The sequence below is a fragment of the Lampetra planeri genome, chromosome 39 (assembly GCF_965212315.1).
Source record: "Lampetra planeri chromosome 39, kcLamPlan1.2.h2, whole genome shotgun sequence".
In the NCBI taxonomy this organism is placed as follows: Eukaryota; Metazoa; Chordata; class Hyperoartia; order Petromyzontiformes; family Petromyzontidae; genus Lampetra; species Lampetra planeri.
In genome coordinates this window covers 6,148,995-6,209,942 of record NC_136145.1, presented here as the reverse complement: position 1 = coordinate 6,209,942, position 60,948 = coordinate 6,148,995, and the positions used below count along the sequence as shown (strand labels likewise).

At 48.5% G+C, this 60,948-nt stretch overlaps 1 protein-coding gene across 1 annotated transcript; it reads left to right on the top strand.

Moving 5' to 3' along the window:
* Positions 1-11,428: 11,428 nt before the first annotated feature.
* On the top strand, positions 11,429-30,147 carry NR2E3 (nuclear receptor subfamily 2 group E member 3). The gene is made up of 8 exons (XM_078612418.1): positions 11,429-11,471; positions 18,213-18,474; positions 19,628-19,731; positions 21,879-22,040; positions 23,249-23,541; positions 25,695-25,977; positions 28,775-28,880; positions 30,015-30,147. The coding sequence occupies exons 1-8, from the start codon at positions 11,429-11,431 to the stop codon at positions 30,145-30,147; spliced, it is 1,386 nt and encodes a 461-aa protein (XP_078468544.1).
* Positions 30,148-60,948: the final 30,801 nt, after the last annotated feature.

Below are 60,948 nucleotides of genomic sequence, written 5' to 3'. Positions count from 1 at the left end.
TCCATACAGTTACTGAGGGGTTGCGCAATCAGAGGGGAGGCTGAGCTCGTCGCTGCCTCACCTCTCGTCTCTCCCTGTATTTGCAGCGGAGCTCCGCAAATTTGGCGATTTTGACAACAAAAATGATTGGAATCGTACAGAAATGACATTTATAACACAGATCAGTGGAAAAATCATAATTTTTTGTTTATTATTTTTTACTTTTCGTAACAGTTATTTTCATTGGAGTATTACAGGTTAGGCTGTGCCTCCCCTGCCTCCCCTGACCGCACGCCCCTGCCAGAGAGGGGCGGCACGAGTACCCACACTTCACCCCACCACCAGGTAGACTTTACTGGAGTGTAGCAAAATTATATACTACTGGGTGAACAATGCACGTGCTTCGTCATTTCAACTGCCGTGCCCGGAGATCAAATCGGCGACCTCTGTGGATTGCAACTCCAGTCTTGCTACCATTACACAATATATATAAAAAAAAGTATAAAAGTTTAAGTATTTATATGTTTTCGAAGTTGTGTTTTTCACTTGTGTGTGGGCTGGTTTTTTTGCTCGTGGGAGTAAGCCAGAGAGCCTGGAGACATCTCACAAACACTCGGGGATAGCGCTTGAAGCTCCGCACAGACGGATACAAGAATCCATCGCCCGCAGGCCAAACCTGAAAACCCGTGGTATTCATTGCCAGGGGGGGGGGGGGGGGATTGCCCATCCAACTATTGACCGGTCTCCGACCCACTCAGCTTCACATGATCTGCTCCACCGGCAGCTCAGCAATCCACTTGCTGTACTGCCACCTAGTGGCGCCATCACTGCCCAACAGGGCCAGATGACAGCGCGTTCCCATCTCTTCATGATCCACCAACACCCAAACACAAATCACCGATGTACAATGCCGATAACATCATATTAAATACACGTGTAAATGTAAAGGTACAGCCCTGCAATTGCTTGCTCATGCCACTAGAGGGAGCTCTAGGGAGCCCCTCTAGTTGGTGTGTTTTTGGCTTACTCTTCCACGCTGGCTGGACGTCTAGACGTGCAATGTCTGCGAAGCTCTCACGACGCACGCGTACATCGCCACAGCAAAACAACAAACACATTTGCTTACCTTGAGCATCAGCGAGGGTTGTGGCCATTATGAGTTAGAAATCTGCGCAGCCGGCACGTACCGTATTCATCCTAAACGAGGGCTTGCTTGCCAATCAACACACACGCACGCGTAGTGACGAGCTGCAATGCTGGCTTGCTATACAGACAACTAACCACACGACCATAACCTCCCCCCCCTCTCCACCTAATACCGTTCAATACACAGCACAAATCGCGCTGTGTTCTCCGCTTGCTAAATTATCCCGACGCTTCACGGCGCCTATTATTCGCCTGCAACATTCACGTGTGGAAACGGTAGCGTTGAGAATGTAGAGCAGGAGCCACAATGCACATGCCGGTGTCGGGGGTGAGAGCACAATGACGCTTGCGTGTGTGTGTTTTGGTTAACACGATGATGGCTCTTTCTTAACACGATGATGCACAGAGAGCGGCGGCTGCCACTGCAGGAGCTGAAAATAAAGACCACGAGCCTCTGAAATTTCCACCAGAGGGCGGCAGGTGCCACGATTATTAAGTGTGTTTGTTGAACTTGCCAAGGGCTTTTGGCGTCATCTGCTCCAACACCATGTGAGACTAGGCTCTAAAGAAAGCTGTCTCGGGTGTGGACCAAACCATTTCAAGGACAGTGCGTACATTATCAGAGTTATGTTTTTTGTTTGCATTCCGACTGCAGGTATTGTGGTCTATGCAAACATGACTCCTTGTAAAAAAGGTGTCAGTTTTGTTGCCAGATAAGCGGGTAAAAAACCAATTATCATATTTTTCTACTAGCAAATGATGTTCCAATGGTGTGTTGAACTTCTTTCGCACCGTACGTAGCAAACCGTTCTAATCGGAAGGTGGCATGCTCTGTCTGCACACGCAACTTTGCACGATTTTACCAAATAACTCTGTGGCCCTAAACTTTATAATTAAAACAAATATCGAATAGGCAACGTTTCAGGCAATGCTCCTTCGTACCACCGATTTGTGTGCTGATTTATGTTCTCTGCAAAAGGGGCCATTGCCTGAAACTGCAAATAAGTTTCCCTCTTAAGGCCACAGTTGTTGTGTAGTTCATTGTTCTTGTACCCCACCTGCCGACAGAGTCGCAGCAGCAGCAGCAGCATCACCACCGTCATCAAATAATTTGGCTTGACATGAACAAGAGATTTAAAGCTTTCGTGACTGCAGGGATTCATATTCTTGGTTCTTTCGGTAAAGTCACGTAGAAGAGAAATAAAAAAATAATCAAAATAAAAAATATTTTTTTCACGACGCCACTTTTTTCAAATTTTCTTGCTGCGGTTTTCACACCTGATGATGATTGCTTGTGTTGCCATCGAAACGTCGTGAGAATTTAATTGTTTTATTTGTATTATTTTATTATTATTTCCATTCTACGTGACTTTACTGAAAGAACCAAGAATATAGACAAGACATTTGAGTGTCTCGTCGAGTTGAGTAGCTCGACTGGGCTAGGGTGCCCCTGAAGAGGGTGACCTATGCTAGTCAGGTGGCAATTATAATAATAATAAGAATTAGATTTTGACTTCGTGCCACATGCGCAGAAGCGTCTCAGGTGGCCATAACCACCACTCATCTGTTGTGGTGGCCTTAGGGGCCGTCCATAAATGACGTCACGCACCTAGGGGGGGGGGTCAGACATTTGTGACGATGTGTGACGAGGGGAGGGGGTTTGAGAAATGTGACGTCACATCAAAATTCGCAACTCTAAATAAATATAGACAACGCGTTCTCCTTAATAAAATAGACTTTTTAATAAATGTTTTCTCCAACAACATCAGAGTGCAGCGGCACATTAACTACGCACTATGATGACAATAGTTCAAAGCGATTTGAAGCATGTTTTATTTTGGGGGGGGGCAGAGCTTTGTGACGTCATATTTGAGGGGGGGTCTGACTTTTTGTGACGCCGTGTGACGAGGGGGGGGGGGGGTCAAAAATCGTCCAAAATCGCGTGACGTCATTTATGGACGGCCCCTTAATAGGTGCTCGCTGACAGCACTTGCCCCAATAGCCTGTGTGGGCTACACGGGGGATGCTTGTGTATACTGTATGCATTGGTGGCGAGCGGTGGTGTAGCGGTTAGTGCGCTGCGCTACGAACCTGGCGACGTGAGTTCGATTCCTGCTCACGGCCAACACCAGTGACGATTATGTGAACCGGTCTTGGTCCTCCCTCCAGGTCGACTCAGCTTCAAATGAGTACCTGGTGCGGTGTGTAAACATCGCCACTAGGGAGACAAAGGCGGCCGGGCGTGGTGTTGGCCACCAACCCCCTCGTGTGCCGTGCCGGCCTATATAGGTGCTCGCTAAAAGCACTTGCCCCTCCAGTCTGTTAAGGCTATACGGGGGATCTTTTTTTATATTGGTGGCAGCGTGGTGCAGTGGAAACACGTGTGCCTCAGCAAAAAAAAGGTCCCTGGTTCGATTCCTAACACGTGCACCTTTGTGTGCGGAGTTCGTATGATCTCCCCCTGTTCTGCACGGTTTCTTCGGTTTCCTCTCATAGATAACAAAAAACCCATACACTGGAAATATTTGCAGGATCCTCGTGAAAAATGATTCTTTTCACTGGGGTAAATAAGTAGTACAATGTAATTGCATAAAGGGTGCATTTCAGAATATGGGGGGGGGGGGGGGCGCTGGCCTTAACAGGTGATAGATGACAACACTTACCCTGCCAGTCTGCAAAGGCTACACGTGGAATCATGTTTAAAATGTTTATAACGGCAACGTTCTTGGCGAAATGACACGAGAACATCGCAAATCCGAAAAAAAATCCTAAGTCTTATCCAAACCTCTCCCAACCTATCACCTTATCTGCAAGGATTAGCCTCCCGCAGGCTTGTTGACTTACGTCTTTAATTTCTGCAGATGCATCACGAAGTTAATTCGCCTTAATTCTTCGCCGGCAAAGTCATGGCAACACGTGGGAAGGGGGGGGGGGTGATTACGCAGACATGAAGGTGACAGGGTACCCGAGGAGGGAGTTTTGAGAGGTTTTGGGTACAAGGGGAAGCGGTGGCGCCAGGCCTCAAGCAAACCAAGTCAAAGGGTAGGTGCCCCAAGTTTTGAATCCTCCCCCCCCCCCCCGGTGTTTGGCTACATACGGTGCGAAAGAAGTTCAACGTTCAATATATACGTACATACATGACCAAATATGGGCGCAACAACAACAACAACACACATCTGTTCGAATGCATGTACTTATATATAAACAAAAACCCATCAGCTCGTCCTTCTAATATCTTTACTAAGCGAAATGTAATTGTAATGAATCTCGCTTTAAAGCTTTCGTGACTGCAGGGATTCATATTCTTGGTTCTTTCGGTAAAATCACGTAGAATGGAAATAAAAAACAGAATATTAAAAGAAAGCAATAGATTTTTTAATTTTTTTTATTTCCCTTCTACGTGACTTTACCGAAAGAACCAAGAAAATGTAATGAATCTGTTCACGGATATATTTCACACAGCAGTAATATCATTAAGTCATGTAGTTTTGTCCAGTAGATAATGTTTGTGGTCATGTGATGCAGGTTAAGAGGAGCATGGTTGGGCAGAGTGAATCTATGTTATTGTATTGTGTGAATGTAATGTTTTATCTGGATAGAGTCCCTTGAGATGGGACATCTCGTTTTAGAGTATGCATTTGGCTGGTAGAAATTTCAACTACGATGAGCTATCATTTGTGGCCAGTTCGCTTCTAAACACGAGTTATATAATTCAGGGTGCTTTACCTAGTAAAATAAAAAATAGTTTAGTTTGAGTTTAAATAGTTTGCAAGTGTGTCCCATGGTGTCAAGTAACACGTACATAGCAAACACTTAACAAGCATAAACTAAAAACGTTTATTCTACCAGGCAAGGCCCACTGAGCTATTTAGCTTTTTTTTCAGAAGCGAATTGGCCACAAACGATAGCTCAACGAAGTGGCTTATCATGTTGACATGTATAGCAGCCAAATACTCTAAACACGTGAGGACCCGGATAAAAATCCACGCGACCATAGATAGAGAGACACGCAAACTCAAAATATATAGGCGTCAGGGTCAGAATCCGAATCAGAATCGAACCCACGACCTCCTGCATAGCAGGCGAGGTAGTTAACATCTCGCCACCGTGGCACCCCTACAGTTGCACTGTGCACGTACAGCCCTTGTTGTCAATCCACTGCTGGAAGAGGGCCTCCGCCCTACACCCGTGCGAGTCGTGGGGGTTATTTGACCATACTTCACCACGCTGGTCAGCATGGCTTAGCTAACAGAGGGGAAGCCAGGACCAATTCAGATATCACTCGCTACTGACATTATCCGTGGCTACGAATCGAACTCAGGTCGCTGGGTTAACCACTGCGCTTCCTTTCTCCTTCAAAGTGGCCTTCGGTGGCTGCAACAATCAGATGCACTCATTACCTACAACACATACAAAACAACAATATCGATTCTTACGCATGCAATTTGATGAATGTATCATGCGCTAAGGGAATTGGAATGAATAGACGAAGCAATGTATTATTACGACATACACGTTTCAAACTTCTCCAACGTCATCATTATTCTCAGCCGTGTTCGATCCACTGCTTGATTCAGACCTCTCCAAATGCAAGTTTAATGCTGCAACCTTCACATAAATACATTCCCTCCCCAGCCCCCGTACCTAAATATTCTCAATTCCTTTCGAGACCGTCATAAATTTGGGGATCAAATTTGGAAAAATAAATAAACCAACACGCACCCGGGTATCAATTCTGGAAAGCGTTGCGCGCATGCGAGGCTGTGGTGGTTGTTGCGATCAGTGCAATCAGTGTAATCAGTGCAATCAGCGCAATCAGTGTAATACATACAATCAGTGAAATCGGTATAATCAGTGGTTGTTGTAATCAGTAAAAGCGTTGCGCGGGTGTGAGGCTGTGGTTGTTGTGATCAGTGCAATCAGTGTAATCAGTGCAATCAGTGCAACCAGTGCAATCAGTGATTGTTTTAATCAGTGAAAGCGTTGCACGGGTGTGAGGCTGTGGTTGTTGTTGTAATCAGTGCAAAATGCTTTGTGGTTTCATGAGGCCATTAGGGAGTTAGTGTGTGTGTGTAGTGTATAGTGTTTGCCTTTTTGCATTTAATAATAAATGTGTTAATCCACTCTGGACACATTGCCTGCACAAACGCAGCAGCAGCAGCAGTAAGCAGCTTTCTCCGTTTTTCTCGGGGCGTCAGCGTTTTCAGCTGAATAAGACTCAGGCCCCCCCCACTCCCCATCCCATCCCCCGCTGATCACGAGAGACAAAGATTCCTACCTCCCTTAATCCAACGATAACTTATCTCGATTGCCTATGTCTGCGAGCACCTATTAAGGCTGGTACTGCCGGGCTGGAGTCAGTTTGAAGAGGCCTGGGGCTGTGTGTAGTCTTTGTGGGAGGGCACTTTTTGTAGTCTATTACATTCATTTTAAGGTTGATTTTGAATGCATTCAATGTCATAATCTCAGCTGGATCACTCTTTGATGGGACATCTCGTTTGCCTGGCTGTCCAGGGTGTGAATTTGACAGGTGCATAATAGCAATACATGCACTGATATGAATACAGTTTTACACGTAAAGCAACACAATGACAAGTTTTAACTCCGCTCGCCACGCTAACCAGAACCACAAAGCGCACAAAAACACAGACATTAAGGCCTTCATTGTAGCATTGCTTGAATTTGAATCAGTGTTGCTCACACAATACATTCCCAGAAGGCCGTGCAGCTGATGACGGGTTGTGGAAGAAATGTGAAGAAATCTTTCAAAAACATATTTACGCGGATAGACGGCTATGTGAGGACCACAGCATGTATCTGCTCATTTACTTTGTCATTTATATTCTCCACAACGACGCGAGTGATAATCTTCGGTTATATAAACTCGTGCGATTTACACGAGAAAAATAAGCAACTAAACAGTACAAGGCTCTAACATAAAATAAAAAGAACTCGATGTGACTGAATTCATAGCAACAAGGATCTAAGGAAGCTGGGTGTACATTCGCAAAAGTCCGCTCCACTTGGGCGCCACGGTGGCTAGGAAATGTTAACTACCTCGCCTGGTATACAGGAGGTCGTGGGTTCGATTCCGACCCTGACGCCTGCTGTATATTTGGAGCTTGCGTCTCGCTCTCTCACCATTATCACGGTGGCTAGGAGATGTTAACTACCTCGCCTGCTATACAGGAGGACGTGGGTTCAATCTCGATCCTGACGCCTGCTGCTGTATATTTGGAGTTTGCGTGTCTCTCTCTATCATCATCATCATCATTACGGTGGCTAGGAGATGTTAACTCCCTCGCCTGGTCTACAAGAGGTCGTGGGTTCGATCCCGACCCTGACGCCTGCTGCTGCTGTATATTTGGAGTTTGCGTGTCTCTCTCTCATCATCATCACAGTGGCTAAGATATGTTAACTACCTCGCCTGGTCTACAGGAGCTCGTGGGTTCGATCCCGACCCTGACGCCTGCTGTATATTTGGAGCTTGCGTCTCTCTCTATCATCATCATGATCACGGTGGCTAGGAGATGTTAACTCACTCGCCTGGTCTACAGGAGGTCGTGGGTTCGATTGCGACCCTGACGCCTGCTGCTGGTGTATATTTGGAGTTTGTGTGTCTCTCCGCGTGGTCGTGTGGATTTTTCTCTGGGACCTCCGGGTTCCCCCCACCCCCCACACACATTTAGAGTATTTGGCTGCTATACATTTACACTTGATGATAAGGGGCCGTCCATAAATGACGTCACGCACCTAGGGGGGGGGTGTCAGACATTTGTGACGATGTGTGACGAGGGGGGGGATTGAGACATGTGACGTCACACCAAAATGAGTAATTTAAATAATTAAAGACAACACGTTCTACTTAACTAAATAGACTTTTTAATAAATGTTTTCTCCGACAACATCAGAGTGCAGCGCCACATTAAATACCCACTACAATGACAATAGTTTAAAGCGATTTGACGTCATATTTGAGGGGGGGGGGTCTGACTTTTTGTGACGCCGTGTGACGAGGGGGGGGGGGTAAAAAATCGTCCAAAATCGCGTGACGTCATTTATGGACGGCCCCGAAGCCACTTCGTTGAGCTCTATCATTTGTGGTCAGGTCGCTTTTGAAAAATAGTGATATAGCTCAGTGGGCCTTACCTGGGAAAATAAACAATAGTTTCGAGGTAGCTTTTTTTAGAATGGCGGGTGTCGTGAAGTTTAATGGCAACGTTGATGATTGGCTGAGTCTAACCGCGACCTACAATTTATCCTTATGGCGGCACCCCGGGGCACCAAATAATACAAACTGGCCGAGGCAATGAAATATTTTATTTCTGGGACACTATTTTTTCCATGGGTGTTACTTAACTCCGCGCCTGGGGTACCAATCAATCCGACATCAGTGCCACTCCGCGATGTCGAAACGCGGCGAGGACGATTGCGCTGAACCCCTGAACGCTCGCGTATGCACCGTAGTGGTTCATCATGCACAGCTCGTCGAGATGAGTCGATTGCCGCCACGCCGACCATCAACAGACTCAAAACGAACTGCGTCACGGACATGATGCGAGAGCCGGGCTGCTATGGATACCCCGGGGGTACCGCCAGGAGGTTCATTTGTTACCGGCGACCTGTCTGCCGCCCGTGGGATGGATGCTGTAGCCCCTGACTCCACAGGGCCAAACGTTCGCTTTCATTCCACGGTCACCAACAATGACGGAGTGAGTGGCTGCTGCTGCCAAGTCTATGGGGCGCATCTCAGAGAGAGAAATCCCACGTCCCCCCGAGGAGATGGCGCGGTGACAAAAATTCAGCTCGCGTTCTGGCGCTCGGTGGGATGATCACATCGTGGGATTGTGAGGCTTGGGGAGGCCTTCGTCCAGCAGTGGATTGACCACGATAGACGAGGACGGCGACGGTGATGATTACGCCGATCGTGCAATGACAAATCGCGCGACGTTGACTTGTGTTCCTGCAGTGATGCACCGGAGCCTAACGATTAAGGGATTACAACTTATGATATTAGCAGGCGCCTAAGCCTTTTCCTTTTATAAACACAGAAACCCGCTGAATTGTCATTCCTTAATTGTCTTACTTGCGCGTTTCATTCGGCGCTACCGCTGCCCTTAGCGCCCTCAGCCAATGGCGCAGCCCCGCAACCGCTTGCTCGTGCCACTGCTGACAGAAGGGCCTCCGCTCGAGGGTATTTGGCCGACGTCTTGGTTGGACGAGGCGAGAGTTGCCCGAACTTTATCCCCCCCCCCACCGCACACGACCTGCCTACGGACGAGCAGCGGTGTCCACCAATTTCACAGTGCATTGCCGGGTGGACCGAAGCGGTTCGGATGCGAGGAACAACTGCCACGCTCGCAGATTGAGCCGGTGACGTCTGGGTTCGCAAAGCCCCCGCTTACAAGTCCAGCGGTGGCTCTTTAAATCATCACAAGGCGGCTCTTATCGAATGGGCCTGCCGTAGAACACACTATCACTTTACCGAAAAAACCTAAGAATATGAATCCTTACAGTCACGAAAGCTTCAAATCTAGAATTAATGGATTCTAGTTGCGTGATACGTTGTATGCTATAGTTACTACTATATACACGTGGCTAAATGTTGTGGCTTGGCTCTCCAACACACCGGCGTGCTGTACTAGTAACGAATTGGCATGTTCTGTTTACGTGACAACCCTTACTAATTGGCTGTGTCGGGTGGTGGCGGGTTTAACGACACATTTATCTATTTACGCGATCTAACCCTAAATAACCTGCATTATGGATACACTTGGCTCTTTGCAAACTCATGGGTAATTTGTGACTCTTGATTTGTTACTACTAAATGAAACTAAATAAATGTTTTTATTTTATTTTACCAGGTAATGTCCACTGAGCTGTGTAGCTCTTTTTCAGAAGCGACCTGGTCACAAATGATAGCTCAACGAAGTGGCTTATCACGTGGAATTTTGCGGCAGCCAAACGCTCTAAATGCGTGTTTCTAAATCTGGAGGGAAAAATCGGAGGGGCTGGAGCAAATTCCACGCGACCACGGGGAGAGAAAAACATGCAAACTCCAAATATACAGGCGTCAAAGGCGGGATCGAACCCCCGACCTCCTGAATACCAGGCGAGGTAGTTAACATCCCGTCACCGTGGCGGAATGTTTACTACCTCGCCTGGTTCTTTGCAAACTCATGGGCATTTTGTATATATAGCTGCCACTGTATAGAGATAACTGGATGATGTGTGGACATCGTTTGTCTGTGAGTGACCGCTCTTGTCTTCCGGTGCCTTGTCCGCACTACTCTCTCTTTGTTTTTAAACGATGCTGCTCGGTGATTTGTCGTTGTTGATTCATGGCGCATTTATATTTTATAGATATATTTGTTCATTTTTATTGGAAATGTAAGTTTACCACTGGAACTTTTCATGCTTAATCTTGCACTTTTTTCATTCCTCAATTGGCTAAAACTAAAAAAGACACAATTTATATTTAAAATGATATGATTTCTTACCCATTTAAATGTGTTCATTCGTTTGTATAATCCATCTATTTGTCTCTGATGTGTTACGTCTGTCATGTGGTTTTTATTGATGAAACCCGAATTAAGAGCGTCTTAGCTAGCAGGGTACTTCAAGATGAACTCAAACTCAACTGAAACGTTGTGGCCCTTGGTCTGTTACCGTGTGGCCACCCCGACGGCAGGACCCCTGCCGTCCTACTCATTACATGGCAGTTATTCCAACAGTTAACCAATTAAATGCCCTCTTTTTGTTGGAGTTGAATGTTGGCTGAGTGTGCATTGCGCACAACTACACGTGTCAAAGACGAATATCCACCGCATAGATTTGTATGTATTTATGTAAGTTGAACTTCACGTATGCAGGAGGGACAACAACAACAGGGCAATTAAAAGTGTGTTGTTGTTGTTCGGAAAAATGTAAGGAACAGGAAAGAGAGAAGAAGACCTAACAGGGAATGGCTTGACCACGACATCACAAGAGATCGGTGCCAGAAAGACGTGGGCCACGACTTGAGCACATTGACACAAGACAGAGAGGAAAGTGGAAACACATGACGAAATGTGCAGTGGATACCTACGGGGCTCTCTGTCCATGGATCGTGATGATGATGTTGTTGAACTTCTTTCGCACTGTACGCAGCCAACCGTGCTAATCAGAGCGTTATAGACTGTTAGAAATAAGCACTGTCGGTGAGCACCTGTGTAGGCTGACGCAGTTTAGTACACCATGGGGTGGTGTGGCGAGCACTACGAATGGCCACTTTATGATTTAGGGCCAACATCAGCGACGGGCGATGTCTAGACTGGCCCTGAGCCTCCCCTTCACCGACCACGTTGGTGAAATATGATCAAACAACCCCCATGTATGTGACAGGGACTCCTCTACTTACGAACGAGTTAAGTTCCAGAGGTCTTTTCGTAAGTCGATTTGTTCGTAAGTCCAACTTTACTCCCGTCGATTCCAAACATGTTGTACGGCGTGTACACGAAACACGGGGAATGGCTTTACAAGTTGTATCATCTCCTGTAGATGTAGATGCCACTGGTTCTTCACGTTCTGCAGATGTCGATGGCACCACCGCCATGGATTGCGCGGCGGTTGAACTTACGACTCTCGGGTTCGAACAGGCAACTGGACATACGGACCAGGTTTGTTCGTTTCTCTGAAAGTTCGTAAGTCGAATGTTCGTAAATAGAGGAGTCGCTTTTATGTTGAACTTCTTTCGCACCGTACGTAACCAACCGTGCTAATCGGACTGACATGGTGTGGGTAGGCCTTCACCCAGCAGTGGTTTGACAGAGGGCTGTAGAGTAAATGACAATTATTGTCACACCTGTGGATTTCACACCTGATGATGATTGCTTGTGTTGCATTCGAAACGTTGTGAGAATTTGATTGTTTTCTAATTTTATTATTTTATTATGTCCCTTCTACGTGATTTTACCGAAAGAACCAAGGATATTAAAAGCCCCTTAAAAGTGCGCAAAGAAGCAACGAAGAAGTGGACGCCTTGGAAAAGAAAGGATGCACGGATGAGAGAACATAGGCAGGCCGCTGCCGTTGTGTCAAACTGTGCAAGGTGAGTGAGTGGGGCTTGGGAAGGACGCGTGACGCCTACGAGGGAGTGACGGCCGAGACGGTCAAGAAGAGTCACGAGGAATGGCGGCCAAGGGGCGGAAAGCGCGTCCGAGTTGGACGCCCGCCGAGGAGACAGAACGATGCGATGAGCCCACGTGCAGGTGCTGGGTGCGATGGTGACATCGCAGGGTCATGGAAGATGGCAATGGCTTGGAGAGGGGCTTCATCCGGCAGTGGATTGATGTTGGCTAATAATAATGATGACGACGATGATTCAGTTCAGTTCATGTATTTGGTATAGCCATGTGAGCCATTCGGCTCTTGAATCGGGTGCAACCGCAACAAACAAAACATGAACAAGAAACATCTTAAAGTGAATTTTTTCGATTTAAAGCTTTCGTGACTGCAGGGATTCATCTTCTTGGTTCTTTCGGTAAAGTCACGTAGAAGGGAAGTAATAAAATAATAAAAACAAAACGTAATAAAATAATATAATATAATTCCGTTTTGTTTTTATTATTTTATTACTTCCCTTCTACGTGACTTTACCGAAAGAACCAAGAAGATGAATCTTAAAGTGACTACGCGCAACAGAAAATCCAGGAAAAAACAGCAAAGTCTTCTAGAAAAAGCACCGTATATCAATGCTGTGTGCAAAAATCCCAGTGGGATGCAAGTCAAACAATAACAACCATAAGACAATTTAGATTAAAGTTTTCAGTCTAACTAGTCTAACGTGGTATCATCATCATCAAATGATGATTCGTTGATGTTGCCCTTTAGATAAGTGAAGGAGCTGATAAGCCCCAGTACATTGAGGGAGGCGTGAGAGCTTACAGCCACGCACGCGGGAGTTTTAATGCGGCGCGCTAATCCCACTGTTACGTGGCATTGTGTTAATCAAACAAATTATGGTCGAGGTGGGCTGGGTAGCTCAGAGGTCAGAGTCACTGAGCCGGCACCGATGAGATTCTGAGGTTCAATGTGGGATTCAGCCGGCCGCTGTGATTAAACCGCGATCCTTAAGTGCGGCGAGTTGATGGTGAATCAAATATTAACATCTTGACATTTAGTCGTTGTAAAGCTTACACCAACAACAACAAAAACGATGCAGATCCGGGCACTGGTTTTGTGCTAAAATTGCGTGGCGCATTTTCACAGCGATTGGTGTAGAGCAGGAGTTGTGCAACATACGGCCCATGGGCGGGATATGGCCACGGTACTGTCTTTACCTCGTTGATCTCATCAAGGAGCGTAAACCATCATCGCGCTCACTCCGGTGGTCACCCTAGCAGCAGCCGCATTTGGCTGCTGGCCATCAGATGCGCGCTTCTGCGGCCGTCTGGAACGCTCTTCCTTCCGATATCAGGAAGCGACTGGGAGCTATGGCACTTTTAAATCATTCAGATTGGAAACTCGATTCTTTAGAACTGTGTTTAGTTTGTTATCCTTCCCCTGCACCTGCGATTAGCACAGTTGGCTACGTACGGTGCGAAATAAGTTCAACACACATACGTACATCCGTGGCCCGTGCCTTATTTTAACCGCGGGCGGTGGAAACAAGAACTCATCACTTCAATGCGGCCTGCCGCTACGGGCACTTTGGCCGCGCTGATCAGGCACTAGAGGGGGATATAATTCGTCGACGTGGCAAGAGCGCTGCGTTTCTGATCGTAACGATGCCCGGTCACTTTGTGTCGCTGCGAAGGGCTTCCGGGCGGCAACATGATTTGGCTGAGTTCTCCGTTGAATCTGCGGTTTCCAAAGTAGTTTGGGGGCCTCACGTGCCCTTCGGCGAGGGCAGGATCCCCAGCGCTTGCGTAGAGTTTTGTAATTTTCATTAAAATTGTGATTATTAGCGCTCGGATGGACACACGTGATGTTATCCGGCCAGAGCAATACTAGAGCCTATTAGCTCCCTCAAAAATCAATGTTTGTACTTATTGTAAGCTACGCAGGGCCTAATGTGAATTAAAGAAAACAATTTAGCCGCTGTTTAAGAGACAAAGCAGATGGCATGGAATTTGGGGGTGGGGAGAAGGGTGAGAGGCAGTGGCGTTAGCCACCGAGTGTGCAGGCAGTGCAACTGCACCGGCACTCCATGGGCTGGATAGGGCCCAGGCATTGGGCTACACATAATGGGGGGGGGGGGGGGGGGCATTGAACAGAGGCCCCCACCAATTCATTCCTTGATACTAAGGCCCCATGTTCAACTAGGCTACGCCACTGGTGAAGTCAAAATTAACGTCTTGCTCATAGCAGCATTGAGAAGGTGGTGGTGGTCACCTCTCCTCTTGTGAGCCCTGAGCCAGTGGCGGAAAATTCCTCATTCCTATGGTCAGGGCGAGTCCATCCATGGGACACACCGGTGACGGGAATGAGTGAATGTAATGGGCAGATGCGTAGACAGGGGTTGGTGGATCACCACCGCAATGAAACTGCCTGCATGTGTCACACGACTGCAGGGGCAGGGTCAGTGTGTAAAGCAAGTACAGAAAGTAGGTATTTGTGTCTGGTTATCTTCTCATGCACGTGAGTCTTCCACCCCCCCCCCCCCCCCGTCGCTCCAGTTTTTTTTTCCACAAGAAGCAAAACTACAATTAAAGGAATTATTATTACCATTACAAGACGAAGACCCCCCGTATAGCCTTAACAGACTCGAGGAGCAAGTGCAGTTAGCGAGCACCTATGAAGGCCGGCAAGGCGCACGAGGGGGTGGCTGGCCAGCACCACGCCGGACCGCCTTTGTCTCCCGAGTTGCGATGTTTACACACCGCACCAGGTACTCATTTGAGGCTGAGCCAACGTAGGGGGAGGTCCAGGACTGGTTCAGATAATCGTCACTGGTGGTGGCCGTGAGCGGGAATCGAACTTGGGTAGCCGGGTTCGTTGCGCAGCGCACTAGCAACTGCACCACCACTCCACACACACACACTACAAAGACAAAGATCCCCCGTATAGCCACCGACTGTTGAGGCAAGTACTGTTAGCCAGTAGCACTTATGAAAGCCGGCACGACACACGAGGGGGTTGGTGGCCAGCAACACACCCGGCCGCCTTTGTCTCCCCAGTGACGATGTTTATACATCGCACCAGGTACTCATTTGAGTCGGCGTAGGGGAGGCCCAGGATCGGTTCAGATAATCGTCACTGGTGTTGGCCGTGAGTGGGAATCGAACTCGGGTCGCCAGGTTTGTAGCGCAGAGCGCTAACCGCTACACGCATTACTCACGTACATATACATACACACTGTTACAGAGCCCACGAGCTTTTGCTCCACATCACCAATCCTCCCTCAATCCGTCTGTCCTCCTTCCCTCCCCTCCCTTAACTCCCCTGCCCGGTGTTGTCCCCACCCACCCACCATATATCAATCTCCAAACATCAATGACTCAGTCGAACGCGGCTCAGAGAGAGGAGCCTTGCCGAGACAAAGTCACAACTTGTTGCTGAAGTTGTGACACCTTCGGCACTTGCAGCCCGCTTTATTATTTGACAGCATCGTGAAACCGCCGACCTCCCTTTGCGTCGCGTGGAGCTCGACGTTTCATTCAAGACATGGATTCAAACAGCGGCAGTCACTCGGCGATTAATGGTAAGAATTATTTTTTTAAACATCCCGTACACCTGAATTTTTGTATTATGATCTATCCTGGATGAAAATTTATTTTTTCCCTTCCTCTATAAATGTGATGTATTAAATTTTTTTTTATTATTCTGGACATCTGTGAAAAGCAGCTTCATAGCTCATCGGATGCCTCCTGCAGTCGAAATAAAGATTTTGATTCTAAATTCCCTTCCAATGAACGCGCAAAAAACATCACCTGGATTAGCTAATTGCAGCTATGAGAATGAAATATGTAATTAGATGATGAAATTCCCTGCGGGATATATCACCGCAGAGAAGGTGACAATGGGCCAAGTGGTAATGCGCGTGCCACTTATTGCAGAGGTGCCACGGTGGCTAGGAGATGTTAACTACCTCGCCTGGTATACAGGAGGTCGTGGGTTACATCCAGACCCTGACGCCTGCTGCTGTATATTTGGAGTTTACGGTGTCTCTCTCCCCGTGGTCGCGTGGATTTTTTTCGGGGTCTTTACGATTTCTCTCTCCACATGTAGAATCGACATCACGCATTAAATTTATGTTTTAGCTTCTATACATTTCCACACGATCGCCACTTAATTGAGTTATCATTTGTGACAGCCAGGTCGCTTCTGACAAAGAGCTATTCAGCTCAGTGGGCTTTACCTGGTAAAATAAAAAAGAGTTTAGCTTAGTTCGAGGGTTATTCCTCAACACACCGAGGAGCAGAATACATAACAAGTGGCCAATTAAACACGTGTATGCCGTGTGACAATTCAATTTGTTTGGCTGTCTCGTGTGGTTGAGGATTCTTAATGGCACAGACGCATAAATCAACATCATCATCATCTCTCCAGAGTTGCTACAATACGTATCAATCTGTAGAGTCAGCAGTGATCATTCTATGGATGGACTTGTCACTGCCATGGGAATGAGGAATTTCCACCATTGGCATAGGCCAGCCGAAGGAGTTGAGCACCTTTCCATGCCCACTTGCTCACAAACACACTTTGGCTTAACTCACCCCAGAAACTAAACTAAAGCCGATTTAAAAAATGTAGTTTTCCAGGTAAGGCGCACTCTTTTTCAGAAGCGACCTGGCCACAAATTATATCTCAACGAAGTGGCCTATCACGTGTAAATGTATGGCAGATAAATAATTCAAACGCGTGATGTTGATTCTAAATGTGGAGTGGAAAACCGGAGGATCTGGAGCAAAATCCACGCGCACACGGGAAGCACATGCCATCTCCAAATATACAGCAGGCGTCAGGGTCGGGATCAAACCTCCGACCTCCTGTATACCAGGCGAGGTAGTTAATATCTTGCCACCAAAATGGTTTGCCGGAATAAAATGATGCTTTGGTTACATGACAACTTCTCTTATACGATGATGCGGATTCTATTGTCCACGAGGTTATAAAACCCTAATGATGATGCTGCTGCAGTGGTAGCAGCAGCCAATGTTGTTGTTGACGATGACGGTGATGATACGACAGTTGCTGTCACTGTGAATTCCCTGTGGATAGAGATGCTGATTATTTGTAATTCAGCTGCTGATTTTTTTACCGATAAATGGGGCTGCGGCTAACAAGTGCCTCTGATGATTCTGATGCAGTAAATAATAATCACAATGACAATCGTCATAAGAATACCACTGCTGCTGCTACTACAAATGAGGGTGCTGCTGATGATGATGACCCTCTCCGATTAGCACGTTTGGCTAACGTACGGTGAGAAATAAGTTCAATATTCATAATAATTAATCTCATGTTGGATGTTGCTGCAGTTGATGATGGCGACAATATTGACAATCAAAACCGGACCTTAATTTGTCATAAATCTCTGGAGTCCCCAACCCGACACTAATCGCCTCCTCTCCCCCTGAACAATAATAGGGGGAATGGGGAAATAGTTTCAGGGGCTCAGCCCTGGACAGCTCCGTCTAAGATTAAGCCCTGTGGCCAGTTTCATAACAGAATTTCAGTGAAAAATGTCCATTACATTTCTAACGTTCCAACATAGCATCCTGACACGTCGATTGTTAGTCGGGCAATATTCCGAAGGACGCTGTACTCGCTCTCGGGAATTGTTGATGTTCTTGCGTTATGTTTTGGTTGTTGCTGCTGCTGCTGTGCCTACGCACCACGGATCTCCCGTGTAAGCCAGCCGGGCAACGGGTTAAACGGGATAATCCGTGTAAAAAATCCAACTCAGAGCTTGGGCAATATTGGCACCGGTATGTTATTTCCTCCACCTCTGAATAATTCCCCCTCTCTGAGAGCGAACGAAAACCGCGCGCGCGCGTGTGTGCGCGTTCCAAATTCTAAATCTTCATAATTACCATCATTATTATTATTGTCACTCGAGGTGGCTAACGCACGCACACAAATTACCACCCCGCGTCTCACAGGTCAAGATTACTGTGCTCGTCCCGCCGAGCTGCACAGCCCCGGCCATGCGCTCGCCGCCTCCCAGGCTCGCTACGCCGGCGGCGGCGGTGACGCGAGCGCGAGGCACTGCCCAGGGTCGCTGGCGCGCAAGACCGCGGCGAGCCTGCTGCTCACGTGCCTGGTGTGCGGCGATGCCAGCAGCGGCAAGCACTACGGCATCTACGCGTGCAACGGCTGCAGCGGCTTCTTCAAGCGGAGCGTCAGGCGCAAGCTCATTTACAGGTTCCGGGCGTCGTCGCTCAAAGAAACTACGAAGGGCCTGTTATTTCAAATTTTTAATAGAAGATTTTTTTTTTACCCGGTATCGCTGCTTTTATTATTTTTTTACGGAAGCGACCTGGACATCACGAATGATAGCCCAACGAAACGTGGCTTATAGTGTGGGGGAATTATTTGCAGCCAAATAAACGCGTGTTGCCAATTTTAAATGTGGACAGGGGGGGGGGGGGGCGAAATTGAGGACCCTGGAGAAAAATCCACGCGACCATGGGGAGAGGAGACATGCAAACTCCACATATACAGCGGTAAGGTCAGGGTCGAACCTACGTATACCAGGCGAGGTAGTTAACATCTCGCCACACTTGAAAAAATCTCGGAGGTAGCTCTGTGATATTCCGGTCGCGGGCCTCTGCTAGATCAACTCAGCCTTAAATGAGTACCTGGTGCGATGTGTAAAGATTGGCACTGGCGAGACCAAGGGTGGAGGCATCGGCACCGGGGAGACAAAGGCGGCCGGGCGTGGTGTTGGCCACCCACCTCCCTCGCATTCCGTGTCGGCCTTCATAGGTGCTACCTCTGGAACAACCTCCACGGAGCAATCCGCACACTCGACTCCATCCCGAGAATCAAATTACAACTCAACTGCACAGCTCTTTGCAATCGCATACAACGTGTGTTGAACTTATTTCGCACCGTACAGAGCCAACCGCGCTAATCGGAGGTGCGGGAGAAGGAGAACAATGACTAATATTATAATTACAATCATCAGAGCATGTGTGTGTTGTGTGCATGTTTTGCCACAAAGTACGTGTGTTTAATGCGGACTTGATATCTTGCAAAATGTAATTATTTGGTGTTTTAACGTTTTAACTCCTCCTGTTTTATTGCCCGAAAGGGTTAAAAGCCATTTATTTTTCACCATTCAACGAACTCACAGCCACAACTTTTAAACAATTATAGAAAATATAAATATTTTTTCTCATTGTACAGAATTGTCAATTGTTGTGGTCACGAGTATGAATGTGATGGCCCTTTGAGTGGCTTATTCGTGCAAGGAAGGCGCTGTGCGTGCACAAGCTAAAAACGATTGACTTGACGGCAGTCTGCTGAAGGCTACACGTTGGGGGAACCTTTATCTTTGTGTTGCGCAATGCAGGTGCCAGGCGAGCACCGGCCTGTGCACGGTGGACAAAGCTCACCGGAACCAGTGCCAGGCCTGTCGCCTGCGCAAGTGTCTCCACGCGGGCATGAACAAGGATGGTAAAGCGACACAGTTAACACGCACGCACGCAGACCCCCCGTATAGCCTCAACAGACTGTTGGGTCAAGCGCTGTTAGCGAGCAGCTGTGAAGGTTGACACTGTGGGCACACTAAGTGGTGGGTGGCCAACACCACGCCCGACCGCCTTTGTCTCCCCAGCGGCGATGTTTACACACCGCACCAATTACTCGTTAGAGGCTGAGTCGACCTAGGGGAGGAGGCCCAGGGCCCGTTCAGATGATCGTCACCGGTGTTGGCCGAGAGTGGGGAATCGAACTCAGATCTCCGGGTTTGTAGCGCAGTGCGCTAACCGCTTCACCACCGCTCTCCACCACGCCCAACACACACATAGCGAGCACCACACTGGCACAGAGAGAAACCGATGGATATTGCAAAATGTGCTTTTGGTCTAGATTTGAAGTTTTCTTTACTGCCGGGATCCATACTCTTTGGTTCTTTCGGTAAAGTCACGTAGGTGAAGTCACGTAGATTGCTTGTGTTGCGACCGAAACGTCGTGATTTAATTGATTTTATTTAATTCCTACGTGACTTTACCGAAAGAACCAACGAGTATGTGCTTTTGGTATCGTGCAGCGACATGGGCTTTTCATTTGGCACTCACATGAAAGAGGATCGTTCACACTGAGAGAATGGCCCAGTAGGAAGATGACATTGCAGAACTACTGCCGAAGTCGCGTCAATTACGCGTCCAACTACTGAGAGTATGTGAACAGAAAATTTATATTCGGTTTAAAAAAATAAAATGTTAACGCTCATCTATTCCAAGGTGCTGTTTGTTGCCGACCGCTTAACAATCGTCTATATAGGTACAGCCCGCAAAAAATGTTTGTTGCATGGCAAGCTGACTCCAGGCACGATGCGTGCATCAAAAAGCTTCACGTTACAAACCACACGTCTGCCGAGCAAGCATCTCGAGGATTCTGCCACTGATTTATTTTGTCGCCGTCGTTGTCGTTTTTGCTTAATCCACAGCCGAGTTGCCCATTTTCAAGCGTTTCACGCAGACTTCGTGTTCACGGATGTCTCGCCCCTCGTGCGCCCAGCCGGGGCTGAGTGGGTTGAACGTGTGGTGGGGTAAAGTGTGGTTACTCCCACCTCCTTGTTGTACAACTGGCCAGTGTGGAGGAGCAGGGGTCTCTCTGGAGCTCCCTCCAGCAGAGGCCCCTTCCACCGGCTGTGGTGTGAGCAGGCAATTGCAGGGCTGCGCCTATGCCTTGTTTAACTTGTGTGTGCTATTCTAGATTTTAAGTTTTCGTGACTGCAAGTTTCCATACTCTTTTGTTCTTTGGGTAAAGTCACGTAAGTGAAAAAAAAATAGAAATAACTACATTTTTGTTTTTTCTAAAATATAACTAAAATGTAGTTATTTCAATTTCTATTTTTTTATTCTTTATTTTTATTTTATTCTTTCACCTACGTGACTTTACCGAAAGAACCAAAGAGTTTGTGTGTGCTAATCGGAGGTGCAGATATAGGTCAATAGAGTTGCATAGAGACTCATAGAGCACAGCCCAAGACCGTCGGCAGTGGAGGCAGTTACAAGGCATCGCAGTTACATCGAGTGGCATAGAGATTAATAGACTTACGCAGAGAGTCATAGAGTTACATAGAGATCCACGGAGTTACACGAAGAGCCATAGTTACATATATATGTATGTTTAACTTCTTTCGCACCGTACATAGCCAGCCATGCTAATCGGAGGTGGTGGGGAAGGACAAGAAACGTAACACAAAATGACGCATCTCCAATTAGCACGGTTGGCTACGTACGGCGCCAAAAAAGTTATCCACACATCTCGACGGAACAGATAAAATTTCGATTTAAAGCTTTCGTGACTGCAGGGATTCATCTTTTTGGTTCTTTCCGTAAAGTCACGTAGAAGGAAAATAATAAAATAATAAAAATACAACATAATAAAATAAAAATAAAACATAATAATAAAATTAAATTATGTTTTATTTTTATTATTTTATCATTTCCCTTCTACGTGACTTTACCGAAAGAACCAAACAGAGGAACAGATTAATTCGCTCAAGCGCAAACAAAAAATTCCACAACTTACCGTCAAACTCAAGGCCCTGTTTTTTTGTTTGTATCGTTGTGTATCCCGACACCCTCGCGCAGCCGTTCAGAACGAACGACAACCGCGTAGCACTGCCCAGGTCCGGCCCGGCGACCCCGAATTGGGCACCAGGCTCATGCTTGGCAGACACATGGGCACCGGCTGCTGTGACGCCAACGGCGCTGGCATCAGCAGCGGGAGGAGCGGCAGCTTTGGTGGCAGCGGTGGCATCAGCAGTGGCAGCAGCAGCGGCTTTGGTGGCAGTGGTGGCATCAGCAGTGGCAGCAGAAGCAGCTTTGGTGGCAGTGGTGGCATCAGCAGTGGCAGCAGCGGTGGCGTTGGTGGCAGCGGTGGCATCAGCAGTGGCAGCAGCGGTGGCTTTGGTGGCAGTGGTGGCATCAGCAGTGGCAGCAGCGGTGGCTTTGGTGGCAGTGGTGGCATCAGCAGTGGCGTTGGTGGCAGCGGTGGCAACAGCGGGGGCGGCACAGTTCCGATGGCGTATGCTAAGCGAGAGCCAGATGAAGGTGAGTGAGAAAGGGTTGCTACAAAATGTCACCGGGGTGGCTCAGTTGGTCAGCGGCACTCGCCGTGTCGTGTCGGGGAAGCCGCCCCTTGAAAATGAGAATTCTCAGTGGGCCTGGATTTTTCGTCCATTAAAAAAAAATGTCATCCCGTTTGCGCTATTGGGGTCATGTGGTTACGCGAAGCAATCACTCGGATCTTATGCAGACAGCTCTTCATGTTAGCGAACGGCCCACGGAAGTGGATATCGCAGAACTACTTCTGAGTCCCCTTCTTCAAGTGACCTCTGCTCTTGCCTCTTTTTTTCAACGGTTTTACTAAACTTGACTCCTATATTTTGTCGTGGTCAAATCTTGTAATCTAAATTTAGTCTACTTCCTGTTGTCCAATCAATTCCAAACTTTGCACAGGTGCTCAGATCCGGTGACAATGCATGCCTGTACCAATGAATCAATTAATTGGTCCTTTTAAACCAATTAACATTTAGCATGGACGGCTTATTAATTAAATATTTATTTGGGTGGGTCAAAAACGCCGCGGTCCCTAAACTCTGGAATTGCCTTGCCCAAGAAGCAGGCGCCACGTGTCTCTTGTTATCAAGATGTCTTCCACTTCCCGTTGTCCATTCCAGTTATTTACTTTTAGTGCACTTTAAAATAAAACCGTTGTTTTAAAAAAACACTTTTTTAAGGATTTTATTTCATATGAATCGCATTTAAGACCTCTCCAAACAGGCTTCCAGCACGTGGGAGCGAAACGTCAGACAACACGCGGTCGGCAAAACCCGAAACCGCATTTGAGAGCTCTTCGGCACGACCGCGGTGAATACATGTTACTCGGTGCTTAGCTCGTCACCTCGCTAATCTGTCCGACCATCGACATTCACATTCCTCCGGCGTTTCGTTTGCAGACGAGGCTGTCGATGTGACAGGCGAGGACGAGACGGAGGAGGAGAGCGAGACCTCCACGCGGCACTATCGGGCTCTCGGGCCCGACGGTTCGAGCCCGGGCCTCCCACAGGCGCCGGCCTCGACGCTCCAGGCCCCGGGAGAGTCGCGTTCCCCGATCCGGGCTCGCGCCTCTCCCAAGTGCCTGCCCGTGGCCTCGGCGGAGGTCTCCGACACTCCCATGAGCCTCCTCTTCATGGCCATCAAGTGGGCGAAAAACCTGCCCGCTTTCTCGGCCCTGCCATTCCGGGACCAGGCAAGCGGCCGCACAAAAGAAGCGCCGGGGGGCGGGGGATTCCACGTCGCGCCCATCCAATGTCTGGACGGCGAAGACACGTGGATGGGGGGAAAAGCTTCGATAGCCTCATTCGCAACGAGTCACGCACCTTGGGTCACCAACGTGACAAAGAAAGAAATATAAATGCGTCGTTAAACCCCGTCGCCATCCGACACGGACGATTAGTAAAGGTTTGTCACGACTTCAGCACACCGGTTGTGTGTTGGCGAGAGTAATCCCATAGCGTTTACAATTCGAGTGCCGTGACGTTTCGCTGGCGATTGCAATCGCCTTCATCAGGCGATTCATTTAGCCGAGATCCGGAGTGTTAGGTCAATGACCAGTCAAGTAACCTTCTTCGTGAGCTTCTCATTTCACACTCCCCCCTCCCCCTTTTTTCCGGGGTCATCAATGACGCAATCACTCGAGCGCTCGCTCCGGCACATGGCATGCGCCGAAATAACCCATCCGTTATGATCCGATTTTTTTTGTTAAATGTAATTCCGAGTTGGCGTCACCGATAATCCGGATGAGGGCGCTATCAGACTCAACGCGGCCTTCAGAGGCAACGCGCGGTCAGACTCGGGCAACCCCCCCCCCCCCATGGCCCGTTTCGTGGGTGGTCTCACGCCCTTGGGGACAACGTCACGGGGTATTTAATTGTCGGATTTGCATCGCTTAGGCAGGCCGCGTGGACACAGCGATAATGCCGCAGGGTGCATCAATGTCACGCGCTGGCGTTTGTCGTCGATGACGATGGGTGGGACCAAAAAAATGACGTCACGTACCTGGGGGGGGCGTGGTCAGACATTTGTGACGATGTGTGACGAGGGGGGGTGGGTTTGAGAAATGTGACGTCACATCAAAATGCGCAACTTTAAATAAATATAGACAACGCGTTCTACTTAATTAAATAGAGTTTTTAATAAATGTTTTCTCCTACAACATCAGAGTGCAGCGCCACATTAAATACGCACTACAATGACAATAGTTTCAAGCGATTTGAAGCATGCTTTTTTTGGGGGGGGGGGGCAGAGCTTTGTGACGTCATATTTGAGGGGGGGTCTGATTTTTTGTGACGCCGTGTGATGGGGGGGGGGGGTCAAAAATCGTCCAAAATCGCGTGACGTCATTTATGGACGGCCCCAAAGTATATATATATATTGTTTTAAATTCCAAAATGAAATGAACGCTATGACGTACGGACCCAAAAAAACGTGGCACGTCGAAGAAGAACGCTTTAAGTTCGCAGTGAATCGTGCAGATGTGTTGCGTGCTCTGAAACGACACTCGGGAACTATTGTCGCAGTCGTACTAGGTCAGCTCGGACATGAAAGTATGAAAGTATTTGGCTGCTATGAATGTACATTCGTGGAAAGATGAACACCAATAACGCTCAATCCATTTCCCATCGTGTCGTAGTGGCCTTGACCGGCCCTGTCTCCCCGTCGCGTCAACGTACACACAAAGACAAAAATCCCCCGTATAGCCTGAACAGACTGTTGGGGCAAGTGCTGTTAGCGAGCACCTATCAAGGCCGGCACGGCACACGAGGGGGTGGGTGGCCAGCACCCCGCCCGGCCGCTTTTGACTCCCCAGTGGCGATGTTTACTACACACAGCACCAGGTACTCATTTGAGGCTGAGTCAACCTAGGGGAGGAGGCCCAGGACCGGTTCAGACAATCGTCATCGGTGTTGGCCGTGAGAGGGAATCGAACTCGGGTGGCTGGGTACGTAGCGGAGCGTCGCGCTAACCGCTACACCACCACTCCCCACCACAACACCCACCACTCGCCACCAAGTGGCGGTGACGTCACAACGGCACCTGTGCCAGGCTAGGTGCACCACTTTGAGGCTACGTGAAGTGTCGAACGCCCACTGGCAAAGCGCTCACGGGACAGACCCAGCAGGTGCCATGGGTTGACTTGACTGAGATGACTGATCAATGCAACAACCTGTGCCCACCGACACACACACGTATACACCCACGTAAACACACACACGTACACACACACACACACGCACGTACACACGCACGTATACACACACGTACACACACACGTGCACACACACACACGTACACACAAACACGTGCACACACACACGTACACACACGTGTACACACACACAGGTGATCCTGCTGGAGGAGGCTTGGAGCGAACTCTTCCTGCTCTGCTCCGCTCAGTGGGCGCTGCACAGCGACGCCTCCCGCGCCGCCTTCCAGGGTGCCGCCTCGCCCTGCCCGTGTCCCCTCGGAGCCGGCAGCGGCCCCGAGGGGTCGTGCCCCTTGCAGGCCGCACACGGGGGGGCCGTCGACCTCCGCTTCCTGCGCGACATGACGGAGCGCTTCCGAGACCTCACCGTGGACCCCACGGAGTTCGCGTGCCTCAAGGCGGTCGTCTTGTTCAAGCCAGGCCAGTGTCGAGGGGGGGGGGGGGTTGCGGAACGTCACGATTTTGGGGGTGGCGGGGGGGGTCCGATGTAGGTAGCGCCACGGTAGCTCGGTAGATGTTTAGTAGCCTCGGCTGGTTACGCAGCAGGAGGTCGTGGGTTTGATTTCGTCTCCCTGATGCCTGTTGCACGCAGGGACTCCCATACCCTGTCAACCCAGACGGTTATACCCCGTTTTCTTGTGCAGGGGAATTGAGTTTTCAGGTGCGTGCTGCGTACAGCCGTTTGAATGCGGGTAACATTCTAGTTTTGTCTTATTTGTTTGTGTTTCTCCCTTGTGATGTGACTTTGTAGGATGAACGTTGAGATTTATAAGGGCACGGGGTGAACAATAAGGTCTGAGTTGGTCTGTGATAAGATAGGCACTGATAAGGGATTGACAGGTATGGGGCCGTCCATAAATGACGTCACGCACCTAGGTGGGGGGGTCAGACATTTGTGACGATGTGTGACGAGGGGGGGGGGGTTTGAGAAATGTGACATCACATCAAAATGTGCAACTTTAAATAAATATAGACAACACGTTCTGCTTAATTAAATATACGTTTTAATAAAGGATTTCTCCTACAACATCAGAGTGCAGCGCCACATTAAATACGCACTACAATGACAATAGTTTAAAGCGATTTGGGGGTGGGGGGGGGGGCAGAGCTTTGTGACGTCATATTTGAGGGGGGGTCTGATTTTTTGTGAAGCCGTGTGACAAAGGGGGGGGGGGGGTCAAAAATCGTGTGACGTCATTTATGGATGGCCCATATGTGAACATTCGACTTACGAACTTTCAGATATATGAACAAACCTGTCCGTATGTCCAGTTTCCTGTTCGAACCGATAGTCATAAATTCTAGATTTGAAGCTTTCTTGGCCGCTTGCGCATAATCGCTCCATTGTGTTGGCGTGTGCAGTAATTAGCCGCTTGCGCACAATCGCTTGCACGCCGTCGCCCACCCTTTTGGCCTCGCCCCCCCTCCCTCCCGATACGTTCCATTCATTGGCTACCATAGTCTGATGAGCTCCCCCCTCCCTCTCCTCCCCCCCTCAACTCGCTTTTAAGGGATTACATCTTGAATCATTGCCTCACTTGATGCAGCTAATCTGGCTGTGACGGTCCCACCTGATGACGGAGACTTGTGTTGCCTCCGAAACGTCGTGATTTTTGATTTTATTTTATTTTATTTTCATTCATTTTGATGTTTTACCTACGTGACTTTACCGAAAAAACCTAAGAAGACGATAGTCATAAGTTCAACCGCTGTGCAATAGATGGCGGTGGTGGCTTCGACATCTGCAGAACATGAAGAACCAGTGGCGTCTACATCTACAGGATATCATACAACTTTTAAAGCCATTCCCAGTATTTAGTGTACATGCCGTACAACATGTTAGGGGAGTAAAATTGGAACCTAACTCATTCGTAAGTAGAGGAGTCCCTGTATGTGGAGTTCGCGTGTTACTCTCCCCGTGGTGGCGTGGATTTAACTCCGGGTCCTCCGGTGTTTCCCCTCCACATTTGGAATCAACATCACGCGTTTAGAGTGTTTTTGGTTACATAACATTTCCATATGATAAGCCACTTCATTCAGATCGCTTGTGAACAAGAGCTCGATAGCTCAGTGGGCGTTACCTGTATTATTTGGGTCTTTCGGTAAAGTCACATATATAGGTTCAAAGAAAATAACAAAAACTGCGACGTTTCGATCGCAACACACGCGGTCGTCATCAGGAAAAACCTATCTATGTGACTTTACCGAAAGACCCAAAGAATATGAATTCCTGCAGTCACGAAAGCTTTAAGTCAATATTTGGGCTTTATTTGGTTCATGAAATAGTTGAGATTTTACTTTGTAAAACATTTTGATAATCAATTTCACGAGTTTAGAGTATTTGACTGCCATAAATGTCCATGTGACAAGCCACTTCGTTGAGCTATCATTTGTCATAGCCCCGTCGCTTCTGAACAAAGAGCTGCATATAGCTTAGTGGGGCATTATCTGGCAAAATAAAAACAATATTTTAATAGATCAAATAGTTGGGAGGGCTGCCACCTGCCCGGTTGGACCCCCCTCCCCCCCGGGCACTGGAATTGTTTAACGACCGATCTAAACAATAACCTAACACCACTCCAGTAAATTTATTGATGAACTTTGTATTTAAGTTTGTGGAGTATTTTCTAATTTGTCCCGCCACGTTGTTGCCTTATCTGTTTGTTTTCTATTAAAAAAAATAGCCTTAGCAATAACGAGCCTGTTGGCTGCCATTCAAGTAACAATTTTTAGACCCCTATCCTTCGTTAATAAATGTTGCACTCCGATCGTGTTTTTTGATATCATACTCTTTGTTTTTTTCGGTAAAGCCACGTAGGTAAAAAATAAAATAAATGAAAACTACATTAAATCACGAAGTTTCGGGCGCAACACAAGCGTCCTTCTTCAGGTGGGGACAACGAAGCGAAAGCACAACCACTTAAGTGTGTCCAAGAAATGGCTGTGACAGCGCCCGAAACGTCGTGATTTAATTTAGTTTTCATTAATTTTATTTTTTACCTACGTGACTTTACCGAAAAAACCAAAGAGTATGAATCCTCGCAGTCACGAAAACTTCAAATTTAGAATTTTTTTTATATCGTTTGGACATCTGTGAAAGGAGCTTCAAAACTCATCGGATTCCTACTGCAGTAGAAATAAATATTCTGTTGGCGGAACCGAGGGTATGTCTAATCACTCACGCGCGCGTCTTTGCATCCCTTTATCTCATCCACAGAAGCCAACGGCTTGAAGGACGGAGACCAAGTGGAGAGTTTACAGGATCAGTCCCAGGTGATGCTGAGTCAGCATTGCCGAGCTCTGTACCCCAGCCAGCCAGCAAGGTACGACTCCAGCCTCTCGTGGCACTCGCACGGTGGGCGTACGCGCGTAGCCAACCGTGCTGATAGGAGGTGCGGGGGGTGGACAACAATCTGAGCGCAAAGAGAAATGAGTTTTCGATCTAGTCGACGGCCAACTACTTTCATGAGCTGAGCGGAAGGGTGATGCAGTACGCTGGATGATTCGGCAACGCGGCGGCGTACCCTCAGTTGTTGGTCCGCCGTCTCACCGTGCGTGTGCGCAGGAGCAACAATCGTAACTTGCCACTAACTTCATCGTCACGTGATTATTTATGGGGAAATCGTGTTCGCTTCACGCGGCACCTCTCCGGAACGCGTCTGTACCGCGTCAAACGAGGACCAATCCGCATTTAATCAACAACGAACTGATGCATCGTCATGCAATCAGCGCCAACCACCCCCCAAAGCCGAAGGGCAGATCTAGACTGAGGTTTTTTTTGTAAACTGGGACACTTTTTGCCCATATTTCCCATTTCATGTTTTTTAAGCGCAATTTTTTTTAAAACAGAGGCATAATTATTCGATTTGCCCGTACGTGCGTCCATCAGCCAAACAACTACATTCTCATAAGTATTGAGAAATGAATAATTAATATTCCCTCTGTACGCGCACGGTAATTGAAATAGTGACATCTACGTTATTTTATTTGCGTTTTTTTACTTGTATTTTTTCTTCCTCGAATTCGGCGCCCCACTTAAACCTGGCGCCCTTAGGCGACCGCCCCTAAATCGGCCTGCATGGACGGGCCGCGGCTGACGTCATGCCACCAATTGCGCTTCACGACAATTGCCCTCCCCCCACCTATTGCACTGGCAACGGAGCCCAACTCACTCGGGAAACAACGCTCCGCCGCGCCCCAACAACCCACGTCAGTTTCAGTTTCAATTATTAGGTGTAGCCCTGTGAGCCATGCGGCTCTTGACTCGGGTGCAACCGCAACAAAACAAAAACATGAACAAAGAACACCTTAAAGTGACTACGCGCAACAGAAAAATTCAGGAAAAAAACTGCAAAATATTCCAGAAAAAAACCCACCGCATATCAACGCTGTGTGAAAAAATCACAGTGGGATGCAAGTCGCCTGTCCCTCGCTGCGCGCGTTGTCTGCGTGGGCAGGTTCGGCAAGCTGCTGCTGCTCATTCCCGCCCTCCGTTTGATCCACGCCGACCGCCTGGAGAAGATATTTTTCCAGCGAGCGCTGCACAGCGCCCCCATGGAGCGTCTCATCTGCGACATGTTTCGCGACTGACCAACTCCCTCCGACGACAAATCCAGCAGGCGGCGCGTGCTCCGGGCGGCGAGGCGGTTCGGCAAGCCTCGACAATGAAATAGCCGGATAAAAAAACACGGGAGGTGGGGCGCGGGGTGGTGCAGTGATTCACAGGGTGGAGCGGCGGTGCAGTGGTTAGCTAACCACATTTATTAAACAATTATTTTTTTACATTTTATTTTGCCAGCTAAGGCCCCAACGCGTAGCTCTTTTTCAGAAGCGACTTGGCTATCACAAATGAGAGCTCAACGAGGAGTGGCTTATCATCATCATGTGGACATTTATAGCAGTAGCCAAATACTCGAAACGCGTGACGCTGATTCTAAGTGTTAAGGGGAAAAACTGGAGGACTGGGAGAAAAATCCACGTGACCACAGGGAGAGAAACACGCAAACTTCAAATATACAGCAGCAGGCGTCAGGGTCGGGATCGAACCCACGACCTCCTGTATACCAGGCGAGGTAGTTAACATCTCATAGCCACTATAATGATAATGAGAGAGAGAGAGACACGCAAACTCCAAATATACAGCACCAAGTGTCAGGGTCGGGATCGAACCCACGACCTGTATACCAGGCGAGGTAGTTAACCTGGTGAGCCAAGTTCGAGTCCAAGTCAAGTCAATTTATTGTTGGTTAGCATCTTGCGCCTTTTCAGCAGTGGCAGGATGATGATGGTGATGATGATGGGCTAGAGGAGAAGAGAGGGTGGCAGTTTTAAGGGAGGAACAGAAGCAGGTTAGTGAAGATAATTGCCACCAAAAGCACCATCACACCATCGCACGTAAAAATAAACAATCCTATCAAACAGTTTAAACAAATAATAATTAAAAGCAAGTCGTGGCTGTTAGTTCGTGGTTGGAGGGTGTTAACGGGCTGCGTCATGACCCACTACCAGGGCCCTCATCCGGCCCAGGATTGGTTCAGATGTCACCCTCCACTGATGTTGACCGGGGCCTGGAATTGAACTCGGGTTGTCAACGTTCGTAGTGCGGTGTTTGCAAACTGCCGCGCCGTCACTTCACCCCCGACCTTTGGGTTGTAGCGTTCCCTCGTTATTCGCGACGAGGGGGTACGTTCCGGACATGCTCGTGAAGAGCAAATTTCGTGCAGAACGATGTTGGCCTACGAAAACAATTTTTTTCAATAAATTACGTTAAATACATAAATAAGCTATTAAATAATAACACAACAAATGCTTATAATAAACATAAAGTAAATACAAGTAAATAGTATAATAATAGTTTATAAATTAGCTTACCTTAAGTTATGATGATGCTGCGCAGTAGCATCATCATCACTTTGTCTCATCACGTTATTTCTCTCTCTCTATTGGTGCAGCAGTCGTACAGAGTTTCAGATGGGATTCGCGGACAGCCACAATCGCCGATAGCCAAAATCACGGATAGCAAGTCCGTGACTAACGAGGGAATACGGTATTCGTGAAATAAACCTCAGCTAAAGTGGTTGAGAGGGGCCTCTACCTTAGCGATGACTCACAATGGTCACGTTTGAGACACGGCCAGTGGGACTGGCTTTCTCTCGGTGCGAGAAATAATTCCTGGCTTCTGTTGGCGCCCTTGGCACGGTCTCATCAGCACGACCGCTTCCGTCGGTTGTCGTTCGTTCACCACAGTGGACGGACGATGCATGGCCTGCGACCTCTACCATTCACACAAGCACCGCTACGCCCTGCCCCTACTGTTCGCTCAATAAGCCACGGTTTTTGGACTTGCTGTTGGCAGTGAAGCATTGATTGAAAAGGCCGTTCTCTCCGTTCAAGGTTTCATTTTGGCCCGCTCTCCAGATGAGGTCTTGGCACTCTCTAAGAAAACAAAAACTTGCATTTTAGAGAGGGGAATTGATTTTGTTGACTTCTGGTGTGCCGCTGTTCATCTTTCTATTTATTTTGTTACTTTATTTAGGGGCGGAATAGCAGACGGACAACCTTGAATACGCGCGAAGTAGCGTGGTGATATTCACGTCGTCGAAATTCACGAAGATTTGCTGCTTAAATGAGCACTGAGGCATTGCTTATTTCCTGAGAAACAGACTTGGGTCAGTGGTGGAAATTCCACAATCCTCCTCGAGGGGGCGGTGGGGGGGTCTCATCCAGAGCGCGACCACCGTTGTACTCGCTTCATATTTGATCGACCCCGGAGAGATGTTGGTCCGAGTCAGCCCCCCGACCAGGATTTGAACTTGTGACAGTATATATCACCTTGCATCGAAACCAGGAACGCTTCGCCTAGTCTCGAGACTGGGTTCGACTCCGAGTTTAAGCCGCTCGCTATTAAACCGGCGAGTTAACGGTTTCAGCCCCGTGCGCGAATGATTGCACAGACGCAATCAATTAATTAGCATGCTCTCTGGATCATAAGACGGGCCAGAAATAAGACGCACCCCAAAACTTGTGCTCCTGTATCAATAAACTTATACAAATCTCGTCACTCAGGCCAGGTTATGAGACGCTCCACCAAATTTTGCTTCAACATGCAGGGGGGGGGGGCAGAAGTGCGTCTCATGATGCGGAGAATGCTTTAGTATTTTTTATTTAAAAACCTAATTTGGTTCATCACAAATATGGAGGGTGGCATTTACAAGAATATCGGATGACTGGCTCATGGTGCCTTTACTATTTAGAGACCGTGATGGAGCGCCCTCTAGTGTTAAATAATAAAGTTTTGTTCATTATTTCCATTTTGCCCCAAACTCTTATCTTGATTGTGCTATCGGCGTCGCGTCCGTCACGCACGAGACGAAGAATCCTCTCGCTCGGCAGTGCAAACCCCCTCGTGCTAGAGAACGTCCCACGGAAGTGGACATCGTAGAACTGCCTTTTAGATCCCTTAAAGTGACTCGTGGTCCACACAGTAGAAGGGAAGAGCACTTCCCCACTTTCTCTGCATGTCAAGAGTCAGTGAGGTTCCTTGTATGACAGTCACACCCGACGTTTTAATGACCAGTGCCGGAATTTAGGTTAACTTAACCAATTTCCCTTTGCGAGACGTCTGTAAGTTGCAGGGTGGGTGTCCAGTTCATCGCTGAATCTCGGAACGCACAAGCGGCTCAGCATTCATTTATTTTAGAGAGGCGTAGTAGCACAGTTGTTGTAAAAGACATTGTACTCACCACAGGGAACTGTAGCGACACGACCGCACTCTACGATAATTACCGGCGCCAAACTGCCACATGCCCTCCTGCATGGCCTTGTGGGAGCCTCGGTGCCGATGACGTAATTTCATTTTAGTTTTTCTTCCAGTTCCGTTCCTATGATGTACGTGTACATATACATCATCGGAACGGGAAAGGTTTTAAGAAGCGACTCATATTGACGTGGGTTTGTAGCATCAACGCTCTGTCGACTGTAAGAGTTCCAGAAGGACGTTTCTCATGATGATTTCAACAATTTTTATTTTATATTACCAGGTAAGGTCCACTGATTCTGCCGTGTAGCTCATTTTCAGAAGCGACCTGGCGACCACAAACGATAGTTCACCGAAGTGAGGCTAATCACGTGGACATTTATAGCAGCCAAATACTTCATCTCCTCGCCGCCCTCGCGTTACTCCGATAATAGCTCAATTGGGATGTAATAATCATCAGCCAGGGTAAATCCACTGCTGGATGAAGGCCTCCCCAAGCCACCGCCACCTCTCACGATTCCGCGGGATAATCTTGTGTATTATGTTGAGCTTATTTCTCACCGCATATAGCCAACCGTGCTAATTAGGGCTTAACAAATGAGTTTTTAATCTAGATGTGAAAGTGCATCGCTCCAGTGGCTTCCTAATATCAGAAGGAAGAGCGTTCCAGACGGCCGCAGAAATACGCGTTCCATTCTTTGACTATAATTGTCCAGTCAAATTAATGGCGATCTTAAGTTTATGTAAATCTTCAAAACATTGCAATGGTTAAAAAGTATTAAATTATTATGTTCATTACGTGTAGTTTATTTAGCAGCGCTGTAGCAGGTTCTGTTACACTTGGCAACTTAATTGCATTACCACTAGCGGTATGTTCAATGTAATACTTTGTGAGTGTGTGTATACATTTCATTTGTACAATCAAAGCTCCATATGTTATGATTCATTTAGATGTGACTTTCTAACCCTCGTGACTATTTTAAGCAAATAAATAAATACATTCGAAGTGGTTTTATTTGTACATTTGCTTTCTGCGGGAGTATGTGTCTTTGTATGTGTGAAAAAAGGTAGGTGTTTGTGTGTTTTTTTTTGTTTGTATCTGGCTGAGCGGTAGTGTAGCGGTTAGCGCACTGTGCTACAAATCTGGGTTCGATGCCCGCTCACGGCCAACACCAGTGACGATTATCTGAACCGGTCCTGGGCCTCCGCAAGGTCGACTCAGCCTCAAATGAGTACCCGGTGCGGTGTGTAAACATAGCCACTGAAGAGACAAAGGCGGCCGGGCGTGGTGCTGGCCACCCACCCTCTCGTGTGCCGTTCCAGCCTTCGTAGGTGCTCGGTTACAGCACTTGCCCCAGTGGTCTGTAACGGCTATAATAAGGAGGGGGATCTTTGTCTTTGTATTTAATACACATCGTAAATATAGGGCATCATATCCAGGAATTGCCCAATGAGTCTCAAGACCTCTTTTTCATGACGCCCTGGATTGGGATGTTTGGTCGAATCCTTCTTGGGCACTTCGACGTGAATATTGAGAACCGTCAGGTTTGAGCGGTGGCGAAGTGGTTATCGCACTGCGCTATTGATCCAGCGACCTGAGTTCCATTGACGACCAATTTCGATGGTGAACGGTGTCTGAACCGGCCCTGGTCTTCTCCCTTTAACCAACCCGCACTGACCATCGTGGGGAAGTATGGTCAATCAACCGCCACAACTGACACGGCTTGGGGAGGTCTTCATCCAGCAATGGATTGACAAAAAACCCGTGGAATTATTTGTCAAATTTAGCATTGAGGTGATGCAAATTTTTTGCTGCCAGTGGTGGAAATTCCTCATTCCTATGACGGGAGCGTAATGGTTGGAGTATTTTTGTGTAGGCCTCACCACTACAAATGTTTACTTATTCTGATGTTCACCAGTGGATTGACAAAGCGGTTCTGAAGTACTGCCTTATTTTATATCCATTATCCTAAGAATTAGGACGTGAGTTTCTAAGATTCCACGAGACAGCCCATTTACTTAAACATAGCAATGATTTAACTCGAGAATTCCCTACCGTGTATTAAAGAGCCAACTTAAGATGATATTGTAAAACGAAAAAAAAATCTATTACTCTAATGACAGAGCCATGTCCGAATTAATTTAGCAAATTTAATCAAGGCTTGCTAAGCCAGTGCATAATTTACGAGAGCGAATTAAAATGTATTTTATGAGCCCGCTTCGTTTGCATATTCAGTGATTTCATCTCAGACTTTGTCAATCGTATTGTTACCATCAATGGCACTATACATTCACAACAATGATTAGCAATGCATTATTATATACAGCCCTTTGTCAAATCCACTGCTGGATGAAGGCCAGCCCATGCCACCACCATCTAACCTCTGTATGATCCTGAGGTGTAACAATCCACCTAAAAATAAAAGCGAAAGTATTTATTTTATTTTCACCATTTAATAACCACTGAGCTAGAAATCTCTTTTTCAGAATCGACCTGGTTATCACAAATCATAGCGCAACGAAGTGGGGCTTATCGTCACGTGTAAATGTATTGCAACCAAAGACTCTAAACGCGCGACGTCGATTCTAAATGTGGAGGGAAAGACCGGAGGACCCGGAGAAATGTCCACGCGACCACAGAGAGAGAGACACACAAACTCCAAATATACAGCAGCAGGCGTCAGGGAAGGGACCGAACCCACGACCTCCTGTAGACTAGGCGAGGGAGATAACATCTCGCCACTCAGCACCTGCAGACGAGAAGATGTCATTGCCCTTTGGAGACATTCCGCTCCTCGGCTGCCACTCCGTTGTTAGTCTTCACCATCGTCCACCATCCCTTCTAGCCATGGCCGTGCCCCACTCACGTTTCGTAACCAGCGTTTGAAAAGATGTCATTAACCTGCGTTCGTGGATACGTCAAAGAAGTACGCATGGGCAGATTGGCTCTTAGAACGGCAAAGAAACGGAAAGGCGATTACGTGGGGTTAGAGCGGTGGGTCTCAACCGGTGACACGCGAACCCCTGGGGGTTACGTGGAAATGTCCCGGGGGGGGGGGGGGGGGTGGTATGTGAGTTTATTTTCTAAATGCGTCTTAGACTCTCACATTCATTGTGTCTAATATGCTTTACATTATGGATGCTCATTAATTCGTAGATTTAATTCAACAAGGGGTAGAATAGCCCCACAAATAAAACAAGTTAGGTTAGAGGATGCTCACTGCTCCTCCCAAATGTGCAATTGTAATGATACTGACAAAGTGAGAAAAGCAAAATTGCGTATTATTCATAATAAAGGTGTTTGGGTTAGATCGCGTAGGTATAAAATTTGTGTCGTATAAAGCCTCCACCACCCCACTTGATACAGTAAATTTATCTGTCACTGTCCCACCTGAAGACGGAGACTTGTGTTGCCTCCGAAACGTCGTGATTTAATTGATTTATTTTCATTTATTATTATTTTATTTCATTATGTTTTACCTACGTGACTTTACCGAAAAAAACCTAAGAGAATACAGCCAGTAAGGTTTGTCACATAAACAACGCGCCCATTGGTTACTGATGAGTTCAGTGATGACGTAAATCCGGCTATTGAGGACCGGAAGCAGGTGGATTGCGTCACCATTCTGACAAATCGCCCGATTATGCTGGTTGATGTGATTACCAGCGAAACGTCCAATTCAAATTGTAAATGTTGTGGATTTACTCTCCAACACACCGGCGAGCTGAAGTAGTAAACTACTTGGCCCCGTTGTTTACGTGACAAACCTTGCCGGCTGTGTCGGGTGGTTGAGGGTTACGACACAACATTTATACTTATGCGATCTCACCCCCAAAAACCTTTGTTATGAATAATATTGGTCGCAAAAGCCCGTTAGGTGTTAAAGTTACGTATTGTAAGCTGGCGTTGGACTGGGCACGCCGTGGCCAGAATGGATGCACGGCCTGGCACTGGGGGTCATGGGATGGCAGCCGAAGGAGAGATCACGTCCAAGATGAAGGCCCCGCGTGGAGACGGAGCGATGAAATCGGCCGATGTGCAAGAGCGAGGTGGATTGTGACTTTGCGCGACTGCGAAGGATGCCAATGGTGTGGGGGTGGGGGACGCCATCCAGCAGCGGAGAGACCATGGCTCGCAGTGATAATGATTACACTGTATAACAACATTTTTTTGTTCCTGGGTAGTAAGTGTTATTTCCTAATTGCTTATGCCTCAAAAGTACAGAAAATGGCTATTATTCCCCCACAAACTTTGCTTTTGTGACCAGGACAGTGATATCTTGAAATTTCACTATTTTCAATGAGAAAACGGGCGAATTTGTTTATTTTCGTTCACATAAAGTCAGAAAAAACAACATATGAATCAAAATTAACATGTATTTATACTAAAGTAATACAAAAATTACTACAAAAGATTTAGACACCAAGGCGCACTACCACAGGCAGGACTCGCCACAGCGGACCGAGTTCTCTGTGGGGAGGAACAACGTCAAGTGGGAGCCACTGGTGGACCCCCGGAAGGTGCTGATGCCACCACTGCACATCAAATTGGGCCTTATGAAACAATTTGTCAGAGCTGTAGATAGGGAGTCGGCAGCCTTCAAGTACCTTCAATACTTCTTTCCAAAGCTTTCTAAGGCAAAGGTCCAAGCCGGTGTCTTCGTTGGACTACAAATAAAGAAGATCCTGGAGTGCAATGAATTACCCCAAGAAGCTCACTAGTAAGGAGAAAGCGGCTTGGAACAGCTTTGTCGCAGTGCTTTGTGGCTTCCGGTGCAATCACAAGGTCAAAAACTATGTGGAGCTGGTTGAGACTGGTGAAGAATTATGGCACAATGGGCTGTAGAATGTCCCTCAAAGTCCATATCCTTGATGCTCATCTTGATAAATTCAAGGAGAACATGGGAGCGTACTCGGAGGAGCAAGGCGAGCGCTTCCACCAGGATATACTGGACTTTGAACGCCGCTACCAAGGATAGTAGAACGAGAACATTTGGGGGCTGATTCGTGAAAGTGATTTATATTTCGAAAAACTACTCACATCTAAATCTTTTATAGTAAATTTTGTATTGCTTTAGTATAAATACATGTTCATTTTTGATTCATATGTTGTTTTTTTCTGACTTAAGTGAACGAAAAGACACAAATTCGCCCTTTTTCTCATTGAAAATAATATCACTGTCCTGGTCACAAAAGCAAAGTTTGTTGGGAATAATAGCCATTTTCTTTACTTTGTAGGCATAAGCAATTACGAAATAACACTTACTACCCAGGAACAAAAGTTGTGTTACATAGTGTCCTTATTAAGACACCCCCATTAATTTTAGACCATGTGTGACAACAATGATTATTAAGGTCGTGGGACCTTACTCGAGCAGAGGAGAGATTGTGATGACGGGCTTCGTATTACAATGGATCGATCACAGCTCATAATAATAATGACGATAATAATTGATACCATATATACCAACTACTGCAACTTGAGGCCACGGGACAGACCCAGGTGTTAGGGGTTGACTGACTGAGATAACCGGCAGATGCGCCACCTGTGCCCCCTTCTGTGCCAACTCGCTGCGTTGTAGCCGGCCGGCGCTCCTCTCGTTGTGAGCGTCGCTCCTCTGCCTTCCACTGTTGCTGGAGGGCGACTGCCTCCAACTGCCCAGCAGCAGCGTCCTTCACGAGCCTCCTCCACAGAGGTCAATCTTGATACCGCTCGTACCGGCAAATCCACCCATCTCCGAATCCTCCTGTACCGCATCTGCTCCATCTCTTCTCGAGCCCATGCCGCGCACTTTTAGCCCCCTCTACCCGGCCAAACAGACGCGGTGGCTGGGCATGTGGGCTTCGTGGGCCAGCCAAAACACGCAAAGACAAAGATCCCCTGAATAGTCTTAACAGATTGTAGGGGCAAGTGCCGTTAGCGAGCACCTATGAAGGCCGGAACGTCACTGGGTGTTGGCCGTGAGCGGGAATCGAACCCGGGTCGTCGGGTTCATAGCGCAGCGCGCTAACCGCTACACTACCGCTCCCCATAAACACAGACAAAGATCTCCCGTATAACCTTAATGACTGTTGGGGGCAAGTGCTGTTCGCGAGTAGCACCTATGAAGGCCGGCACGGCACACGAGTGGATGGGTGGCCAGCACCACATATAAAAAGACAAAGATCCCCCGTATAGCCTGAACAGACTGTTGGGGCAAATGCTGTTAGCGAGCACCGATGAAGGCCGAAACGGGACATAGACTCACACATCAACACGCGCGCGCGCATACATTACGCATCGGCAAGTAAAATTTCATTTTCGATTTTTTAAAATTTATTGGAGACTTAATTCCAATTACTCTGCTTTGCCTCTGTGCGCTATTAAAACGTCAGCTTCTTAATTGGGATAATGAAGGCTTTGGTGCGCAACGCTTAATAACTGCGTCTGCAATTCAACCTCCTCCCCTCCCCCTGTGCCGATACGAGGCGTCGCAATTAGACGGCAGCTACTTTCGCATTGTCCCCGTGAAATATGCGCGCGCCCCCGCCCCCGTTAAAAATAAAATAAAATCACAGCGCTACACGGCGACGTTGACGGGTGTCGCCGTTTCCCCAAAGACACCGATGAACAACTCCTGCGGCATGCTGCAGTGACCATTGTCCCCCCCCCCCCCATTCTCCCTGTCCACCCCCGCGTCCACGATAACGCCACGGATGAAGGCGCAGCCCCTGCAATGCCCCTGGCTCAACGCCAACTGCCGGATAGGGGCGGCGGGGAGGGGGGGGGGGTCTCCTCCCGCGAGAGGCAAGGCTCATGCAACCGGATTAACGGGACGAGTCGTTTTGCTTCGCGAATGCGGTGAGAAACAAAAGCCCCCTGGCCGATGCTCCAAGAAGCCGCGATGCAATGCGGTGAATGCGAGACGGTGGCTTTCTCGACAGATGACGTCACGAAGCGGGCCCTTGACCAGCTGCGCGCTCCTCCCAAGACGCAGGTCGCTGACCCACGCACTCCACCAGAGGGTCGGGCAACCTTGCAAGGTGGAAGAAGACGAAGAAGTAGTAGAAGAAGGGCCATGTGTTCTTTTGGGTTCTTTTGGGGGTCTATGACTCAAATAGTTCGAGAGCGGCATCGCACGCGCAGAGCTGTTCGTACACAAACACAGACGCAGCAGCCTCGGGTTTACGGCAGATGACAACAACAACGACGACGACACATTCTGACTTAAATTAACGAAATAGGTGACGGAATAAACTGCGTCTATTTCGTTGTTGTGCCCCCTTAGTTAGTCTTGAACTGTTGTGCATGTTGTTGTCACCGCCAAGACATTCAACGGCCACCCCGTTCCCTGCCATGTTTAATCGATTATCTCAACGTTCAATTACGCTTACGATTTCAGTTTTTTTTTGTTATTTAAAAGGGCTGCCCGCAAAGAGGTTTGTGTGTGTCGGGGGGGGGGGAGCCAAACAGCCACATTCGGCTCCAGAGCCGCAGGCTACCGACCCCTGAGTCAAAGAGCGACCGCCAGAGAGTCTCACTCACCCTCGAATGCAGCGGTCTTTCTTCCTTCTTCTTAACCTGGGGATGCACGCATCAATCAACCCGTGGGTGCGAGATGCCCTTTCTGGCGGTGCGAGAAGTGGCCACATCGCTCTCGAAGGTGTAAATCATCCAAAACACAAATTGACCAAAGGGCACGTAAGTCCAACTTGTTTTGTTTCATCGGACCCTACGAATTCTAATTATGTAATTCTGCTTAGTTTAAATTATGCAATTATTTTAATTATTTTTAGATATGCATATTTGTTTATTTGTATTTTCTTTTAATTTTCATGAAAAAATATTGATAATTATTGAAATAGTGTAATTATTCAATTGGAATTTAATTATATCATTACACTTTTTTTAATATTGGGAGTCGCAATGCTGCAGTAATTATTTTCACCTTCTCGTCCCACTTGTAGGAGGGCGGTGGGGAGTTACCCACTGTTTACCCCACCACACGCGACCTGTAGTCGATCCGTCAGTTGATATTTGTCGCGTGCATACGAGCTCAGCGGCGGCGGCGGCGGTGGTGGTGTGTGTGGGACGGGATTAGGAAGCATGGCACCATTGTTTTAACTGCAGCGCCGAGAGGTCTAACCAGCAGCGACCTCTAGACCGCAAGTTCAAATGTGTTAACCCTGAGAGCACCATGGGAGTTGTTGGCACTGTAGCAGATTAACTCGAGTCGCACTGCTCGACTATGGAATTTCCTCTCATAGTCGTCTCTCTTTTACCCCCAAGCTCGCATAGCCTTGCTCAAATCAATAGACGCGTTCGCCCGTGTTTATTGCAACTGTTGTGTGACACCATTGGTACCTCATTTGGCAGTAAAAAATATGATAATTGTTTTTTTACCCTTTTGTCTGGCAATAAAACTGACACCTTTTTTACGAGGAGTCATGTGTGCATAGACCACAATACCTGCAGTCATAATGCAAACAAAAAACATAACTCTGATAATGTATGCACTGTCCTTGAAGTTGATTGGTCCACACCCGAGACAGCGTTCCTTAGAGCCTAGTCTCACATGGGTTGGACCAGATGACGCCAAAAGGCGCACAACTCAAAGACAATGCACCATCAGAGTATGAGAGCTCGGGGTAAGCATTTACACCATTGGTACCTCATTTGTATTTTTTCGTTTTGTTGTGTGACAGTGCTGTCGCTTGCTAGCCGCTTGATTTGTTGGACGCTTGGGTCTGTGGCTCAGCAATTGTGAAAATTCTGGGCGCCGCGGTGGCTAGGAGATGTCGTCTCCCTCGACCGGTGTACAGAAGGGCATGGGTTAGATGCAGACCCTGACGCCTGCTGTTGTATATTTGGAGTTTGCGGTGTTTCTCTCTCTCCGTGGTCGCGTGGATTTTTATCGTGGTCCTCCGGGTTTTCCCTCCACATTTAAAATCAACAACGTGCGTTTAGGTTACGTGTCTGCTATACATTTCCACACGATGATAAGCCACTTCGTTGAGCTATCGTTTGTGATAGCCAAGTCGCTTCTGAAAAACAGGTATAGAGCTCAGTGGTTTTTACCTTGTGAAAATAAAAAAATAACAACACACATCTGTTCGAATTCATGTCCTTATATATTGGAGCCAGGTCTCTTCTGAAGAAAAAGAGCTAACAGCCCAGCGGGCTTTACCTGGTTAATAAAATAGTTTCGTTTTAAGTTTGTAAAAAAAAGCCAGACGGTATTCTTGTTATTGTCGTACGGCTGATGTAGCTGCAGAGTAGCAACTACAATGTCACATTCAAGTAGTCACGCCAGACTACCGAGTCAGTAGTAGCGGAGTGTCCCATCGCTGTGATGTCTCCTTCGTATTTGTAGATCGGGGCATTGTACGGTCCGTTCCGGATGACCACAGTCGCACCACTACAACTGGATATTTTTTTTTTCCATTTGTGCATCAGGAATCCGCATCTGCTGCCATGGTTTGTGCGGTGGATGCGGTTTAAGGGTGCACCATGAATTCAGTTTCAAGATCAAACCCAGGGGATCTTTAGCGTTGGGTCTTTCCCAACGAGGCGGTGTTTGTGAATTCTTTTGAAATCCCATCCAGCTGCATTCTCCGGGCTTTAGTATCGGGGGCACGTGTGCGCGTAGAGGAAACGGCCAATAGGTGGCAGCAAATCCACGCGCATTTGTACGGCGGCGCAAATGGGACAGCTATCCCGAGCGACTTCCGGTGGCTCCCGAGCACCCCACCCCCTCCCCCCTCCCGAGTCGAACACGAGCAGACCTCGCAGAGCGCGACCCCGCAGAACGCCGATTCGTTATAGCGCTCTTCGTCCGACGCGGCTTCCGCTTTGCACCATTTCGCGTCTATACGTGGCTCACCTATTTGAATTCGCTCACGCGCGTGTGGTTACGCGATCGGACGTGGGACGACATTGTGTGTGTACTGTGTGTATTATGTGTGTACTGTGTACGTACTGTGTGTGTACTGTGTATGTACGGCGTGTATGATATGTGTACTGTGTGTATGTATATACTGTATGTACGGCGTGTGTACTGTGTATAATATGTGTATGGTGTGTGTACGGCGTGTACTGTGTGTGTACTGTTTGTACTGTGCGTACTGTGTGTGAACTGTGTGTGCACGGTGTGTGTTCCGGGTGTATACTTTGTGTATGTACGGTGTGTGTACTGTGTGTATACGGTGTGTGTAGTGTGTGTGTACTGTGTGTACGTACTATGTGTATGTACTGTGTGTATACTCTGCATGTATTGTGTGTGTACTGTGCGCACTTGGCAGGCAGCTGCCTTTTTTTTAGGAACGCATCTACTACTACATCTGTTACTAACTACATCTACTACACCTACTACATCGACTACACCTACTACTACAAATTCTACAACTTCATCTACTACAACTACTACACCTACTTCTACATCTTTTACATCTACTACACCTACTACATCTACAACAACAACAACCGCAATTCGCCACTAAGTGGCGGTGATATTCCCACGACGCTTGTGCCAGGCTATGTGCACGTTGAGGCCACGTGAAGTGTCGAACGCCCGCTGGCAGGAGGTCACGGGGCAGACCCAGGTGCCACGGGTCGACTGACTGAGATGACTGGCTGATGCACCACCTGTGCCCCCTACTGTGTCAACTTGCTGTGCTTTAGACACCCGGCGCTCCGCTCATTGTTGTGAGCGTCGCTCCTCCCCCCTCCTGCCCAGTAGCGTCCTTCACGAGCCTCCTCCACAGAGGCTGATCTTGACACCGCTGGTACCAGTCATTGGCAAGTCCACTTAGTTCCACATCCTCCTGTACCACATCACTCCATCTCTTCTTTAGCCCGTGCCGTCCCGTTTAGCCCCCTCGATCCGGCCGAACAAAAGCTGCTTAGGCATGCGGTGGTTGGGCATGCGGGCTACATGAACCAGCCAATGCAGCCTTGCCTGCTGGAGGAGCTCACCGATGGGACTTTGCCCAGATCTTTCAAGGATATGTGAGCTCCTCACACAATCCAGCCTGTTAAACCCAGGATGGATAGTAGGCAGGCCACGTTTCGCAAGCATAGAGAAGGGAGGGAATGAATGTGGCCGAGAAGACCTGAAGCTTCGTGCGGAGGGACAGACCAGGTACTTCTATACAGCATTACGCAACCGATGAAATTATAATGCCACTCGACTAATTCGGAGTGAGACCTCTGCTGTCAAACTGGAGACGGTCATGAGCACACTGCCCAGGTATGGGAAACTCTCCACTCTTTCCACAACTGCCCTATCACCAATTGGTAGTTATACGGGTGGATTGTCCGATTGTACAACATACCCAGGCAGGTGCTTAGTTTTGGTGGGGCTGATGGTAAGTCCCTTCCTCTTAGTGGCAAGCTCCAGGTTCAGCAGCAGCGCCTCCAACTCCTCAGAGTGAGCAGCAATTACCAGATCATCGGCATACATAACATGGTTGACCAATAGGGAGCCATGCCTTGACTGCACCCGGGCATCGATCAGCCTCCCATTGTATCTGTACCAGATGGAAATTCATCCGGTACAGCTATTGAAGGCTTCACGAACTACGTGGTCGACATATATGTTAAATAATGTGGGAGCCAGAGGACATTCCTGTCACACCCCAACGTGCACAGGGAATGGCTCCGACTCCCGGTCACGTACTTTTACCCGGGCCCGCTCACCATCATGAAGGTCCTTAATGATAGTGAGCAGCGGGTTAGGGACTCCGAAAGCACGAAGAACAACCCAGAGCCCAGGCCTACTGATGGTATCACAGGCCTTATCCAGGTCAATAAAGCAGAGATGTAGGTCTTGTTGGAATTCCCTACACCTCTGCTGTAGCAGACGGACAGCAAATATGGTATCTGTGCAGGACCGCCCTTTCCTGAAACCACATTGGGGCTCCGCAAGCCTCTCCTCAACGTGCCTGGCAAGGTGATGTTGAATAATCCTTGCCAGGACCTTTCCCGGCACACTGAGGAGTGAGGTTTCCTGTAGTTACAGTCTGTGCGGTTCCCCTTCTTAAAGAGGAGGACCACCAGGGCATCCTTCATCCTGCGGAACCCGTCCAGTGGTCCAGACTGTTGTTATGATGTCATGTTAGGGCAGTCTGTGCACAAACGCCACCCTCCCTCAGCATTTCGCTTGGGAGATCATCTCTGCCCAGTGATTTCCTGGTCTCAGGCTCTGGATCCCCTTCAGTACTTCCTCAACAGATGACACGTCAGCCAGCCACTCACAGGGGGTGACTTCTTCTTCCAATATTTGAGGCACTGCAACCTCAGCAGGGTCATCCCCACTTTGTCCCACGATGTTTTCCAGGCTGAGGGATTTCCCTTCTCCCAGGACCTCAAAGAAATCCTCATCAAATCTGCAAACCTGTTCCTGGGGGTCGGAGATTGGATCATCGTTTTTTCCCCTAATGATGGTAATATATGTGGCTCTGCAGGTTATTTTTTTATGGAATTAAAGAGCGATTTGTGATCGCGGGACATTGAGGCAGACTCCATCTCCTCAGCAATCCGCGACCATCAATTATCTTTGCAGTGCCTCACGTCTCTCCGAACCTCCGAGCAAAGGCTGCAGTAAGCCTCCTCATTCTCTGACGTGGGATGCTGTAGACGATGAGAGCTGGCCTGTGGCTTTTTCTCAGCCAGTCTGAATACCTCCTCTGTTAGCCAGGGTCTCTGAAGAGGTCTGTACCTTTGTACCAAAAACAGCCATTGCAGCTGCATGAGCCACAGTTCTAAACCTCGCTCATTTCCCCTCGATATCAGGAGGAGTGGGGGACGATGCCAACCCCAGCCCCAAACGATGATGAAATTCTCGCTTGCAACTTTCATCAGCTAGCTGAGACCATGCCACTAAGGGTTTGAATGGGGTCCTGGGTGTACACCCACCACTGGAGTGGAAGAATGGCAGGCGCATCTTACAGATGACAAGTCGATGGTCAGTGGGCAGATCAGCTCCACGGGAGGTCCTGGTGTCAAGGACATGGGCCCGCATCTGCTGTTCCGTTACTATGTAGTCTAGCAGATGTTCTTTCTTGGACCCAGGATGCATCCATGATGTTGTGTAAATGTGCGGATGCCGGAACAGCGTGTTGGTAATTACAAGCTCATGGGCTGCTCAACAAAATCTAGCATCCTCCTACCGTTGTTATTGAGCTGATCTGGTTCATGTCTTCCAATCACTCCAGACCAGGTGCCAGCATCATGACCAACTCGGGCATTGAAGTCACCAAACAAGATGACTCTATCCCGAGGGGCCACTTTAGCCAGCACCTGTGACGGGAGTTCATAGAAGGCATCTGACTCATCGGCCTTGCCTGCATCCCTCCACGGATGTTCATCTTCGGTGGGGGCATAAGGAACCACGACCATCATTCCTCGCCTCTGGTTGATGGGAAGGCGAGCACAAAGTAGCCTGAGGCCTACAGCTTCCCACACCTCACCGCCACGCTCCCACGCCACCTTCATTATTTTGTTCATAAGAAGAGTCACTCCCTGTTGTTTGGCAGTCTCCTGCCCCGAGTAGAGGACTGTCCACCCCTCATGGTGGAAGGAGCCAGAGCCAGTCCACCGGATCTCCTGAATACCACAGAGATCCAGGCGGTACCAGTCCAGCTCCCGACAGAGGAGTCGCAGCCTCTCTTCCGCAGTGAGCATTCGAACATTCCACGTAGCCATCCAAAGTGGCTTTTCGTTGTTTCTGGAGGAGTCCCGAGGGTAAGGATTCAGTCTGTCCAGGAGACGTCATAGACGCCTGTCCCCCGGGGCCTCCGGCACAAGCTTAATACGTTTTTTACATCGTAGATTAGTGGTAGTTAATTGAAGGTGGAGGGGTTACCAGCCCCACGCACCTGTCCAGAGCCCCCCATTTGGCCGCTGTGGTGTTTACAAACGCCATGAAGGGAAAGGCCAATCTAAATTGGCCCTCCCCCCATGGCACTGCCGACCAAAGCATTGCCGTCCGGCACCACAAAGAGGAAGGGGGTTGTTTTTGCCGGACATCTACTACACCTACTACACCTACTACATCTACTACTACTATATCTACACTACACCTATTACTACCACACCTACTACTACTACCACACAGAGCGAGGGAAAGCTTAAATTCACAAGGGCTTGGACCCCTAATGAAAGGATATGTCATCAAGGTCGCCATCGAAGAATGCAAATTGGAAGATGTGGTAAAAGAAAACCTCTCGCAGCTGGACTAATTGGGGGCAGAGTCTTTCCGGCATTCTGCAAATAATAAATCATTACAATTAATTTTCACGTCGGAATGGGGCGCTGCTGCAGAGCACAAACTGCAGTACGCTAACCACTGCGCCACAGCTCCCCACAAACAACCTCACACACCACCACCACCACAACAACAACCGCCATTCGCCACTAAGTGGCGGTGACGTCACCACGGCGCTTGTGCCAGGCTATGTGCACGTTAAAGCCACGTGAAGTGTCGGACGCCCGCTGGCAGGAGGTCACGTGACAGACCCACGGGGCGACTGACTGAGATGAGTAGCTGATGCGCTACCTGTGCCCCATAATGTGCCAACTTGCTGTGTTTTATCCACCCGACGCTCCACTCGTTGTTGTGAGCGTCGCTCCTCTGCCCTCCGTTGTTGCTGGAGGGCGACTGCCTCCAACTGCCCAGTAGCAGCGTCCTTCACGAGCCTCCTCCTCCACAAAGGCCGATCTTGACACCGCTGGTACTGATCATCGGCAAGTCCACTCAGCTCCACATCCTCCTGTACCGCATCAGCTCCATCTCTTCTCCAACCAGTGCCGTACCTGTTTAGCCCCCCTCTATCCGGCCAAACTAAACATGTTATGGCATGCGGTGGCTGGGCATGCGGGCTACATGACCAATCCCAGCCCACACGCCACACACTCACTCGCTCACATGAGACACAATCGTGTTAAAAATACACAAATATAAAGACCCCCCCCCACAGTATAGCCTTAACAGACTGTTGGGGCAAGTGCTGTTAGTGAGCACCTATGAAGGCCGGCACGGCACGCGAGGGGGTGGGTGGCCAGCACACACACACACGCACACACATCTGAGACACAAACCGGAGACACGCCGAGACGCCCGTCTGAGACATTCAGGCGCACGCACAGTGCAGCCAACGACAATGAGGTTCACAATGGAACCTCCTTTCAATGCAGTGACTCGACAGAAACGCGTTCCCCAGGCACACGCAGGCACGGACATCCGATCGCGACGCATTATCTGCCTTCCACATCCACGACTCCGCCAGCTCTGCAGGGTTCCGTTTGCGGCCCCAAACGCCGGCGAATGGACACACAGATCGCCGAGTTTACTGGCTGCAACGCTGTGGATCATGGCCGTAGCCATGGAGTCAACATTGGGGGCGGGGGGGGAATCTTCCAGGGTGTCTGGGGGTCCCAACCCAGAAAAATATCTGAATTTGAAAAAAACAATTTTTTACAATAAAATCTAATAGTGTATTGTATTACATTGCTCTGTTTTTACTTGTTTTACCATTTCTTGCTTCATTGTATGTAATGGCAGAGATTAGAGATTAATAAAGTACAACCATAACCATGAACAGAAATCTATGCATTGATTTATATGAAGACAAGTCCAGATATTGTAGCCAAGGTTTAGTAAAGTGTTGTTTTTATTTACATAGCATAGTAAAATGTTTTTTTATAGCAATATATTTTGTGGGGGGGGGGGTGAAATTTTGAGCATATTTGCATATGCATCGAGCACAAGCCAATGCCTTAGGCAGTGGAGGCAGTTAGAACAACAACAACATCATCGTTATCACATTATGTACACTAAAACTCACGCCAGAACTTACTGCAAATCAGGATGAATAGTGACAAAGACAAAGTGCTTACATTACATGCACACCAAGAACAGTGCCAGCACAACACCGTTCCAGGTTGTTTGGGGCCTAAGTGCGGTTAATCGATGGCTATTCTGAAGCTTGCGCAGGTGTGATCCGCGTCGGAGAGCGACCCAATGTGGACCCGAATGAACACGATGGCATGAAGAGGCGCGTGGGAGCGCGTTGGAGTGCTTCTTTGAAAAATGAACTCGTATACGCAATTCGACTTAGATTTATGATAAATTACCATCTCAAAGCACTTTGCAGGCTCACGCTCATCCACGAGTCGGGCACAGCGATGAGTAAGGTTACAGTGAAAACATAGTAGTATACGCACCGACCTGAAACATTTCGGCAAAAACGAAAGAGGCAAGCGGGTGATGTCTTCTTCATACGTGCCTCCTGCACGTGCAACACAACCCGGATGAGGAAGGTTGGCTACGTACGGTGCGAGAGAAGTTCAATGTAAAGGGTGCGCAACCCCATTGTAGGCCACAGAAGTTGCCTCCTTATTCCGATAAGAAATTATTTTTTTTTATTGGAAAAAAAAAGTAGTTTCTGCGTTGTTGATCCACGTTTTCGGAACCTCCTTGCTGCTAATCTATAGCTTTGGTTCCCTCCCTTCACTTCCTATTTACGTCCCTATTAACTACTACTACTGTGACAATTTTTTTTATTTTACCAGGTAAAGTCCCACAGAAGTGACCTGTGACCTGGCTATCACAAATGATAGCTCAACGAAAGCGGCTTATCACGTGGACATTTATAGCAGCTGGATACGCCAAAAAGCGCGATGTTGATTCTAAATGTGCAGGGAAAAACCGGAGCACCCGGAGAAAATTCCACGCGACCACGGGTAGAATACGCAAGCCCCAAATATTCAGCAGGCGTCAGGGTGGCGATACCGGGCGAGGGAGTTAAGATCTCGTCACCGTAGCGAGAAGTTAACAAGAACAGAGAGCTTACTGGCACCTCTACCTTACCTTTCTTTTTGATCTCATGTTATCTTTGCAACATTTGAATTTTCTTTTGGATTCGTGAGCCTTCCTTTTACGTACGTACATTTAACTTATTTCGCGTCGTACGGATGCAACCGTGTCTACATTGGAGGTGCGGGAAATAACCGTTAAATACCCCAAAAACACACACACAGGCACACACAGGCACGCGCACTCTCACAAACAAAGACAAAGATCCCCCGTATAGCCTTAACACACTGTTCGGGCAAGTGCTGTTCGCGAGTATCTATGAAGGCCGCCACAGCACACGAGGGGTGGTTGGCCAGCACCACGCCTGGCCACCTTTGTCTTCCTAGTGGCGATGTTCACACATCGCACCAGGCACTCATTTGAGGCTGAGTCGACCTAGGGGAGGCCCAGGATAATCGTCATTGGTGTTGGCCGTGAGCGGGAATTGAACTCGGGTCGCTGGGTTCATAGCGCAGCGTGCTAGCCGCTACACGACCGCTCCCCACACACCCATCTGAGACACACACAGTGTAGCCACGACAATGCAGAGACATTGTCTGCTTATTTATTTAGTTTTTTTTATCTGCTCCACAACGACGCTCACGGTTATCTTGAATCATATATAAAAAAAAACCAAATATATAATGAATTCAACAGAGCCAGGAATACATTCATGCAGTTTAATGCATTGTCTCTGATCTTTCTGACAGGTGTTCGAAATCGATTCGTTTGTCATTTTAGTTGAATTTTTTTACAGAATCTAACAGCAACAACAAAACCCCTAATACAAATGCACATGTCCGGATAGAATAGAAAGTTAAATCGGAGACAAGGCAGGGAAACCCGAGACGGTTCTGAGAGGTATCTCGTGGGATAATCAGAGAATATCCAGAAAGATCTAGAAAATCGTCTTTGAGAAAAAAAATCAGAGACATCTATAGGAAAATCAGAGAAAATCCAGAGAAATATGAAGACAAATCAGAGAAAGCCCAGAGAAATATGAATAAAATCGATGAAACAAAAATGAAATGTGCCAAAATGACACGCAAAAAAATTGTTAGGGGTTCAATTAATTAGGGGGGGGGGGTCACAAGACATCTTTACCACCCCGCAAGAGGAGTAGTAGTATCAGAGGGGGGGGGGGGGCTCACTCGATTTCGCGGCTTGCCCGCGTGACTCTGTTGCTCGCTGCTGTTTGTGCTCTACGGCGGCGGTGGCGGCGGCGGCCCCGCTGCTGGCTGGGTAAGTCGATCCCGTGCGCGTTGTCTCCCGGGCTTCTGCCGTTGTGCAAGAGGGCGGGCAAGGGGGGGGGCGGAGGCTCCCGAAACGCAATATTGCACAGATGCATATCTCGCGTCATCTCGCGTCTCGCCAACGGCATACCATTGCGAGCAGCACAATAAATAAAAAAAATACCCTAAAAATATATGACTATACAAAGTTAGGGTTTTACAAAACACGACTGTGTGGGGTGTTATTTTGATTTCTTTCCCTTCCCACGTTTGAAGTTCGTACAGTCCTCTCCGATTTGTTTTCGGGTTCATGGTGCCGCGCTGTTTCGCTCGGGACGATGTCCGACGTTTTCGCGCCACGTGCTGCTTGGCGGGGAAATTGAATTCGGTGCTTCGGGATTCGCTGTGAACATCGGAGGCCGAATGAGTGAAAGGCGCCTGGCCCTTGTGATGCCTACGATTCAATGTCATAACACGAGTCTCAAAGAGTCAAACGAAGGCACCCGGTGAATTATAACGGGTCAACGTCATTACGCAATCCTCATAGAGCCAATCAAATTCAGACCCCCATGCCAACCATACTGGGCCGATGGCCCCGATGACCTCTTGACCTTGACCTGCCTAAAGTGTCTCTGTGGCGTCACCGTGGCATGCCATGGAGGGACCTTTGTTTCGGCTCCAGGCGGAGGACGGGTTTCTTTCCTGTAAAGCTCCTTGGCACGACTCCCACAACAGCGCAATTGAGGATCCAACACTCAGCGATGCGCCCCAGTCGCCTCCTTGTCGTTCTGCTATCGCTACTGCCCGTCGCTACCGTTTCCGTGAGCCTCACTCCGTGATTCCGCCACTCGTGTTGGCGACTGGGACGACCAGAAGCTGACTGTTTCGTCTTTTTCGTTATGCTGTGTTCAGCCACCTCCGACCAACTTTCCATCGCAAAACAATTATAATGAATTATAAGGCCCCACACTGAGCTGGACAGCTCTTTTTTTTAGAAGCGACTTGGCCACAAATGGTTGCCCAATGAAGTGGCTTATCACGTGGGAATGTATAGCAGCCACATTCTCTAAACGCGTGATGTTGTTTCTAAATGTGGATGGAAAAAGCGGTGGACCCAGGGAGAAAAATCCACACGACCACGGGGAGAGAAACACCGCAATCTCCAAATATACAGCAGCGGGCCTCAGGGTCGGGATCGAACCCACGACCTCCTGTATACCAGGCGAGGTAGTTAACGTCTCGAAACTGGCGGCGCCCATTATGTTTCTGCACTGCTCCACGTTAGAATTCCTTCCCATCATCTCTTTTCCCAACCGCTTTTAAAAAGTCAGCCCTGCACCTTCTTGCTCACGAAACTGCTTCCTCTCTCTCTCTCTCGTTGATGGAATTTGGCCTACTCTTCCACTGCTGGCCAGACGTCTTGAAAGACGTGGGGAGTACCCACATTTTACCCCCATCTCGCGCGCCCTGCCGATCGACTCACTCACTTGTCGTGTGCCCATTCATCACTGCTCAGTGCACAGAGGTGGTGGTGCGGTGATGCGGTTGTGTGAAGAAGCTCGCTCCATTGCTCCAACTACCAAGTCGGAAGATGGCATCGAACCGGCGACCTCTGCATTGCAAGTCCCGGAGTATGAAAAATAAGAGCGGGTTTTACCCTTTCTGGCAATGAAACAGGAGGGGTTAATATTCTTGGTTCTTTCGGTAAAGTCACCTAGAAGGGAAATAATAAAATAATAAAAATAACATTCTCACGACGTTTCGATTGCAACACAAGCAATCGTCATCAGGTGTGAAAACGTGACTTTACAGAAAGAACCAAGAATATGAATCCCTGCAGTCAGTAGGGGTTAAGTTTCAAGTTTCATTTATTAGGTATAGCCCTGTGAGCCATGCGGCTCTTGGGTCGGGTGCAACCGCAACAAACGAAATATGAACACAGAACATCCCAAAGCGATGACGCGTAACAGAAACATCCTGGAATAAACCAGCAAATACCCCCCCCCCCCCCCAAAAAAAAAAGTATTAAAACGCTGTGTGAAAAAATCACAATGTGGTGCAAGCCAACAACAACAACCATAAGACAATTTAGATTAACCATATGTTTTCAAATCACTAAAATAAAGCTATAAAAACAATGTAACAACAGTAATCACAGGAGCTGTGATTTAAATTGAACAATAAACGATATACATAACACGTATGACCAAACTTGCAGCCATATAGCTGGCAGCATGACACTCCCAGTGTATGATGTGTGAGTGAGTCAGCGGCAGCGTGAGTCAGCGTATGATGTGCGAGTCAGCATATGATGAGTGAGTCAGTGTTCAAACACCAAATAGCAGAGGTGTGGACTCGAGTCATGTGACTTGGACTCGAGTCAGACTCGAGTCATGAATTTGATGACTTGCGACTCGACTTGGACTTGCATAACAATGACTTTGTCCCACCTCTGAGATGTGGACTCGAGTCATGTGACTTGGACTCGAGTCAGACTCGAGTCATGAATTTGATGACTTGCGACTCGACTTGGACTTGCATAACAATGACTTTGTCCCACCTCTGAGATGTGGACTCGAGTCATGTGACTTGGACTCGAGTCAGACTCGAGTCATGAATTTGATGACTTGCGACTCGACTTGGACTTGCATAACAATGACTTTGTCCCACCTCTGAGATGTGGACTCGAGTCATGTGACTTGGACTCGAGTCAGACTCGAGTCATGAATTTGATGACTTGCGACTCGACTTGGACTTGCATAACAATGACTTTGTCCCACCTCTGAGATGTGGACTCGAGTCATGTGACTTGGACTCGAGTCAGACTCGAGTCATGAATTTGATGACTTGCGACTCGACTTGGACTTGCATAACAATGACTTTGTCCCACCTCTGCCAAATAGAAACCGTTTGCAAGGAAGCACAGTAACTGCGTTAACCACACGCACACGTGGTGAACATGCAAACAAACATCAGTTTCAAAGACAACGCCATACATGAACATAGCATGTTTGATAATTGTTTTTTTTACCCATTTATCTGGCAACAAAACTGACACCTTTTTTACAAGGAGTCATGTTGGCATTGACCACAATACCTGCAGTCGGAATGCAAACAAAAAACATAACTCTGATAATGTATGCACTGTCCTTGAAATTGATTGGTCCACACCCGAGACAGCTTTTTTGGCGTCATCTGGTCCAACACCAATGGAGACTAGGCTCTTAGAAAAGTTGTCTCGGGTGTGGACCAATCCATTTCAAGGACAGTGCATATTATTATCAAAGTTGTGTTTTTTTGTTTGCATTCCGACTGCAGATATTGTGGTCAACGCAAACATGACTCCTTGTAAAAAAAGGTGTCAGTTTGGTTGCCAGATAAATGGGTAAAAAACCAATTATCATATTTTGCTACTGGCAAAGGAGGTTCCAATGGTGCAGAGCATGTGTGTTTGCATGTTCACCACAAGTACCGTGTGTGGTTAATGCAGATTTGATTTCTTGTAAAAAATGTTTCTCTTTGGTGTTTGAACATCTTATCACCTGTTTAATTGCCAGAAAGTGTAAAACCTACTCTTATCTTTCATTCTTTTGATACTGGCCAAAAGGTCTCATCGATATAAATCCAGGCGTGTTGACCCGTGGCAGTATTCCCTTAAGTTATTAAACCCTCGCTCAGTTAAAAATCAAACAAAAAAAACGTGTGTGTGTGTGTGTGTGTCGTGTTTCACTCTTATCGATGGCAACCCTAGCAGCGCTGCTTGTTGCTGGCTGCTTGACGTCTTGGGGGCTTTCGGGCTCCTGCACAGCCGTCTGGAACGCTCCTCCTTCCGATTGGACGAAGCCACATGGAGCCATGCACTGTCAAATCATCTCGATTGTCAAACTAATTTCTTCAGAACAGCTTCTTGTTGTTGTTGTGTTTTAGTTGGTTGTCCATCGCCCGCACCTCCGATTAGCGCGGCCGGCTACGTGCGGCGTCAACCAAGTTCAACGTGGTCCACCCTCAACCGCATGGGCAGCAGTGGATGCCGATACCTGCTGCACTAAAATGGGAAACGTAAAAAACAAAAGCCTCTCCACCAGTAGTTAGTGGCGCTGACCGTGGTAACCCAGAACAGAGACCGTGAGACGGTGCAGCGACGCAGTGCCCCCGGATTCACACATCACGGGAGGGGACATCTCGGCGATTGCTTCGCTGCTCCCGACTCGGTTACGGGGCCGTGGCCAGCCCGAATGTGACACTCCCAGCCGCTGCTCTGCATCTACTGCAGCAGCCGTGCGAACGATGAAGAAGAAGCTGGAGACAGCAAACACCAATGCTACTGTCAGCAGCAGCAGCGAGGTAGTGAGTATTCGGCGGGGGGGGGGGGGTGAAGAGGAAGAAGGCGGAGGGGAGGGAGGGGGGAGGGAGGCGAGGGATGGGAGGGGAGGGAGGGGAAGATGGGAGGGACGGAGGGTGGGAGGGAGGGAGGGAGGAAGGGCGGGTGGGGAGGGAGGAGAGGGACGGAGGGAGGGAGGGGAGGGAGGGGAGGGGAGGGAGGGGAGGGAAGGGGTTCCCGTTGTCTCTTTGGGTAATGTGCTGGGGGGAGGGGGGGTATCTGTGTGTCAGGAGAGACGGGAAAATTGTGAGTTTGGGAGTAGGGGACGGTGGCCGATGGGGGGGAGAGGGAGGGGCGCGCGTGAGATTGACGGGGATATGTTCGGGGTGGAATGAATAGGGGGGGGCGGATGAGAGGAAGGGGGAGGGATAGGGAGAGAGAGTGAGAGAGAGAGAAAGGGAGATGGTGGAGACGAGGGGGAGAGGGAGGGGAGAGAGATGTCCGAGACAGACGGACGTACAGGCACGAGACAGGCGGAGACAGCGAGAGAGATTGACAGGGCGAGGCTGACAGGACGCAATGGGACAGGCGAGCGAGGCTCATGGACGGACACGCGATATGCACAAGACGGACACGCATGCTGATGGGGGAGGTGAACAGATAGACAGCAAGACAGGCGAATGTAAAAAGATCGAGATGCAATTGGACGCATAGACGAAAGTCAGCTGGGGGTGGGGGGCAGCAGGCAGGCACTTTGAAGACAAATACAGAGGGGCTGGAAGTTAGATGGACAGACGGACAGATTGATGGAATGGAAGACGGGGAGACTCGTGGATGTAAGGACAGACGAGTGGATGGATGGTTTGTTTCATGTTTCATGGATGGCCGAGAGAAACAGATGGATTTAAAGACCTGCAGGCGGAGAGAGAGGGGCACGCTTGTGTATGGATAGCGCGTTAAGGCAGACAAACAGACAGATAAATAAACATCTTACAGACAACAGCCAGATAGATAAACAAACATCTTATAGACAATAGATAAATAAACATATTACAGACAACAGACAGATAGGCAGACGGATGGATGGACGCTGAGATGAAGGCGAGAGAGAGAGAGACGGACACGCGGACAGGAAGCCAGAGGACAAGCAGGCAGCTCATGGGACACGAGCAAGTTGAACTGAGACATCGGCGTATCAGAAGATAGACGTGTACCACCCAGTAGGGCTTAGGGTTAGGGATTAGGGGTTAGGGTTTCGGGGTTAGGGTCAGGGTTAGTTAGGGTTTAAGGTTAGGGGTTAGGATTAGGACTTAGGGCTTAGGGCTTAGGGGTTAGGGTTAGGGTTTAGGGCTTGGGTTAGTTAGGATTAGGGTTAGGGGTTAGGGTTAAGGGTTAGGGTGAGTTAGGGTTAGTGAGGGTTAGGGTTATGGTTAGGGTTAGGGTTAAGGGTTAGGGTTATTGTGGGTTATGGTTAGGGGTTAGGGTTAAGGGTTAGCTAGGGGTTAGGGATTAGGATTTAGAGGTTAGTGAGGGTTAGGGTGCTCCGCTTCTTCCCACACTCATTACTTGATCGGATTCCGCCAGTATAAATACATCTTCTGTTTCTGATTCATTCACGCGATAGGCCAAATACACAAATGCAGGATCCTCCTGAGAAACAATTCTGAGACTCAATGGGTAAATAAAGGATACGATTAACCACGCCCGGCCGCCTTTGTCTCCCCCAGTGCTGGTGTTTTACACACCGCACCAAGGCACTCAATTAAGACTGCGTTTACCTACGGGAGGCTCAGAACCGGTTCAGATATTCGTCACTGATGTTGGCCGTGAGAGGAGATTGGAACTGGCAGATCGCAGGGATCGTGTGCTAACCACTGCGTCACCGCTCCCCACCTTACAACCCCATTGCACGTAGCACAAACACACGTAGACACATATATATGTACACACAGAGAAAACAAAGACACGCAGATATACACACACACTGACAGAAACACAAACACATACACACAGACAGATCAATATGCACACACTGACACCGCTACACAACACAACTTCAAAGGCAAAGATCCCCCGTATAGCCGAAACATGGTGTAGGGGCAAGTGCTATTAGCGAGCACCTATGAAGGCCACCTTTGTCTCTTCCCAGTGGCGATGTTTACACACCGCACCAGGTATTCATTTGAGGCTGAGTTGACCTAGGGGAGGACCAGGACCGGTTCAGATAATCGTCACCGGTGTTAGCAGTGAGCGGGAATCGAACTCGGGTCGCCGGGTTCATAGAGCCGTGCACTGACTGTTACACTGCCGCTTCCCACACCTGCACACACACGAAAACAAACATCTCCCCTATGATAGCCTGAACAGACTGTTGGGGCAAGTGCCGTTAGAGAGCACCTATGAAGGCCGACACAGCACACAAAGGGGTGTGATGGCCCACATCACACACACACCACACAAACCACACACCACACACACCACACCACACACACCCACTCGTTCACTCACACACCCATTGGTTTGCCGCACAATATCCAGAAACACAGACACGGAACTAATGAAATTCACTCAGTTATGGATTTTCCTGGTTGCTCCTCTGCTTGATTGATGGTGGTCAAGTTCAGAGGTTGGCCAGACGAGAATGCCCTCCTCCCAGACAGCACGGGCGAGTGTGGGTAGCGACGGCGTCTGTCCGTGCGCGCGCGTGCGCTATGAGTACCACAGGCACAGGACCTCAGCTGGGGGCTGAATTGATTCATTGTAAGCTAAAAAGGCAGCAGAGTGGATTAAGTTTAAGACAGTTTTGAGGCGGGAGGCACGCGTGTGATTGTAGGTGTCACAGTGTGTGTGTCGTGGGGTGATGGTGTGTGTGTGGGGGGGGGAGCGGTGGTGTAGGGGTTAGCGCGCTGCGTTACGAACCTGGCGACCCGGGTTTGATTCCCGCTCACGGCCAACACCAGTGACGATTATCTGAACCGGTCCTGGGCCTCCCCCTAGGTCGACTCAGCCTCAAATGAGTACCTGGTGTGGTGTGTAAGCATGGCCACTGGGAAGACAAAGGCGGCCCGGCGTGGTACTGGCCACCCACCCCCATCATGTAACCGTGCCGGCCTTCATAGGTGCTCGCTGAAAGCACTTTGTTTGCAAGTGGACTGCAATGCCCATCGAGGCTTCCATATAGAGAGTAAGAACACAGCTTCATGATGGCCACTCTCTCAATGCCCGTGTCAATGACAGATTCATAGCATCGCCACTCCAATGCGCGTCTGCCTATTGTTGTTTATGCACGGGGAGCGGTGGCGCCGTGAGTTAGCGCACAAGCGCTCACAAACCCGGCGTCCCAACTTCGGATTTCCCGGCCGCGCCCAAAATCGATAGCGAATCTATGTAAACCGGTCCGGGACCATTTAGCCCTCAAGCCTAGTTCGACACCAGGACCTGGTGCAATGCGTAAACTGCGTAAATATCAGCGCTGGTGAGACAAAAGCGGCCAGGGGTAGTTCTGATCACAAGAATCATTTGTGCGTCGACTGAGCCTTCATAGGCGCTCGCTAACAACACTTGCCCACGTCTGCTACACGGGTGATATTTATCTATGTGTGTATCTTTACGCTCCCGTACTTACGTACGTGTGTTAACGGCGCGACAGGGGAGACAAATGCAGTCGGGCGTGGTGCTGGCGACCCACCCCCTCGTGTACCGTTCCGGCCTTCTTAGGTGCTCACTAACAGCACTTGCCCCTACACGGGGGATATTTGTCTCTGTGTGTATCTTTACGCTTCCGTATGTACGGACGTGTGTGTGTGTGTCTGTGTGTGTGTCTGTGTATGTGTGTGGTTAGTGCGCTATACTTCAAACCCGGCGACCCAAGTTCGATTCCAGCTCACGGCCAACACCGGTGATGATTATCTGGACTGATCATGGGCCTCCCCTAGGTCGACTCGGCCTCAAATGAGTACCCGGTGCGGTGTGTAAAAAAATTACCACTGGGGAGACAAAGGCGGTCGGGCGTGGTATGCTGACCAACCCACCCCATCGTGCACTGTACCGGGCTGCGTAGGTGTTCGCGAAACAGCACTCGCCCCAACAGTCTGTTAAAGCTATACGGGGATCTTTATCTGTGTGCGAAAGAGCGTGCGTCCGTGTGTGTAGTTGTGTGTGTGTGTGAGCGTATGTGTAATATTGTATTTGGTCTTCATGGGTCAACCATTGCTCTTTATTCCCGGAAGCATTCTTCACTTTAACGTGACACCTTCAATCTGCTTACCAACACACAGCTTGTGACTGCTGCGGGTTATTTATATCGTTTTTTTGTGTGCATCGACCGGACACATTCCTACGGACCCGCACGCGGGGCTCGCACGCGCACGCACACAAATATAATACCCGCGTGCTTACCGTGGAACAACAACAACAACGAATTCATCTTCTTGGTTCTTTCGGTAAAGTCACGTAGAAGGGAAGTAATAAAATAATAAAAATATTATTATTTTTATTATTTTATTACTTATTGTATTACTTAGATTCTACGTGACTTTACCGAAATAACCAAGAAGATGAATCCCTGCAGTCACGAAAGCTTTAAATCGAAACAACAACGAAATAACGATAATACTTTATACTTGCAAGGAGGCGTATTTCATCCGTAGGATCCCGCCAATGCGCCACCGTGTATGGAAAGCCAGGAGATGAACAGAACCTGCAGGGCAAAAACGGGTCAGAGCTTGCTTGGTGATGAAAGCCAGTTGAGAGAGAGAGGTGAGTATTCAAGTGAAGGCTTAAATATAACAGTAACGATTTTGATTGGCTTATTAGCAAAGGCAAAGCGCTCTGTTACAAAGCTTAGGAGCTGTGCTGGACGAAAGCTCGAGCAGTCCTGCAGGAACAGAGGCTTGACCTCGGAGCCCTCGGATGAAGGCGATCCAAAAATCTCAAGGACCTCGCGCCGTGCGTAGCCATCCGCGCTAATCGAAGGTGCGTGGGAAGGACAACAAACTAAAACATATAAATCGGTTCGAAAGAAAAGAGTTTTTTCAATCTACATTTTAAGGTGAATAGCTCCAGCGGCTTTCCTAATGTCGAAAGGAAGAGCGTTCCAGACGGCCACAGACGCACATCTGAAAGCGCCGTGTGATGCGGCGGCAATCGCCGTCTCCGTTCGACGGCGAGCCAAAAGCCGCCGCTGCTGCCGCGAGGATGACGACCGGAGTGAGCCGGAGTCTACCCAGCACCTTATTTGGTATCCCG

Bases quoted from the DNA above. Each gene is read 5' to 3' on its own strand.
- NR2E3 (XM_078612418.1), top strand. From the start codon at position 11,429: ATGTCTAGACTGGCCCTGAGCCTCCCCTTCACCGACCACGTTG. The intron at 19,732-21,878 runs GTAAAGCGACAC...ACCCTCGCGCAG, and splicing joins CGCGGGCATGAACAAGGATG to CCGTTCAGAACGAACGACAA. The intron at 28,881-30,014 runs GTACGACTCCAG...CTGCGTGGGCAG, and splicing joins TACCCCAGCCAGCCAGCAAG to GTTCGGCAAGCTGCTGCTGC.